Source organism: Sminthopsis crassicaudata, chromosome 6 (genome assembly GCF_048593235.1).
Source record: "Sminthopsis crassicaudata isolate SCR6 chromosome 6, ASM4859323v1, whole genome shotgun sequence".
Taxonomy (NCBI): Eukaryota; Metazoa; Chordata; class Mammalia; order Dasyuromorphia; family Dasyuridae; genus Sminthopsis; species Sminthopsis crassicaudata.
Genome location: NC_133622.1, coordinates 252,509,819 through 252,570,766, shown reverse-complemented (window position 1 = coordinate 252,570,766; position 60,948 = coordinate 252,509,819). Strand labels below are relative to the sequence as shown.

The following is a 60,948-nucleotide window of genomic DNA, read 5'->3' as shown; positions in this document are numbered from 1 at the left end:
CCTTCCTGTTGGATGGGTAAGGTTAGCAGTTTGCAGCACCATCTAGTGATGGAAACACGGTCCTGATTATCTCTTGCTCTCCCTGAAGGACCTTTAGGGGTGCCCTATTACCTCTGGAACAAAGTTCCGACTGCTGTGTCATTTAACGCTCCTCACAGACCAGCTCCAAGCTGTGTTTCCAAATGTATTTAACACTTTTCCCTTTTGGGACTCTCCATTCCAGCCGAGCTGGATTATCAGTATTCCCTGAACTTGCATCCATCACCTCCCTGTCTTTGCCCAAGCTGTGCCCCATGCCCGGGATGCATCTCTTCCAATTCTTAGCTTTCCTCATAGCTCAAGGGCCCCCTTCTCCATCCTGTCGTAATTTCTGCACCCCCACCCCCCAAGCTGGCTTTACTATTTATTCCCACCTTAATGTATCTAGCATCTACTTAGGTTTCATATCTTCTAGTACAGCGGAAACTCCTCAAAAAGCCAGGAGCTGTTTCATTTTTGGCTTTGGTCCCCTCTCCCATGCCTGGCACACAGTAGGTGCTAAAATAAATATTTGTCTTATTGAATCAAATGGCTTCTTAAAATATAAAATATCAGGTGGCCACTCTCTTAGGCACAGAGAGGAGGGGCTTGATTGAGGCAGAATTTGAACCTGGGACCTGGATTCAAGGTTTTGTACTTTTTGTCAGTGCTTCTTCCCTGGGGAGCCGGTCTCGGAACTTTACGGTGCCCACTGGAGGTCCCTCTTGGTATTCATGAGTCAGGCTCTGCTCATTCAAAAGCCAGGGCTTGGGAGGCAGAGCTATGGGCAGGGCCCGGCTTGTGGGGAGGATCTGGAGGGCGGGCATGGGCTTGCTGATCTACAAGAGCCAATTTCCCGAGGCAGAGATTGATTCTCTGGGCTTGGCAGGCTAAGCTGAGGAGTCTGACATGTCTGCAAAAAAGGGAAGGAGCTCCGACCAGCAGCCGAAGCCAGAACCGGAACCACAGTAGGTGCCCCCGGCAGAGGGGGGTGGGCTCCTGGGGCAGGGGAGGGGCAGTGCACCTGGGCAGAAGACTCACCCCTCGTCTGTGGGAGCGGGGCAGGTCAGAGGCCGCAGGGCTCTGCTTCAGGTTCAGGAGATGCAGATCCTGGCTCTGCCAAACTCACTCCCGGTGCTTTCCACCCTTGCCCCTGCCCAGTAGGCTAGAAGTCTGGTGGGGATTATTAATCTTGTTTGACAGAGGGGGAAAGGGAGGACCAAAGGTGTCGGTGCCAGCAGATTAACGGTGGAGTCAGGACAAGTATCCAAGTCTCCTAGAGAGCAGAAATTGTCCCATTTTGTCCTTGCATCTTCAGCCCTTAGCCTGGTTCCTGTTGGGTGCCTGATGGATGCTTGCTGGTTGCTTGGCTAGTTTGCCCCACCTTGAGCTGGCAGGAGTGGGGAGAACAGACAGGGCCCCAAAGTGGGCTTCTCTAGCGGCCCTTTCCAGCTTTCTCCACACCTGTGAGTCTAGAATTCTTCTCCCCCAGTCCCCAGAGTGCCCACCTGTATCTGCCCAAAGAAGGGGCTTGGAAAAGTCTTAGGATGCCCCGAAGCCTGACCCCAGCCAGAGCCTGAAAAGTATCTACTCCAGCTTCTTCCTTTTCAGAAGTCTGAGTGGGGGCAGGTCATGGGCATGGGATGTAGGGACCACCTCTAGGCACTCCCGAGGAAAGCCTAATGAGCATCCTGCCCCATCCCTGTCCCTCTATCCCCAGGATCCCATCATTTTCTGCACTAATCCAATATAATATGCATTTATTAAGCACCTATTGTCTGCCAGGTTCTGTGTGGGGTGCTGGAGCTACAAAACAAGAAAGCGAGTATAGTCATTGACCTCAGAGAACTTATATTCTAGCCAAGAGTATAACCATAACAAGTAAATACACAATAATTTAACTTCTGGTGCCAGGAGAGGGAGGGAGGAAGGAGACATATTTCCTCCTTTGGGATTCCATCAGAATTCCGTGCTTGATACAATCTCTCAAATGACTCTTATGAATTAGTTAATTTGCAGATCTTCTCTAGGTTTCAACCACATTTTCCAGCTTAGTCAAATTCTCTTTCTGTGAAATGTCACTGGAGTTTCAAGTACCTTCCCACAATTGGGCTAAAACCTCTGAATGAGATAGACTGATTGTTAATCTGGTTAAGATTAATGAAATGTGTTTTTTAAGTGCTCAGCACAGAGACTAGCACATCAAGCATGGTTAAGGGACTTGCACAAGGTTGTAACGTGCCCTCCTGGCAGTTACAATTACCAATCTGCCCTAGGCCCAACAGAGCACCTTTGACCACTGACCTTTGCAGTGTCAACTCTACCCGGCTCGCCTCCTCTGAGGCCTTCAAAGGTCTCTGGCCACAATCTCTTGAATCTATAGCTTTATAACCGGTAGCACGCTCAAGAACAGCCACGTGTAATCTTAAAAGCTTTTATTATACTTACTCACATAATGCCCTGACTGATGCCCTGACTTGTTGGTTCCCGAGTGAACACCTGGTCAGAAGACTCACGTGTTCACTACCAAAATCCTTACCTCTTTTGGCTACCCATCTTGGCTTGGCCACCCAGGCTGGGGAGCCAGGGTGAAGAGCGCCAAGTTAAAGAGAGCGACTGCTGCCTGCAGTGGGCTTACATAGGGCCTGTGAGGTCACACACACAGCTAACCAGCGAGAGAGTCATCACCCATTACAACGCTATCTCAATGTGGTCAGGATCCCACCCACAGGGCAGTCCTAATATCCACAGAGATTACTTCCTGGGGGACTCAAATCTCCTGATGCACTGTGTCTGCCCATTTAAAGGGCCCTTACAATTCCCTTCTCTTGTTTTGCGGGAACCGCATCCTTACACAGGGTCATACAGCTAGTAGGTGTCTGATATTGGATTTGAACTCTAGCCCTGGCACTCTATCCACTGAACCACTTAGCCATTCCTTTTGTAGACTATCAGCAAACTTCATTTTGATGGTTGATCTTCTAACATGAGGTTCTTGTCCAAGATCAATAAGTAGATATATTGCTGGAGAAAAAAAGCTGCATTTCCATGGAAGGATGGCCCTGGAGAGACAAAAAAAGGGAGTTGATGGGCTTTATGATATGCTTCTATAAGTAACATGATATTTTATGGGATATTTGAGCATGATATGTTAATATATATTTTTGCAAAAAGATAATCATGAAAAATGAAGTGATTGAGAAATTCTATAAAGAAGAAAAAGACCCTCCAGATCAAATCAAAATACAAACTGACACTTAGCATGTAGCAAGTGATTAATAAATGCTGACTGACAAATTGAATTTCATTTGCTTAGACTGAATCCAATGCTCAGTCATTCAAAAGCCCATTGGATTCTAACTCAATTATCCATTGTTGGAGCTATCCCTTGTGGCTTTGTGTCATCTCTTATATCATCTATTCTTTTTTCTAAGTCATTGACAGAAAGCTGAAGCTACCCTACACCAAGCCCAGCTTCCTGGGACCACCTGCAACATTGACATTGAACCATTAACAACTAGTGTTTGAGTCCAGCCAGACAACGAGTTCTTTTTTTTTTTTTTTTACATTTTTTATTAATTTTATAACTTTTTTTTGACAGTACATATGCATGAGTAATTTTTTACACATTATCCCTTGCACTCACTTCTATTCCCAATTTTCCCTCCTTCCCTCCACCCCCTCCCCCAGATGGCAGGCAGTCCCATACATGTTACATGTGTCCTAGTATATCCTAGATACAATCTATGTGTGCAGAACCGAACAGTTCTCTTGTTGCACAAGAAGAATTGGATTCCGAAGGTGTAAGTAACCTGGGTAGATCGACAGTAGTGCAAACAGTTTACACTCATTTCCTAGTGTCCCTTCTCTGGGTATAGCTGATTCTGTCCATCGTTGGTCAATTGGAACTTAATTAGGTCTTCTCTTTGTCGAAGACATCCACTCCCATCAGAATACATCCTCATACAGTATCGTTGTTGAAGTATATAATGATCTCCTGCTTCTGCTCATTTCATTCACATGCAACGCGTTCTTAAATCCTCTGATTCTATTCTAGTCTAATCCAGATCTCACCATCTTCTTCCCAAGAATAGTAGGAAATATTTAACCAAAAAGCTTTGCTAAAATCTGGAGCAAGCTATTCAGTCTTCCTCTCATCTACTGGCTTGGTAATTCTGTCAAAAAAGGAACTGAAGTTGGTTTGGCTGTTCTGCAGGAAGCCATGGTGGCTCACTGTAATGATCACTTTCCTATTTGGATATTCGCCTTTTAAGACCCAACTCAAATGTCACTTCCTCCAGGAAGCTTTCCTTATTATTCTTATTATCCAGATCATTCATTAATGATTCATTCATTAATTCTTCTTCCTAAGGCTTGATATTGTACTTTGGGGATTTATTTTAGCGTCCGTAATAGCATCTTATCTCCCTAGTATACCAGAGGGCAGGTCCCATGTCTTACCTTCATTTTATACTCCTCCAGTATCCAGCATAGGATTTTGTACACAAGAGCAGGAGCTCAATAGATGACTACTGAAACCTTTCCTAATTGCTCTTCATTTGAAGGTCTTCCTTCTATTATTTTCTATTTATCCTGAATATAACTTGTGTGTACATATTAGTCATCATATTCTCTCTCCTATTAGATTATAAGCTCCTTGAGAGTAAGGACTGTCTCTTTATATATACAGGGCCAGGTATACAGGAGGTGCTTAATAAATGCTTATTGACCAACTAACTAAATTGAAATGGGATGAAACAAGGAAAGAGTCAGATGAGAGCTCTTCATGGCCCAAGTGATGGAATAGAATATCTATGGAAGTGTAAGATTCCTGGGTGACTTCCTTATGGTGATTTCCTGCATTTTGCTCATAACAGGGCCGGCAGTACAGAGCATGTGGCCCACTGAAGGGGACGAGGGCACATGCTCAGTCCCATTAATCACACACACACACCCCATGACATGTGTCCCAGGAAAAACCCTGTGCAGTTGGGCTGTGTTGCCTGAGGTCTTAGACACAGAAGAGATGGTGGGAGAATTTGCCGCTTCTCAGCATTGACCCAAAACATTGTCCTTTATTTCTGGTGTTTGTGAGGGAGGAGCCAAAAACGAGACCCGGTAATTGTTCATAGACAGATTCTTCATCAAGCTGAGGAGAGCTAAGTGTTAAATTAATTATAATGATAATAAATTAAGTATAATTTTTTGAGAATTAAAAAAAATCAAATGTGGGTAATAGAAAATTGACAAGATTGATGGGCACATAGTTCATAGGGTTCCACAGCACAGTGGAGGGTTGCAATCGGAACATTCTGGGAACAAATCCTGAAAGCTGAGCAAGTTTTCCTCCCTACTACCTAACACATAGGAAATTTCGATAATTATTTCATTTCTATCAAGAAGCATGGAAATTTTTCCCACTGGAAAGCCAATTTCCCATGATTCTTCAGTGTTTCCATATCTAGCCTTTTCAGTAGTATTAGCTAAAGAGCTCAGCAGAATAAGGCAGGGCTAAAGTCCTGATCACAGTTACAAGAGGTTACCAGGTGATTACTCTATGCACATAGTAGTTACTTAGCACAGTGCCTGGCACACAGTAAGTGCTTAATAAATGTTGATCTAGTCCTTTGCATCACTTTCTGAGATCTCAGTGATCTTAGATTGTGGAAAGTTTCTCTGGAGTGTTTAGGAAAACTCTTTAAAAAGACTCTCGATGGGGGTATATGCTGATTTCCAAGGATCAGGTCCCCAAGTGGATATCTCTAACATAAAGAAGATCCAACTCACTTCCAGTTGATTGATGATGGACAGAAACAACTCCACCCAGAGAAGGAACACTGGGAAGTGAATGTAACTTGTTAGCACTACGTCTATCTACCCAGGTTACTTATACCTTCGGAATCTAATACTTAACGTGCAACAAGAAAATGGGATTTACACACATATATTGAATCTAGGTTATATTGTAACACATGTAAAATGTATGGGATTGCCTGTCATCAGGGGGAGGGAGTGGAGGGAGGGAGGGGAAAATCTGGAAAAATGAATAGAAGGGATAATGTTATAAAAAAATTACTCATGCATATATACTGTCAAAAATGTATAATTATAAAATTTAAAAAATTTTAAAAAGGATCAGGTCCCAAGACAGGGGAAAACCTCACGCTTCAGGTAGGGATAAGGACAGGTCCTCCCCCACCCCACTAAGGGGAGGCCCCTTCAGTAGGGGATTAGCTAAGCAGTCATGTTCCCTGGGAGGAAAAGGGGGTCCCAAAGGCGGCTCAACAATGGCAGATGGAGCTGGGTCATTGTGAAAGTGCAGTGAGCCCTCACCGAGTCCCAGCCACTCTCTGGCACAGGATGAATCCCTACGCGGGCACCCTGCAGCGCCTCCAGGACGCCTTCTACTCTGGAAAAACCCGTCCAATAAAATTCCGAATGAATCAGCTATGGGGCTTGAGCCGCTTCCTGAAGGAAAACCGAAACTTACTGCTGGATACCCTGGCCCAGGATCTAAACAAGGTGGGGAAGGGGGATGATGGGCAGTAAAAAGGAAGGGGATTCTGGGGAGGGCCAGAGGGACGCCGGGCTCCCAGGAGGGCAGGAGCTGAACTGAAGTGGGAAACTGGGCAAGCTGTGGAGTGGAGAAACAGGGTCAGGAGCTGGGTTTGAATCCACAGCCTCACTAAGGATGGGCCGATCCTGGACCCTCTCTGGGCTGATGGGCAGGTTAAGAAGCCAGCCCGAATCTGGGGATTGTACCAGATGTCCTCGAGGTACCCGCCCCCCCAAGTCCTGCTCTCCCTTCCTCTGGGAGGGGCGAGCATCTGGCGGGATCCTCTCTTTTCCAGCCCAATTTTGAAGCCGACCTTTCTGAGATTGTCTTATGTGAAGAGGAAATCCATCTTGCTCTGAACAATCTCCACAACTGGGTGAAGGATGAGCCGGTGAAGAAGAATCTGGTGAGTAAGAAGGGGAGGAGGGAAGGCCCCGGGGGGCGCCGGCCCCCTGTGTCTGGGACCCTTTAGGTCCTTCAGAGCGGGAGCAATGGCTGGGCACAGGAGACTGCCCGGGCCTCCTCTGCTGCTCACCACTGGGGGACGTGTTATTGCCCCAGTCCCCAGGGCAAGAACACGCCCTCTGGCTCCCTCAGATAGGAGTGAAGACTAGATGAGGAAAAAGGATGGGGAAGCACTTTACGAGATGTTAGGTATCAGGCAGGAAAGGACCCATCGCTCTGGAAGGACCTTGGAAGGGAGGCCTGGAGGCCAAAGTGTCGGGGCAGTAAGGACGGCCCGCAGAAGAATGGACTGTGGTGGGGGGAGTGAGCTCCCCATCATCCGAAGTCTACGTGGAAACTTCAGGACCATTTGGGGAGGCTCTAAGGGTACTGTCTGCTCAAGGTGGAAGGATGCTGCCTCAGTTACTGAGCCCTGGCCCATCAATCTGTCCTTCCTCTCTCTCTGGCTCCCTCCCAAACTCCCACTGCCTGAGGGAGGAGCAGGGAGGGAGGAGGGATGGCAGCCCCACCCCCACCTTCTCCAGGCGCTTTCCTGCATTTAGGGCTGGGATGTCCATCTGGCCTGAGCCCAGGGAGTCCTCTGGTCCTTCCTTCCCCCGTCCCAGGTCACCCAGCTGGACTCGGCTTTCATCAGGAAGGAGCCCTACGGCGTGGCCCTCATTATCGCCCCCTGGAACTACCCTCTGAACCTCTTGCTGGTGCCTTTGGTGGGGGCCATTGCTGCAGGTAAGACCAGGCTCCAGGCCCCTTCTCTGAGCCAGCTTCCCCTCCTGAGCCTTCCTGACCTGGCCTTTATCTCTCTGACCTTCAGTGTCTTCCTCTGCTAGCTGGGATTGTTCCCATCACCCCTGTACTCCATGCTCTGGAAACAGGAAGTCCTTCCCCTTTGCTCTCCTCTGTCCCCTTCCTCCTCCGTGGCTCGGCAGTCGGGGAGATGCTTGGGGGTGATGGCGGGATAACCAAACATAGGTGAGCGCAGGGGAAAGGGACGGCCAGAGAAAAGGGCGGCGGGGCCCTCACCCCTGACAGGGAGGCCACCACCCGGGGTCAGAAGCCGCCTCTTGCCCTCCCTCCTGGCAGGTAACTGTGTGGTTTTAAAGCCCTCGGAAGTCAGCAAGGGCATGGAGCAGGTCATTGCTGAGGTGCTGCCCCGCTATCTGGACCAGGTGAGGGGCCTGACTTAGGCCACATTCTCCCAGCAAGCTCGGGAGTGCAGAGTTCTGGGTTCCAATTCTGCCTCTGCTACATAACTCCTGTGGGACCCGGATTGGCTGATTATGTCCTGGCCTTTGGGTAACGGCCTGGGGGGGGGGGGATCCTGGAGAGGGTCCTCCAGGCCTCCAGCAGCTCTGTCCTGGCTTCCAGAACTGCTTCGCCACGGTGCTGGGAGGTCCCCAGGAGGCCACGCTTCTGCTCAAGAACAAATTTGACTACATCTTCTTCACAGGTGAGCAGCCTGTTCCAAGAAACGGGGCTCTAGCCTCCCCACCTGCCGGCCCCAAGAGGGCTCAGACTAGGACCTCGGCCCCTCCCTTGCTATTCCTGGCTCCAAAGGTGGGGATGGGGGGTGGGGGGGAGAGAGCACGGCGCCCCTGAACCCAGGCCTGTCATTGCCTGACTTTGGGGACTATGGGAGGTCAGGTTGGGGGATAGAGGGTGGGTTCCAGGTCCCACACCTTAGAGGCCAGCTGGTCCTCCTCCCTCATTTAATAGACAGAGAAATAGGGGGGAGGCACAGGACTCTGGGGAGGTTATTTTCCCCCATCTTTCTTCAGCTGCTGCCGCTCACCCCCCACCCCCAGCATTCTCAGCAGCACTGAGGTGCAGAACCTGGCACATCTGGGAGCATTTTCACACCTATTGGCTCAGCTGATCCACTGAGGAGGGAGGGGGGGAAGATATAGGGGGGGAGGAGAGGGACCCCATTTGAAAGGCAATGAAACTGAGGTCCAGGAAGGGGAGGCAGCACTCGGGGCTGAAGATCATCAATTGGGGGTGAAAGGGATTGTAGCTGTCACAGTGGGGAGACTCGGAACAAAGGGAGAAAACAGAGGAAGCCAGAGGGGACGACCACTTGGCCACCGAGTCTTAGAACAGTGGGCGGAGGGCCCGGGCCAAGGACCGGCTTTTCCCTCCGTCCCCAGGGAGCCCGCGGGTGGGCCGGATCGTCATGGCCGCAGCCTCCCAGTACCTGACCCCCATCACCCTGGAGCTGGGGGGCAAGAACCCCTGCTACGTGGACGACAACTGCGACCCCCAGACCGTGGCCAACCGCGTGGCCTGGTTCCGCTTCTTCAACGCGGGCCAGACGTGCGTGGCCCCGGACTACGTGCTGTGCAGCCGGGAGACGCGGGACAAGCTGCTGCCCGCCCTGCAGCGCGCCGTGACCCAGTTCTACGGGAAGGACCCCCGGCGCTCCCCCGACCTGGCCCGCATCATCAGCCCCAAGCACTTCCTCAGGCTCCGGGGCCTGCTGGGCAGCGGGCGCGTGGCCCTCGGCGGCCAGTGGGACGAGCAGGATCGCTACATCGGTGAGTGCTCCCCTCCCCCTGGGGGGCCCCGGGCTGCTCAGGCCGAGGGAGGAGCCTCTGGGGGACCAGGCCCGGGGCCCTCCCACCCCTGGGGTCTCCGTGGCCGGCAGCACGACCCCTCCATACGCCCCCCCCCGTGGGTCCCCGGCTGAGGTCTCCTCTGTGGTCCGAGGCAGCCCCCACGGTGCTGGTGGATGTGAAGGAGACGGACCCCGTGATGCAGGAGGAGATCTTTGGGCCCATTTTGCCCATCCTGACCGTGGGCGGGGTGGAGGAGGCCATCGCCTTCATCAGGAAGAGGGAGAAGCCCCTGGCTCTGTACGCCTTCTCCAAGGACTCCAAGGTAAGGGGAGGGGGAGGCAAGGTGGGGCGGGGCCAACCCTGGGGGGGGACCAGAGAGATGAGGGACGCCTGGAGGGTGGGGCCGGGCTGGGGAGGGGGAGGCAAGGTGGGGCGGGGCCAACCCTGGGGGGGGACCAGAGAGATGAGGGACGCCTGGAGGGTGGGGCCGGGCTGGGGAGGGGGAGGCAAGGTGGGGCGGGGCCAACCCTGGGGGGGGACCAGAGAGATGAGGGACGCCTGGAGGGTGGGGCCGGGCTGCCCACCTGACCTCACCCCCTTACCCTGGGTGGGGCAATACTTTAAACTTTATGGTTAGCTTGGCCTCTCCCAGGGCCCTCTCCCCCCCTCCAGGGAGCGCCCTCGGCACCCCTGGGTCCCCGGGCCCCTGTTTGGGGTGTTGGAGAGACCTTTGCCTCCAGGGGGCCTCCTATCCCGCCCGTGCAGGGGGTGCAGTAGCAGCCTCTCCCTCTCATCCCGTTGGATGCCTGGGGGGGGGGCTCAGCGACCCCCTGCCTCTCCTGCTTGCCCCGTCTCTCCCAGGTGGTGAATAAAGTCCTGGACCAGACCAGCAGCGGCACCTTCGGGGGGAACGATGGCTTCATGTTTATGACCATCATATCCATGCCTTTCGGGGGCGTCGGTATGTGTCAGGCTGCTCAGCAGGCCACAAGCCCCAGGCTCCCGGCCTGACCCCTGGGGCCCTGAAGGACAGGACAAGGATAATTCCGGGGTCCCAAGCCAGGCCCAATCTATCCTCAGGCCCAGAGCTGTCTATCCCCAGAGCTGGGGAGCACTCGGTCTTTAGGCTCAGAGCTCAGTCTGGGGCCACAAATGAAGTTGGGGCTGCTCCCAGATCAGGGATCAGGTTGGGGAATGGGGAGGCCACACCCTGGGATCTGGGCGTGGTGGGCCCCACTTGATCCTGAGGAGTCCCAGCTGAGAGCAGGACCCTGTAGGGCCAGAATTTGGGGGAGGGAGTGTGTGAGAATGAAAGATCGGACGCTGGGGATCCCTGGGAGGTCTGCAGAGGGACATGGGCCCCTGGATTGATTAATTGGTATTTATGGAAGGTAAGTGGAGCAAGGAAGATGATTTTCCTGTTCTCTAGGAAGCAAGCTTCCCCTCCCCCTTAATGGTCCTGCCCTCCTAACTCCCCTTGCCCCACCCTCCAAAAAATCCCAAATCTCCCCTGTCCCCAGATCAGCCTTTCCTTAGGGTATCAAGGGCTTAGATCAGGGGAGTCTGAGCTGGAAAGGTCTTTAAAGACCCTCTTGCCTACCTCCCTCATCATCCAAAAGGAAACAGTCCTCCTCTCCTGAGAGCCGGTCTTCTTGTCTGTGGACAAATGACCCTTAAAATGTTATAGTCTCCCCTCCTTGCCTTCTTCCTCATCATCGCTTTAGAATTTAGCCGGAGCTTTCTGGTTCTCCTGATTCTCCTCCACCAAGACACCCAAATGAGGAAAATTTCAAACCCCACTTCGAAGAGGAGGGAGGGCACAGTGAGGGATGGCAGAGTAGGAGGAGCCCTGGGTGATGGCCCAGGGTGGACCCAAATCCCTGTTCCCTTCACTGACTGTGTGACCTTTTCATACCTCTGCTCCCTGTAAAACATTGGGCCCTCCTCAGCTCGGACCTTCTCTGTTTTAGGATTCTTCAAGCTTTGACCTTTGGGTTCTCAGATCCATCCCAACTCTGATTTTGTGTCCCAAGTTCCCTTCAAGAACGGACAATCTGTGTTCTATGATTCCTTCCATCTCCGATATTCTGAGTTCTAAGGAGGCTCTCTGATCTGATCTTCTCTGTTCTTTCCATCTCAGACACTGCATTTAATGAGCTCTCTGGGTTTAATGATTGAGTCCATGACGATTTTAGAATATTTCTGGGCAGGGGGTATGGTCTGAAGGAAGGTCCATGGTCTGTCTGACTCCCCTGGTCAGCCAGATCCCTGCCTCATGTTGCAGGTCACAGCGGGATGGGCAAATACCATGGCAAGTTCACCTTTGACACCTTCTCCCATGGACGAAGTTGCCTCCTTCGGAGCCCATATTTGGAGTGCATCAACAAGTTCCGCTACCCGCCCTATTCCCCGGGGCGCCAGGGGCTGCTGGTGTGGCTTTTGAAGCACAAGCTGAACCTCCCTTGCTCCATCCTGTGAACGGCCTCCATCATCCTGGATCTTCCAGTACTTGTAGGCTTAGAAGGAGAGGACCAGATCCCCTCCCTCGTGTTGGGTGTTCTACTCCCTGTCTCTCACACCCGCAGATACCCTCTCTGAGCCCCATCGTGGTAATCTCCTTGGCCCTAGACCTTCCCAGACTAGAGAAGAAAGGGTGTTTTTATATAAAATTTGCTATTAGCTCGCTTACAAATAAGATTGTAGGATCACAGACCCAGGTCTGAAAAAAAAAAAAAAACTTGGAGGACAGAAGTCCAACTTATTATGGATGAAGAAACAGTTTTAGAAGAGCCAAGGGATGCCCCAAGATCACTCTGGTAGTAAATGACAGAAACTGAATTCATACTGGGATCCTGGGCTTCCTGTCATTGCACCACACTAATACAATGTCAATACCCAATGACATCCATCACATCCCCTTCAGGAAGCATGTTTTCATGGTTGTAGGTCATCTCTCTATAATGGAAGGGCTAGCTTTCTCGAGGAGCTCTCTGAAGTCTGAAGTCTGAGATTGAGCTCAAGCTCACTCTCACATGAGTCTCTCTCAAGTCTGCTTATTTCAAGTCCTTCGTACAATTACATCACTACAGCACATTGAGCATGGGTCAACTGCAGAACCATTACATCACCATACTAAGTCCTAAGTATCTGTAAACTAGAGAAAATCACCTCCTTAATCACAGGGAGTTAACACCCTGTTGTAAGTATCTTTGCTTCAAGTATACGTTTTTTTCAGAGTTCCCCAATATCCGTGGTCCTCTACATCTCCCGCTTTCTTTTGTTTTAGAACACAGGTGGTCACGCCCTCCCTGACTTCTCAGGAAGGGAAGCGAAAGCACCAAAGGGAAATGAGGAGTCAAACCAGATATTGTGAGCAGGTTTCCTCTGGGCTGAAGGATCTTACTTGAAACCGGTATACATAAATCCATCAACATGGGCGGTATTACACAAGCCCATAGTAATATAACACAGGCTAGCAGTGATGCGACAAACAATGTGAATCAATAGGAGGAATTACACGTGTCCCTAAGTCCTTGAAGGAGGGTATATAAGTAACAATCACACATATAACTCCTTCAGCAGTCAAGAGATAGTCCAACTGTAGAACCATCACATCATCGTGCTAAGTACTGAGTATACTTAGAGAACCATCATCTCATTAACCACACTGAGTTAACACCCGACTGTGTCTTTGCTTCCAGTATACTTTTCTCAAAGATCTCCAATATCTATGGGTCCTCTACATCTCTCCAACACAGATCCTAACTCCTACTGACTTTTGTGGAACCAGGACTCTGGGGTTGTCTCCTTGGTCATGCTCCCGAGGAGCTTGGGATTACTGCAAAGAGATCATCGGTCCCATGGCTAGTGGCAATGTCTTCCCTCATTTGTCCTAACTTTGTGTACTCCTATCTATATGATCCTCTATCCAAGGGTGATTTTTCCTTTAGTCTGCTTAGCCATCCATAGAGGAGCTCCTCCTGGAGTTCTGAGGATGCTCACTCTTGGTCTGCATTTGAATGCTTTTTACCTCATGGCTGTAATAAAGAATGTCTTGGCCAGACTAGAAAGTTTAAACATGGAATCCGCTCTTAGACACTTCTTGTTATGAAGTTACTGTCTTTAACAATTGCTACCTGGTAACATTAAATTTTGGATCTTTGGAGTAGAGCTGAGTAGCCCATCCCTGGGCTCATCCTCAAAGCCTTTCTAACTTGGAAAGGTCTGCCTCTCACTCCAGCCAACAATCAATCAATTGTAGGATCCCACTGGTCCATGGAGGGCCCCTCATCTACTCAAATGCACTGTTTATAAGCCGGCATCTCCACTGAATATCCCTCAACCAAGAGCAATCTTGAACATGTGACAGCAGAGTAAGAGAAAGAATATTAACTTGGATCAATGAGTTGACAAGCATTTATTGAGAGTTAAGAAAGGAGTGAGAGAAAGTGGGGAGTTCCTGACAATAAAAATAAGAGAAAGGACAGTGGAAAATCAAATGAGAATTTAGGTTTTTCTTTTTTTTTTTTCTGAGGCTTTTTTTCTTTTTTCTTTTTCTTTTTTTTTTTTTGCTCACGGTTACACAGCTAGGAAGTGTGAAGTGTCTGACGTCAGATTTGAACTCGGGTCTTCTTGACTTCAGGGCTGCTGCTGTATCCACTGCGCCACCTAAAATTTAGGGGTTTTTTTTTGTTTGTTTGTTTAAGGAGGAAAGAGACATGGATATATTGGTAGGCAATAAAGAAGGAACTGTACCTATGGAGTGATGAGTGCTTAGAGTAGGGATGACTATCCCCAGACTGCAATTGGAGAATTGGAGAAGATAGGAGAGAAAGGGATCAAGGGAAGGAGCATGTGAAAGGGCCGGCCTCTCCCAGAACCTTTCCAAGTGAGACAGGAGTGAAGGAGACAGTATCTAGGCATATGTATACACAGTTTCTGCTCCTTACTGGCTTCCGTGTTCAGTGTTGGACAAAAGAAAACTAAATTTATGAAGCATTTCAGATTCCCGCTTCTGGCTTCAGCTGGAATCCTTAGCAGAGGGTTTTTTTTCCTCCCAGGAACAGTGGACTTTGCTAGGACTCAACCGCTTGGAGCCCAGAAACAAACTCACTTATAGAACACCTTGAACTATTTGGGGTTGCACCCCGGCCATTTTGTGTCTTATTAGGAAGAGTACATGAGATAAATTCAAGGTATCTGAGCTCACTCTGTGGCTAGAATCAGAACTCAGTCTGGAACCAAGAGTAGAGCTTAGTCTGAGACTAGAACTGAGTCTCAGTCTGGAGCTGAGCTAGAAGTCAGGATCAGAACTGGAGTGGAAACCCAGAGCTCATTCCTGGCTAGAGCTGAGGCTGGTCTGAAACCAAAGGTGGAGACACTGAAGAAATGAACCCAGGCCCACCTTTAAAGTAAGTGCTAAATTTAAAGAAAGATGCTAAACCCCGATAACTTATTAGGTGAGAACACACCTTTGTTTGAATCAGTCAAAGGGGATGTGAAAGCGGCTAACACCTCTATGCAAGTAGCCAATCAAGACTTTAGACTAAGTGGAAAAAGCCCTTGGAAGGCATTGGGTGAACTGCAGTGACAATGAAAGAAAGTTTGTTCTGATTGGTTCAGGGAGAGTGATGTCTTGGGGCTTACGTAAAACCGAGATGGAGGAGTAAGAGAAAGAAGGGACAGGAGGAGAGAGAAGGGAGAGAGGAGAGAGGGGGAGAGGGAGGGGAGAGGGGAGGGGAAGCAAAGAAAGAGGGAGAAATCTTCAAGGATTCATCTGCTTAGCGGTTTGAGTCCTAGAAAAGTCCCTGAGAAGGAATCACTTGAGGGGGGAAGGGGGGAGAGAAAATAAATGAACCTTGATCTTCTCCCTCCCTTTGTTGTTTGGACAAGGAGGACCTTGCAAGCCTCCAGAGTCTGGAATTTTGCCTTCCCAAATTCTGATCAGCATCATCTCGGAAACAATAACTAATTGTCCAGGTGACGCTGCTCTAAACTGATCATCATGGTGGGAAGCTCAGGCTGGTGAGCCAGAGCATTAGCCAGGCCCCCTCCCCAACCCCACTCTTAGGTGCTGAGGGGATGAGGACCTAAGCTGAGGGTCACACTGACCTGCCAGTATGAAGGGGAGGGGATGGGCAGGGCAGCCCAGAATCCCTCTGCCCCCCGCCCCCAGGAGCTCCTCACATCCTGGTATCAAGCTCAGCACTCAGTGTGTGTGGCCAGCCTTAGAGGCTCAGGCAGGGCTCTCCCACCACAGGTCTTCCTTCACATAGCTGACAGCGACTTTCCAGAAGTTCAGGGTCTTACAATGGCCCACCCACTCAATAAATTCCAGGGGCTCCCGATCACCCCAGGTTCAAGGGTAAGTCCTCTGACACTCCAAGCCCTTCACAGGCTGCCTGTCTCTTCTTACCTTCTTGGTCATTTTCTTGCCCTCTACGTCCTTAGGCTTTCTGCAGTCCCTTGAACCTGGTCCTCCATTTCCCATGGTTTTGGCTTTTTGTACCACTCCTTGCCCACAGGGACTCCTTCAAGACTTCTTTCAGAGCCCAGCTCGTACAGCTGTTCATTGCCATCTCCCCTGAAATGCCCTTCTGTTTACCTGCATAGATCTTGTGCATACAGAATTATTTGCAGATCTTCACCCCGACTAGGGTCATGGAGGAGGTTTTGTTTTGTTTTTTGCTTTCTCAATGGGAAGGGCAAGAAAGGGGAAAGAAAGGGGGAAGGGAGAGAATTCAGCACTAAAAATAAAATAAAATTGAATAAAAAGAATAAATCGCTCAACTATACATATTTATAACTAGCTTTGTTTTGTTTTGTTTTTTTGCTTTCTCAATGGGGAGGGCAAGAAAGGGGGAAGAGCAGGGAGAGAATTCAGTGCTAAAAATAAAATAAAATTGAATAATAATAATAATAATAATAAAAAGATTGACCAGCCCAAGGTTGCTGTGGACAGTTAAGGGAAAGAAGAGGCAGAGCTGTAGATGGAAAACTATTCCCTTTTTTCTGAGGGTTTCTGATCAGCCTTTTTGTTTTTCACAGCCACATGGCGGTCCCATAGCCTAATCAGCCTGGGTCAAGGGTTGTGTGTGTCCCTGCTTCCCCACGAGATCAGCCAATCTCTATGGGTCTGTACCTAGGTGTCTGGGGCTATGAATTGCTGATTAGGCTATGGGACCGCCATGTGGCTGTGAAAAACAAAAAGGCTGATCAGAAACCCTCAGAAAAAAGGGAATAGTTTTCCATCTACAGCTCTGCCTCTTCTTTCCCTTAACTGTCCACAGCAACCTTGGGCTGGTCAATCTTTTTATTATTATTATTATTATTCAATTTTATTTTATTTTTAGCACTGAATTCTCTCCCTGCTCTTCCCCCTTTCTTGCCCTCCCCATTGAGAAAGCAAAAAAACAAAACAAAACAAAGCTAGTTATAAATATGTATAGTTGAGCGATTTATTCTTTTTATTCAATTTTATTTTTTTAGTGCTGAATTCTCTCCCTTCCCCCTTTCTTCCCCCTTTCTTGCCCTTCCCATTGAGAAAGCAAAAAACAAAACAAAACAAAACAAAGCTAGTTATAAATATGTATAGTTGAGCAATTTATTATTATTATTATTCTATTTTTAGCGATTTATTAATATTTTTATTCAATTTTATTTCATTTTTAGTGCTGAATTCTCTCCCTTCCCCCTTTCTTCCCCGTTTCTTGCCCTCCCCATTGAGAAAGCTTGAAAAACAAAACCAATTACAAATATGCATAGGTGAGCAAAACAAATTCCCATATTAGCCATGGCTTTTGGCCAGCCTCTTCCCATCCCTGAAAAAAGGTCTTCACTCTGCTCTTTGAGTCATTGGCTGCCATCAGATTGGAACAAGAATCCTTGGGAATCGTAGCCGCCAGTGAGTCGATCAGCCTTCCCGTGTTTCAAAGTTATTTGTCATTAGAATATTGCTGTTATGGGATCACTGTTACCTAGCAACACGTTTATATGGATGCTCATCTTTCTTTGGTTTGTTTTTGGGATATCAGCAGAGCAGCAGTGGGTCAAAGGGCATTGTTTCGAGTTCCTTTCCAGAATGGGTGCCCCTTGGAGGGCTCCTCGATCGGTGGGACTTTCCCCCAGGGGCTGGTCACCCTCAATCTGGCCCCTGAGCAATCAGGGAGCCGAAGCTGCCGGGGCCTCCAAAGGTGGGATGGAGAAGGTGCATTTCTCCAGTTTCATGAAGGCTACTCCTTTCTCATAGTAGGCAGCCTCGTTGATGAAGGCCGGGTAGATGGGGACATCGCCCTCATAGAAGATCTCTTCCCCACTGAAGAGCTGGAAAATGGGCTCTCCCGGCTTCAGAGGAAGGAAATCTTTGTCCTGAGCAAAGGAGACGAGTGTCAGTGGAGATCCCGGGGCTAGACAAGCAGGGCAGGCTCCAGGGCTGAGAGGGAGGCAGTGAAGCTCAGTGGAGAGGGCATTGAGGTGGGCTTGGGGTCAGGGGATCCTACAGAGATTGTGACTCACTGTGTGAGTCTCCCGAAGGCCCCCGACCCTCCTTGAGTCTTGGTTCTCTTTTCTATAAAAGAGCAGGGACGGACACAGGGAGTCCCCTAGTGGGAAAACCCCTGTAATACAAATCAGCATCTTCTGTGAACCTTTGGTCTTAGAGTCACCAGGGACATAAAGGGGTTAAGTAGTTTGCCCAGGGTCTTGTTCTCATGTCTCCCTGGCTCTGAAACCAGTGCTCTGCCCACTGTACCATACGGTCTCTTTTCCATAAAACTGGGATAATGGATGGCTTGGCCCAGCCTATGGAGGGTGATGATCAGAACTGAGTGTCTTGGCAAGGACAGGAAATTATAAGGTCCCATACCAATGTGTTTTAATAATCTGGTTTTTTATACATGAGCTATAGCAATTAATTGGTATGTTTTACATCATTTCAATTTTTTTCTGGATGGATCCTTCCACGAGCTTACCGTGTTACGAAGAGGATCCCAGGGCTTCAAAATAGCAGGAATCTCTGGGAACTCGTGTCACCCATAGGGTGACAGATCCCTCCCCCACAAGGGGGAGAAGCTGCCAGGCCCAAGGGCCGGCCTAAATCCAGAGGGAGCCGCCACCACACTGACCCAATAGGGACCCATCGTTCCTGGGGATTTCAGCTGTTTTACTGGAGCTGTACATATGTATGTGTGTGTGCACAAGCACACACTCACACTCCCCTCTATGTTTTATTTCTATTTTACAAAAAGACGAAAGCTTAAGCTGACAATGTTAGCTTCTACTCCCAAGTCCTCATTACCTCTAAGATAAAATACAAAACCCTCAGCCTGGGATTGAAGACTCTTTCTGATGTACTTCTCTCCTGCTTGTATGACCCTGGAAAAAAAGTGGCTTCATGTTCTTGAGCCTCAGTTTCCCCATCTGAGAACTAAGGAGCTTGGTCTGATTGGCTCTGGAGGTCCTTTCCAGCTCTGGATCCCTAATCCCTTTCAATGGATCATTGAACAAACATTTTATGGAATACCTACTATGTGCCAGGGACTAAATTAGGCGTTAGGAACAGAGACAAAGATCAAATCATTCCTGCCCTCAAGGAGTTTACATTCAATTGGGGGACTTCTAGAACTATTTCTCTCCCAATGAGGTATTGATTCTTATTGTTTCATTTTTTTAGTTCTTGCATCTTTACCAAGTGCCCAGTATACAGTAGGTGCCTAATAAATGCATTCTCCCTCAATTCCTTTCCAAAGGAAACAGGGACAATCTAGGAGGCACTGACCAGGCTGGACTGGAGTTGGTTTTAGTTACTGTGAGCACCCAAGGAAACTGATAATATTAGCAAGACTTTGTATGCTAGAACACTTCCCACTCTCTTCCACTCCAAGTAGCCTAGAAATACTCTAGAAGTCTCCTAGTCATGAAAAAAGTGTTCATGGGATTCGTTGCTTGAGCTCAATAAAAGTTCTGCAGGATACTAGCTCTTAGAGGCAGCTAGTTGGTGCAGTGGGTAGAGCACCAGCCCTGGAGTCAGGAGGACCCAAGTTCAAATCTGACCTCAGACACTTAACGCGGTCTGACTGTGTGACTCTGGGCAAGTCACTTAACCCCAATTGCCTCAGGGGGATAAAAGATACATAGATATTAGCTCTTCAGTGTAGTGTGCTCCTCCAGGATCCCTCCCTATATGTGAGCTATTATTTCTCTCCATTTGTTTACATGGATAGAGAGGCTGTGGTTGTTGGGGAGGGGGGGACGAGATAGTATGTGGGGTGGAAACAACCCTTGACCTTGACCTTGGTTGAACTGCATTTGCCCGGGTTTTTCCAGTTTCCACCTCATATCAGGTAAGCTCCACAGGAGAGGTGCAGCCTCTTGGTCTTGGAGTCAGAAAGACTCCAATGTCTGGTGTTTACCATCTGTGTGACCCTCAGCCTCAGTTTCCTCATCTATAAAATGGCACTTCCCAAAGTCTGAGAAAACACTTTTGTAAAACTCTTTACAGACCATAAAAGGTTATAGAAAAGCCCGCTGTTATTCTTCTTGTTAAAATAGAGTCTGTACATAACTGGACATCAGCTCTCACCTCAGAAGGCCAGGAAGGGAGGAGCCTAAAATGGCAGGGGACCAACAAGCGTTTTCTAAGTACCTACTGTGTGCTGGGAAACAAAAACCAGAAACTTTCTGGCCTCAGGGAGCTTGGGCTCTCCCGGAGAAGCCCTGGACACAACTAAACACCTGACAGCCGGGGACTCCAGGCTCGGAGGGTGACCTGATTGGCAGACAGAAGCAGCCGGGAGCATGTGGGAAAAGCTCCTGGAGAAGGGGAGACTGGAAGGAAGTCAGGAGGGAGGGAGCAGCTATTACAAAGGCGCCGAGATGGGAGACGGCGGGTACACTGGAATGGGAGGTGGCCGGCGAGGATGCTGTGGAGTACTCGGAGGGAAGGAGTGGGTAATGACATGTGGCCGCCCTTCTCAGCCGCCACCTGCAGTTCCCACAAGCCTCAGCACCCGGCACCCACCTGGAGCTGGGGATGGACGATTCCCAGCAACTCTCCCTCAGGAGACCGAGGAAAATGCACAGACTCTATGAGCTTGTAAGCCACGATGTCAAAAGCAGGGAATGAGGTGCCTGTGGGACAGAGAATGGAATAAAGGAACATTCCAGGGGAGGAGCTGGGAGAGCATGTGGCCCCGCCCCTTTTACAGGAGGGCTGGGCTGTGACTAGTGGATGGCAGTGCCCGGGGGACCCAAACCCAGGTCTTCTGATGTCAGCTCCCATGGCCTTTCCAATGGATTGGGAGGCTGCGGGGCTTGGCGGCTCCCTCCCCCCTCCCCGGCCTTATCAGCTCAAATAAACAGGTTGGTTTTGCGCTTATTAAATGGGCCGCCCTTTGAGTGCAAGGTTTCTGTGTAAGTTTCTTAGCATGCCCAGGACCCGGCACAGGGGTCCACTAGGCCTGTCAGAATTTGGTGAAGGACTCGACAGATGGATGGCTCAGTGAATGGATGGATGGATGGAAGCACCCAGTCCCATCTCTTGGGACTACAGGGATGAGGAGGGGGAGATGAGACTCAGGCTGAATGGAAGACTTCAGGAGCTTCTTCTCCCCCCTCCATCCCCCACCCCCCACATTTAGTCATCTGTCCTTCCTGTTGTGGCAAGTTTCAGTTCTGGCCAGTATTGAAGGCGTAGGGTTGGAGGCCATCAGGGCCATTTAAACTATCCTGGGACAAGACAGAGTGCTAAGCTCTTCACCATCTTTTAGCCTAGAGAGAGCAGCAGAGCAGCCCGGCCTCTGGAAGGAAAGGAGGACACAAGGCGGAGAAGGGTTCCTGCAGGGAGCGGGGTATGGCACTCACCCTGGTTGAAGAGGTCAATGAAGTCCAGACCACGAGCCAGCAGGGCCCTCATATGAGCTGAGACATCAGCTCGGAGCACCCCATGGGGCTGGGGGCCCAGCTCCAGGCCTAGGAAGAGACAGTTGGCCCACTCACAAGGAACAGGGACCCGGCATGTGCATCCTGATTGCCCCATGGCAAGGGGCTTACATCTTCTCACCCCCATAGCTCCCCTGGCACCACAGGGCCCTCTAGGCCATCTAATACCTCATCCTCCCAGAGACATCAAGATCCCCTTCCAAGTTCCATATCCCTCAGCTTCCTCCCCAGTTCAGTGACATACCACCTCCTCCAGGAAGCCTTTCCTGCCCCATCTTCCCCTTCCCGGGTTAGTCCTTCTGCCCTGCTCCACCCTTGTTTATTTAGTATTTGATTTTCTAGGACTTATTTCATTCCAGCATTTCATAGAACAAACATCCCCTGAAGGCAGGTGCTATTTTATTTCTATTCCCGGAATCTCTACCACAGAGCCAGGCACACAGTACTCCGATAAACACTTGTCCAATTGGCTTGAAAGGCCTTTCAATTGGCTCTGGGAGGCCTTTCTCTGGGCTGGTGCCCCAGGATAACAAGAGCCCGCATTTAGAAAGGCCTTTCCGGGGACATTTGTCTAGGGATTTCTGCTTTCCCCTTGTCTGGTTTGAGCCTCACAACCCCCCTGAGAGAGAGGTGCTGTGTAGTCTCATTTTCACAAAGGAGGGAACTGAGTCTCAGACAGAGCACTTGATGAACATCACATACTTATCTATCTATCCAGAGTTTTGTCCTCCATTTCAAACTAAAGGCTTGCTCTAAAATTCTACCTTTTGGTGTTTGTAAATTGTGTGACCCTTAACCTTATCTGGCCTCTGTTTCCTCATTTGTAAAAGGAGTGGGCTAGACTGAATGACCTTCGAGGTCTTCTCTAGCTCCAAAGCTGTGACTTCCCTCATCTTCTACAGAGAAACTTCGGCTCTCTTAACTCCTCTTCCCCAAACCCTAATCTCCTAGGAGCAAAAATTTCCCAAAATCTTTCTACAACCCTCTTCAGGACCCTCATCCCCCAGGGCCCATCTCCTCTCATCTCCTTCCCCTCCCCCAGAGAAAGTAAAGACCCTCATGGAATCCACATCCCCCAAAACATAGACCCTTAGGAGCCCCAAAACCCTCAGGCTCCGTGGGAGACTGAGAGCTCAAGGTCCAACCCGCTTCCTACCCGGAGGCCCCATTTACCATACCCAAGCTATTCTTGGCCACTGACATAAGGGAGTAATTTTCCTGTCCAGGTAGACCATAGAGATAGATTGGACACAGGGCCTGGGTGTGTTTCTGAAAGGAACAAAGGTGAATCAACATGGTGGTTCTCAAAAGACCTGGGCCGTAGACCCGTGTGCCAGTCAAGGGGCCCACATGGATGAGGAGCTCCCCAGTTCTGAGCCTCTGTTTCCTCATCTGTAAAACTAGGCGATTATTTTTCTTTCAGGGTGGTGATGACCGGTTTGGAAAGGAAGAAGGTGGAATTGAGGGCACGAGGAGAGGCAGAAAGTGCTCGATTGTTGAATGAATGAACGAGGGAATAAGCGAAGGTTTCCTGCCTCTCAAGTCCAAGGTTTTTCCTGTCCCATTGAAAGGAAAGGGTAGGAAAAGAGAAGAGGAGGTATGGGAATAAGGGAAGGGAGAGCAGAGAGAACACTGTTTGACCTTGTATGTATTAATAGACCTTGGACTCCCCTGTTTTCCTCCCCTGTATGATGATGGAATTGGAGTAACCCATCCCCAAGATCCTTTGCACTCTGAATCTATGGTCCTCGAGCTTGGACTAGCTTGGCCCTCATCCTCTGGGGGTACAGCCCATCTCACAGAACCAGGGAGTGGCTCCTCTCTGGCCAGACCCTGAAGGCCGAGGGGTCATCCTGCCTGTGAGAGGGTGAGGAAATGTCACGGGAAGGGGACCTGGATGTAGTGACACATGTGCATGGTGAAGACGTTCTTCTCAGAGTCTGAGATCAGGCAGGCTGCCATGTTGGAGGTTGTGTTGTGAAGGTCAAAGATGAAGTCGAAGGCATTGGCCGAGCCTTTTGGGCCAAATAGCTGGTTGATCTCCTGGGCCCGGCTCACCTCATAAAGGTCATCCTTTGTACCCTTGGAACTGTGGGACAGGAAGGGAATGAGGTCACCATGTAGAACGTAGCTAACCTGCATTCACACATAGCAGGAGTCTCAAAGTCAGCATGACTGATTTCCTTTTCACCTAGTAAAAGAGGGCCTCCTGTAAAATCCTGGCTTATTGTTTTAAATGATAGTTTGTCTCATGCCAATCTGCTGTGATTATTGGTTTACAACTCGCTTATCCGCAGATATCTCATCTGGTTTTAAACATGAACTGGAAAAGAGTGAGAGCTGACATTTCACATTTCATTGGGAACCCCATTCCGTCAAGTGCTTGAGGGTCCTAATTTGGGATCTTTTACTTTGGATTTATTTAGTCAGATGCATGTTTAAACGAGTTGCCTTTTAGGGTCTCATGAAATGGGGAAAAAGCGAGTCTCTCGGAGGGGATGAGGGTCAAGCCAATATGACAAGTTATGAAACACTGCTGGGGATTCTCATACCCTGAGACTAGAGTAGAAGGAAGCCTGGTTGGGGCCCTGGAAGCTGGGCAGGGCACCTGCACAGAGAGGGAGCTGGGGCAGCTGTAGGGAAGACAGGTTGCCACTTAATGCTTGCCATTGGTCCTCCTTCTATCAGGGTCAAGGAAAGGCACAGCCAGGGGCACACTCACAGGAGGAAGGCCTTTGTGAAGCTTCTATTCAGGTCCTGACTTATGTAGCGCATACAACGCTTGGTGGCTTTGGGGTTGGCCAGGAAGGGGGTGACCGTGAAGGTCCTTCTCTGCAGCTCGGAAGGGTCCCGTAGCCAGTGCTTCACCAGGTAGACCCCTGAGAGTTCATTCCCATGGGTGCCCCCCATCACAGCCACACGGTTCAGATGATGCCCCATGGAGGGTGTTGAGCACATCCTGAAGCCTGTACCTGAAATCAAAACAGACATGAAGAAAAGGGGAGGTTACTTCTTGGACTCTTATCCACAGAGGTCGAATGGCCTCATGCAGCTGCTATGGAATCTTGTGGGGCGAATTGTTCCAACCGTTCTGGAAATTTGGAATTGCTGTTGAAAAGTTGTGAGATTATCCTGATCTTTCAATATCACTACTAGGCTGAATCCCCAAAGAGAGCGAAGAAAGGAGGAAAGGACCCATCTGTACACAAATATGTATAGCTATCCTTTTTGTTGTTGCAAAAAATGGAGAACAAAAGGGCGCCCATCACTTGGGGAATGGCTGAACGAGTTGTGATAAAAGAATATGGTGGAATACTATTGACATTCTGTAATGTGATTGATTTAGAGAAACCAGGGAAGGTTCATCTACACTGTTGCAGAAAGCAGGGAACAGGACCCAGAAAATGATGTATACAGTGATTATGGTAATGTACACAATTATAACAGCAGTGTGAAACATTCCCAGACTAGATAAGATGACATCATGTGGAGGTACCCCAACTCACTCAGGGCACCTAAGAACTTTGAGGGGAGAAGGAACTGGTCTGGCTTTGGGAGAACAGGGTTACTGTCAGCTTAAAGAAAAGCACTTTGAAAATCTTTTCCTTTTTAATTGAGTCTTTGTTTAATTTAAAAAATGGAATTCACTGTTTTGTTTTGTTTTTTTACATTTGAAGCCCCAAATTCTATCCCTCCCTTCTTCTCCCAGCTCCAGAAAACAGTATATATATATATATATATATATATATATATATATATATACATATGCAATCATATAAAATGTTTTCACCTTAAACATTTTGTGAAAGGAAATTCAAACAAAATGAAAGAATGAAAGGAAAAATGAAAGGAAGAATGGAATGAAGGAAGAGAGAAAGCAAGAGAGAATTAGAGGAAGAAAGAAAGAGGGGAAGAGAGGGATGAAAGAGGAAAGGAAGGAAGAAAAAAGGAAGAGAAAGAAGGAAGGAAACAAAGAAGGAAAGCAATCATAAAAAGAGTTGCTATAAAAACTTCTGTACAAATAGGTCCTTTTCTATTGTTTTTTAGCTTTTTGGGGGATATAGCCCTAGTAGTGGGATTGCTGGCTCAGAGGATATGTAGAGTTTTTTTAAGCTTTTTATTTTCAAAACATATGTATGGATAAGTTTTCAACATTAACCTTCGCAAAACCTTGTGTTCCACTTTCCCCCACCCTTCCTCCACCCCCTCCCCTAGATAGCAAGTAGTCCAGTATATGTTAAACATGGTAGAAATTTATGTTAAATCCAATACATTCATGCATATTTATACAATTATCTTGCTGCACAAGAACAATCAAATCAAACAGGAAAAAATTGAGAAAAAAATAAAATGATAAGCACAGCTTTATAATCCTTTTGGTAACATTTCCAATTGTTCTCTAGAATCTCTGAATCAGTTCCCAACTCCACCAACTATGCATTAGTGTCCCATTTCCACATCCTCTCCAACATTTCTTTTTTGCCATTTTAGCCAATCTGATAGGTATGAGGTGGTACTTCAGAGTTGTTTTAATTTGCATTCTCTAATCAATAATGATTTAGAATATCTTTTTTTTTTCACATAATTATAGATAGCTTTGATTTCTTCAACTAAAATTTCCTATTCAGTTTTGGTTCTTCTAAGCTGTTCAGTGACCCAAAACAATCCCAATAGACTTTGGACAGAAAATGCTATCTGTATCCAGAAAAAGGTCTAAGAAGACTGACTGTAAATCAACACATGCTATGTTCACTTCTTTTTTCTGTTTTTTAATCTCTTCCATTTTTTTTTCTTTTGCTCTGATTTTTCTCTCCCAACATAGAACAACATGTATTAAAAATAAACTTACCAAAAATAAAAATAAGAAAATTTCCTATTCATATTTCTTGACTATTTATCCATGGGGGAATAACTTGCATTCTTATAAATTGTATTCAATTTGGGAGGTGAGACCCTTCTCAGAGATACTCGTAAAAAAAAAAAATCCCAGTTTTCTGCTTTCCTTTTAATTTTTGCTGCATTGGTTTTGTTTGTGCAGGAATTGAGAGATGGGCACAAAATTATAGGGGGGGGGGGCAATGTTGAAGAAGAGAAGGAAGGAAGGAACTGTGTATAAAGAGACAAGAATCAGAGGATGGAAGGATAGAGAGATGGATACACAGGAGCAGGAGAAAGAGGACCAAAAAAAAAAAGGGAGGAATAGAAAGACAAGAAGATAGAGGGATGAGCAATCAGGGGAGTGGGGGGGACAGAATGATGGGGGAATGGAAGAAAAAGGAGATGAAGGAAGGCATTGGGGAAAGAGAGGACAGGAGGACAGAGGGAAAGGGTCTGGCTCAGCACTGACCTTGGCTTCGTCTGCCCACTATCACTGGTTGTTCCCTCGGTGGGTGAGGTTCTTCCACTCAGGAAACCTTCTTCTTGAAACTCTAAGTTTGAGAATGGGGGTGAGTCTCCAGCAGCTGCTCAAAGTACACTGCATCTCACCGGATTGGCTGGGAGACTTTGGCCTCGGGATCTGTTCCTCCTTCAGTTACTCAATGACCAGGATGGTGTCCAGCCAAGTTTAAATGTCCTCCCCCATGTCTGAGTTCCTGTGCCAGACCGAAGTGAGCAGGACTGAGCACTGACCAGAGCTTTCTCATCTCTCTGAGGGTAACACCTCTTTGTTATTTCCCCTCCTCCCCTGGGTTTCTCCCAGGGGAGAAAACATATTAGCCTAGGGGGAGGGGGAATGTGGGTGACTCCCAGTTTTTCTATCAGAAGTATGAAAAGAACTAGAATTGCCATCAAAGGGGGACCGAGGAACAAAGGCTGAGTGTTGAGAGAAGCAATTTGGCCAGTCCTGAGCCCTTAACCTTCTCAATGCTGCCTCAGCTGCGGAGAAAGCACCAAGCTCCACCTGAAGGAGCTTCTTCTTGAGAGTTCTCAGTACCCATGAGACCACAGGAAAGTGCAAAAAACTCAGTGATGACAACAGGAGGAGGAGGGAGAGGAAGAGGAAAGGTAGACGAGGAAGAAGAGAAAGGAGAGGAAGAGGAAAAGTGGAGGAGGAGGAGAAAGGAGAGGAGGAAGAGGAAAAGTTAACTGAACTTTTGAGGTAACTGTAGCCCTTAAAAAAAAAAAAAAAAAAAAGGTTGATTTCGCAGCCAGCACCATGCCCACGCCCACTGGACACGCACTATCCAGTACAACAGTTACTTAAGGCTAACAGACCCCCGGAGCACAGCTCTCCTTGCCCGCCTCCAGAGCCCGGATGAGAAGAGCTCCCCCAGAGCCCCCGAGTCCCAAGTTCTGGTTCTTCATGGGGATGGAGCAGCCGTGGGAGGGTAATGCCATCTTTCCCACAGCTGCCTTGCACGAGAAGGGACAGCATTCTCCAGGATGGAAAATCTCGCGTTTCCTAAGGAGGCTGAGAGGAGCCAGAGCAGCCAGGCTTGCTGCCCAGATGCAGAAGGGGCTCCCTTCTCCCCCCCAAGCCAGGTCTCTCTGCTGGGGCTTATTGTGAAGTGGGGGTGGCTGAATCCCAGATTGGGGGAGGGGGGCCTCTGGCCCTGCCCAGTTTGGCCATTTCAGTGATTCTAAATCACTCCCGCCTTCGAGGAGACCTTTGTCATGAGCCTGGGCAGCAAGAGGAGCCTGGCCTCCCACCCCCTAGTCTAAAACCTGGAACCTGGGGCTCTGTTATTCTGTGGGTCCGAGCTGGCCCAGCTCCAGATTTACAGGGCCCCCTGAGGGTTATGGTCTCCTCATCTGTAAAATGGGGATGAGCTTCCCTCCCAAGACCGAGGATGGAAAAGGACAATGGTGCCGACAGGACTTGGCTCAATGCCTGGCACATAGTTGGTGCTTAATACACATTTAATGACTGGCCTGACACTTCCCGCTCTCCCTTTCACCTTTCCCTCCTTCCTCCCCCTTCTTTCTTTTTTTCCTTTTTCATTCTCTTCCTTTCTCTTCCTTCCTCCCTTTCTCTCTCCATTCCTTCATTCTTTTTCTTCCCTCCCTTCTTTTTTCTTTCTTCCCTCTTTCCTTTCTCCCTCCTCTTTTTTCTTCCTTCTTTCTTTTCCTCCCTCCCCCTTTTCTCTTTCTTTCTTTTCCTTCCTTGCTTTCTCTCTTTTTCTTCCTTTCTTCTTCTTCCTTCTTTCCTGCCCTCCTTATTTCTCTCCTTCCTCCCTCCCCCTCTTTTTTCTTTCTTTCATTCTTTTTCTCTTTTTTTCTCTTCCTTCCTTCTTTTCTTTCTTCCCTCTCCTTCCTTTCTCCCTTCCTCTCTCTTTTTTCTTTCATTTTCTTCCTTCCTTCCTTCCCCTTCTTTGCAGACAGGCTGCCCTCCCCTTCCCTTTCTCAGCTCATGTCAGTCTTGCTCCCCAGCCCCCCACCACCCGGCAGAGCCCCAGCCCATCCATCTCCCTGCGGCCAGAGCTGCCACTGGCCCGAATGCTATTGAGCGGCAATATGAAGAGGTGTGAGAGAGAGCAGTGGGTGCGGGAGACAGGCTGGCAGGAGAGATGGATGAGGGAGGCAAAGAGAGGGCAGCAGAAGAGCCCCAGGCAGGAGAGAGACAGGAGTATTGAGGCAGGAGCCCACTGAACCCAGAGCTGTCATCTCTCTCTCTCTCTCTCTCTCTCTCTCTCTCTCTCTCTCTCTCTCTCTCTCTCTCTCTCTCTCTCTCTCTCTCTCTCTGTCTCTCTCTGTCTCTCTCTGTCTCTCTCTCTGTCTCTGTCTCTCTCTCTGTCTCTCTCTCTGTCTCTGTCTCTCTCTCTGTCTCTGTCTCTCTCTGTCTCTCTCTCTCTCTGTCTGTCTGTCTCTCTGTCTCTGTCTCTCTCTCTGTCTCTGTCTCTCTCTCTCTGTCTCTCTCTCTGTCTCTGTCTCTCTCTCTGTCTCTGTCTCTGTCTCTCTCTGTCTCTCTCTGTCTCTCTCTCTCTCTCTCTCTCTCTCTCTCTCTCACACACACACACACACACACACACACACACACACACACACACACACACACAGATATACACACTCAGGGAGCCCACATACACATGGACCAGATAGTAGAAAGGGTGCTGCATTAGGGGTCAGGGCCCTGGGTCCAAATCTCACATTTGCAAACACGTGTTCCAGTGTGGTGCAGTCTCTCCTGAGCCTGTTCTGGGGTCCCGTTCCAGTTTGGTCATTTGAGGTGGTTGAGCTGACATGACAGATGTGGTCTAGCTGAGCCCTGGCATAGTCTGGGGTCAGGGGTCCCCTGGATCCAGATCCCTCACACCCCAGTACTGTGAAATGTCGGGCACTTGAAGGGGAAAAAGCTCTCCTCAAACTGCCTGACCTCCTCTGGCTCACTCACTCAGCCTCTTGGCTGGTACTTAGGGTCAGCTCAGCCCAAGGCCGGGCAGGAAACAGAGCGAGTCCCTCTTCCCCTGCTCCAGAGGAGACCTTCACACCGGGAGCCCCATATAGACGAAGGTCTCTTTAGCTGCCCAGCACAGGCCCTTTCTCATCCACCCCCAAGGCCTGGCAGGGAGCTGGGGGTTCAGGGCCACGTTCCAGGGGAGCCAGCCAGAGCCTTTTCAGCCGGCCAGCCTGCAAAGAGAAGCAAAGGATTCCTGGGACTCCATCTCTAACTCGCAGAAAGCCCCAGGGCTCTCAGCCTTCTTGGAGTATCCCTTTTGAGCTTTTCTTCCATCATCTGAAAAGCAGTCAGTTGTCAGTCGGTAAACATTAAGTACTTACTGTGTGCCAGGCACTGGACTAAATGGAGCACAAAAAGATAAAATTCAAGGAGCTTGAAATCTAGTGAGGAAGTTGACCTGAGAATTACTAAGTACAAACAAGCTTAATTGGACCAGGTAAATAAAGCTGGATCGTCCCTGGGGGGAGGGGGCAGTGGAATAGGAATGAGCCCCTCCACTCAGGGCTCTGGGAGGTCTTGGGAAAGCTATAGCATCTTTCCCCATCTCAGTGTTTTTATCTATAAAATGGGGATAAAAAAATGGGAGCATTTTCCCATGAGGCTCAGGATAGCTTTTCTATCTCTCACATCCTAGGGATCAATTAATTGCATTTGAGCAGTGGAGAATGGGGGACATCCTTGATGCAGTTGAGCTGCATGAGGATTTCAGTGTCCCGGGCAAAAGTGACCCTGTCCCTGTCTTCAAAGAGCTTGGGGACTGGGGGAGAGCAGAACAGTAAGTGAGATGAGGAGGAGAACTCAGGGAGAGGGCACTGAGCTGAGCCTTAAAAGGAAATAAGGCTTTGAGGAGGCAGAAGGGGAGGGGAAGGGGTCAGCAGCAAGGAGGACAGCGAAAGGTCGAGGCAGGATGAGCTTTGGTTCTGTCTGATGTTTCACTTTTACACGTACATTCAATTTTAACCTGTTTCCGGATGAATCATGTTGGGAGAGAAAAATCAGAACAAAAGGGAAAAACAACGAGAAAAAAAAACCAGAAGGAAAAAAAGTGAACCTTCCACAGTTCTCTCTGGATTTGGACGGCGTTTTCCATCCAAAGTCTACTGGGATTGCCTTGGATCACTGACCCGCTGAGAAGAACCGAGTGTTTCCTAGTTGATCATCGCCCATTCTTGCTGTTGCTGTACACAGTGTTCTCCTGGCCCTGCTTGTTTCTCTCAGCGTCAGTTCCTGTCAGTCTCTCCAGGCCTCTCTGAAATCCTCCTGCTGGTTGTTTCTTACAAAACAATCATATTCCATAACATTCATATCCCATAATTCATTTAGCCATTCCCCAGCTGACGGGCAGCCGCTCAGTGTCCAGTCTCTTGCCACCACAAAAAGGGCTGCCATGGTTTGTGCCCAGGTGGGCCCTTTCCCCTTTTTTATGATCTCTTTGGGATACAGACCCACTGACTCAAAGGGATGCAGAGTTCCAAATTCAGGCTGACCATTTATTAAACACTTACTGTATGCTAAGCTTTCTGACAGCCCCTGCCCCCAAGGAATTTACATTGGAGTGGGGAAGGTCCAGCACAGCTTGATTTCTAGAGCAGTGGCCATTGGATCTTGGTGAGCAGGGGGTCGACACCATTTGCCTTGGTCTTTAGGGAGGTCCCTAGTTGAGGGGAGGAGGGAAGGAATGGGAGGGACTGGAGGCTGGGAGGCCACTAGGAGGCTGCTGGAAGACTTCCTGCCTCCATGCAGGGTAGGGGCTGTAGGAAGCAGGAGAAGGGTAGAGGTCCAAAGATGTGGAGGACAGGACTTGGTATAACCTTAAGGGGCGGTTGTAGAGACTTTAAAGTCACTATTGTTGATGCTTTTGGAGGATTTGAAGTTAATGGGCTCCAAGGTCACCTTAGAAGAGGAAACAGACCCAGAGACTACAAGAACCATCGTGGCTTCCTTCTGCCAGTCACTGGAGCCACTCAGGCCTGGACTGGGGCCTCCCCCAGCCGAAGCTCAGCTTCCCCCTTCCAGCTTCCTTCAGGGCAGCAAGAGTCGGCCCTGACTCAGTGCTCGCACCCTCACTGCCCTTGTTTGCAAAGAGCCATGGGTGCAGGATGCAGGACTGGGCTCCAGGGCACCGGGGCTGGGCTGGGCTGGGTTCTGGAACACAAGAAGTGGGTCAGACTGAGTTCCGGGCACCAGAACTGAACTGGACTAAGCTCCAGGGCACTGGGACTGGGCTAAGCTGAGCTGGGTACATAGGCATCAATTCTGGGCTGGCCTGGGCTCTAGGGCACCAGGACTGAGGTAGACTGAGCTCCAGGGCACTGGGGCTGGCTGGCCTGGGTTCTAGAACACAAGAAGTGGGTCAGACTGAGTTCCGGGCACCAGAACTGAACTGGACTAAGCTCCAGGGCACTGGGACTGGGCTAAGCTGGAGTGGGTACATAGGCATCAATTCTGGGCTGGCCTGGGCTCTAGGGCACCAGGACTGAGGTAGACTGAGTTCCAGGCACCAGGGCTGGGCTGAGCTGGGTACATAGGCACCAGGACCAGGTTGGGTTGAGTTTATGGGCATCAGAACTGAGTTAGACTGGGTTCTAGGTACCGGGACTGAGGTAGACTGAGCTCCAGGGCACTGGGGCTGGCTGGGCTAGGTTCTAGGGTATAAGAAATGGGTCAAACTAGGTTCCAGAGTGCTGGGGCTGGGCTTGGCTGAGTACACAGGCACCAGGTCTGAGCTGGACTGAGCTCCGGGCCACCAGATCGGTTGCTGGGTTGCTCCCAGAGACAGGGGTCGGCCTCCCCTCCAGGGACCCCAGGGGGCCTTAAGGCAGCATCCCTGTCACTATTATCTCCAAATCATCATCTGGAAATTGCTTGTGAGTGGGTCAGCTGCCAAAGAAGACAAGGGGGCCGGCCTAGTGGGACCCGGGAGGTGGGAGGAGATGAGGATGGAGGTGGGGGGGAGGGAGACTGCCATCATCCACCATTTCTTTCCACGGCTTCCCTTCTGGACCACTCGCTCCTCAGCCCCTCCTGAGCTCTCCAAGGGACAGCGCCTGCTCGCTGCCCTCCAGAAGCCTGGCCGTGGGGGCAAAATCTGCACTGCCCCCCGCAGCCGGAGAGAGACCCGGGCATCCACCTGTGGAGATGAGCTCTGAATCTCCCCCGAAGAGCTGGGAAGACTGAGGGAGACCCTCGGAGACAGACGGACCAAGAGAAGTCCCTCCAGAGACGGAGCAAGAGACAAAGAGAGAGACCTGAAGAGACACAGGGACCACCCCCACCCTTACCCCAGGTTGCAGGCAGAGACCTGAGAGAGCTCCAAGCTCAGAGACAGAGTTTTAGAGAAGAGGGTCCTGGGAGAAAGGACGCAGAGCCGGGGGTTTGAAGAGACCCCTGCAGAGACACTCCAATAATGGCAAGTAAGTCATTCTGGGTGGGGGCTCAGAGCTGTGGGGGCGTGAGAGCCAGAGCTGGCCGGACTGAGGGTCTCTGAAAAACAGGGGGGCTGGAAAGCAAAGCAGCCAGAAGTTGGGGGACCCATCCAAGGATAACAGGCTCGGCTGGAGGGGTCTTGAGCCCCTGGACTTGAGGGATGCTGTCTGCTTTTGCTTTGGAGCTGGTGGAGAACACTTAGCTAAAGGAACTGGAGAGGGAGAGGTCGAGGAATTGGGGAGAATGAGATTCTGTTCTGAAAGACCCAAAGGGTCTTTAGCTTAGATCTGGAGACCCTAGAAGGCAGAAAAGGGTCCGTTTTAGGAAGACAGAAACTTGTTCCGAGTCGGGAAGAATTTCTGAACATTCAGAGCCTTCCAAGAAGTGGAACAGGTCTGTTTTGTGAGGTAGTGAGCTTCCTGTTCCCAGAAGGGTTCAAGGGAAGTGGGAGGACCTCCTTTCAGACAGAGATGAATGTGGGTGATCAAGGGAGGTCTCCTGGAATAAGGGGCTTGGAAGAAAACCAGGGGTGCTAAAAGGAGGGGAGCCAGAGAAAGGCTGACTGAAGGACCTGGGACCATCTGACCTGAAGACAAGAGGCTTAAGGAGGTCTCCCAGGAGAGGGATTAGCTCCGTTCTTCTCAGCCCCAGAGGAAGCACCGGGAGCCCCCCAAGCAGAAAAGGCAGGTGGCCTCCAGGGGAGGCAAGGGCCCCTTCAGTACCCATCCTCAAAGGGAGGCTGAGGATGCCAGAGGGAAGGATTCTTCTTTAGGGATTGGTTGTTTGGCTGGGAAAGGGGAAAGGATAAGCTTGTTTGTTCCTTTTTGTTTGTTGGTTATGAGTTCCTTGGGGGTGGGGACTCTCTATCACCTCTTTTTGTGTCCCTGGCACTGACACAGTGTTGGGCATGTGTAGATGCTTAATAAGTGATTGTGGATTATACAGCACCTCCTGTGGACCAGGCACTGTGCCAAGTGCTTTTTACAAATATCATGTCATGATAATTGGTCCTCATGATTACTCTGCAAAGGGAGGGCTAGTCATATCCCCATTTTGCAGTTAGAGGAAACTGAGGCAGGTTCTGGTTATACAACTTTTTCAGGATCACACAGCCAGAATGTGTCCAAGGCTAGACTTGACTTCTCTATCCGCCCTGGTGCTAAGGGGAGGCGTCTCTAACTCGGTGGGGCCACAGCCCCGTGGAGTGGGGCAAGACACTAAGCTGGGCCTTTCCCTCTGCAGCTGGATGAGACCTTGAGGCTCAGATTCCACCCATTTTATTCCCATTTTACCGAGGAAATGGAGATGGGAAGGACCCTGCCCGAGGTCACACAACTTGGGAGAGAGCTGGGATCTGCACCCTACAGAAATTCGGTCCAGAGCGGAGGCAGTTTGTCCGGCTCACTCCAAACGCCTTTGGTTCTTTTCTTAAAGGGATTTATATGGTTCAGACCCAGGGGGCAGAGTGTATCTCTTGGCAGGATCCAGAGCCATGTGACATCAAGGAAAGAGCCCTGCACTGAGACTCAGGAGTCTTACTGTGGCCGCTGATTCTCAGGGTGACCAGATGCAAGACCCTTCTCTCCTCTGGCCCCAGACTCTTTCACATAAAATGATGGGGTTCAGCTAAGAGTCCTCATGCTCTAGGAGCTTAGTGCTTCCAGTTCCCAGGCTACTGAGAGAAAGACAGAACAGGAAGAAAGGGACGAAGGAAAAAAGGGTGGATGAAAGGAAGGAAAGAAGAAATGAAGGAAGGAAGAGGAAGGAAGGAAGGGAGAAATGAAGAAAGAGGAAGAGAAAGAAGGAAGAGTAGATTGAAGGAAAGAAAGAAGGGGGAGAGGAAGGAAGGAAGGAAGGAAGGAAGGAAGGAAGGAAGGAAGGAAGGAAGGAAGGAAGGAAGGAAGGAAGGAAGGAAGGAAGGAAGGAAGGAAAGGTGGATAAAAGGAAGAAAAGGAAGGAAGGCTAAATGGAAGGAAGAAAAAGAAGGGAGAAATGAAGGAAATGATTAAGGTCATCCAAACTGAAGTGGGTCCCCAGAATCAAAGTCCGCTCCCTCAGTACCACGCTGCCTTGATATTCTCTGGGCCTCAGTTTACTCATCTATAAAAAGAATGAACATAACACTTGCCTTCTTAGTGGATGGGGGAGGGTAGAATTTGGAACCCAAATTTTTCAGTTTCCTGTAGAGGAGTCCTTGTCTGTGTAGCTCCAGCTTCTCTGGCTCTTGAATCTGCCCTGGCTGAACAGGGATGGGGGTGAGTGAGGAGGGGGGAGGGGGGCCACAACAAGACAGATTGCAGTTCTGATCCCTCAGCTATCCCCTAGATAGCCACACAGGCTTTTTACTTAACACCTTATTTCCAACAGTCGGGGGAGTTCTGGAGGCTCAGAACAGCTTAGAAAGCAAGAGTAGAAGCTGTCAGCCAAGGCAGGCAGGCAGACAAAAAGAAAAATTACACAGAAGGCTCAAGAGTTCAAAGGCAGAGTCCATCAGATTTCTGGGTGGGCTGAGGCCTGTCTGCAGGAGGAGGAGGATGGATGCTCCCCATGGCTCCCCAGATTCAACAAGGAAAGGCCAATCACACTGTTTCTAGGGCAAGGACTTGGGCAATAAGTTTGAGGAAGAATTCCAGCCAGAAGGATACACCTAGAGAAAAGGATGTTAGTGCATTTAGTGTGAGAGGGGCTGAGCTGGAAGCCCAGCTGAGTCCCTTCTCTCCCCTTCCCACTTGTCCTTTCCCTTTCCTTCCTTTCCCTTCCCCTCTCTTTCCTTCCCTTCCCATCCCTTTTCTTCTCTTCCCCTCCCTCTTCCTTTCTCTTTCCTTCTCTTTCCCCTTCCATTCTGTTCGCCTCTCCTCCCCTTCTTCTTCTCTTCCTTTCCCTTCTCTTTCACTCCCTTCCCCTTCCTTCCCTCTCCTCCCCACAGTGAGTGGGACGTGATGGCGTGGGGGAAGGGGTCAGGGGTCAGGGGTGTGGAGGTGATAGAAATTACAAATGGGAAAGCTATAAAGTCTCCTGGTGATCTCTCTAATGTCCCCAGAAATGCTGAGGGAGCTTTTTCTTCCATCCAGGTCTCTGATCATCCTTCACCACTCCCCTAAAGCTAATCCTGCCCAATCCCTCAATTCTGCTCTTCCCAGGGCTGATGCTCCCTGGGATCCCCCATTCTAGGTTCCCTGACCCTCCTCCCTCTCCATAGCCACCTTTTTTTCTTTCAATAATAACAGCATCCTCACAGAACCTCTCTTCCACTCCAGGTTTAAAGCTTTTTGGGCATATCAGTCAACATTTATTCAAAGTCCTATCTATCTCATGAGCCCCCATTGGTGTGTCCCTTTAGCAGGTAACCAAAAGCCATATTAATTCAAAGAAAAAACATCTAATAAAATAGCATAACAATATAAATTCATAGTATATAAATATATAAAGCAACAAGTATAACATAACATATATATACATATATATGGTAATTCATAGTATATAGATAAATGTATAGATACTTAATAAAATAATATGGCAAGATGAATGTATTGTGCAGCAAAAAAATTGCCCGTGCACTCAGGGCCAGTAGGAGAAGAGGTGCCCAAAGGGCACATGACTAGGGAGCCGGCACATGTGTAAGAAACAGTTTGGCCAGGGAAAACTGTATGGAATATGGGTGACTGGGGCAGTTCATGCTTCCATGAGTGGCCAGAGAAAATCGATGATCTGGCTGACCTGATTTCTCCCTCAAGCCAAAATCTGCTCTTTTCCATCTCAGTGCTGCTCACTTTAGGGTTTCTCCTAAGAGCCATTGCTTGTTTGCTGCTGCTGCTGCTCCCTGGTATCACGTGCTGCTATTTGTCTACCCTGTGGCCTCTTCCCTCTTAAGAACCATTCCAGCTCTTTAGCTCCACAGCTCAAGGGCCAACTTTAATTCTTACATAATACAATCCCCTAACAATCATGACACACACAGCTAGTCAGAAAAACTTTTAGAGACTTTCCATCTGTCTTTTGAACTCCTGTTGGGCTTCTGTTATTCTGAGTGCCTCTGGCTAAAAGTTGATTTGAGTCATACATAATCCAAAATTCCCTTTAACTCCTAGAATATTCATGATTAAATTTAATCCTGCAAAAGTCCTTAGCAAAATTGCAAAACGTGACTTTCTCGGGTGACAGAGTCCTTGCAGTCTCCATGATTCCCCTTAGGTATTCAGGCCAGCAACCAATCAGCAAGTATTTTTGCCAGGCAGGCGGATGCAAAGACAAAAATCACCTCTGGGCTTTCTTCATTGATAAGGGGAGGAACCCCACTTTAAAAGTTTGCAAAGCCATTTCCTCTGTTAGTTGTGAGAATGAACCCCAAATCTGAAATAATTTCAGAAAGAAATTCATTTAACAAGGAGAGAAGCAGAAGAAGGTGGGATTCCCTGTTGAGTCTGTGCAGATTTACATCAGAGCGCCTACGAGGGCCAAAGGACATCTGTCTGCGTGGCCGCAGGCAGGGAGGAGGCAGCGGCCAAAGCAGGGCAGTTTGAAATGTACATCGGCAGGTAGAACAGCATTTTTGACAATCATCTTGGCTTCCTTTGCCTGAATCTGAGAACAGCCTGATCTCTACAGTAAGATTTTAAGCCAATTTCTTTTCTTTTTTTTTTTAATAGCTTTCTATTGACAAAACATACACATGGGTAATTTTTCAACAGTGATCCTTGCAAAAACTTCTGTTCCAACTTTTCCCCTCCTTCCCCCCACCCTCTCCCTTAAATGGCAGGTTGTCCCATACATGTTAAATGTGTTAAAGTATATGTTAATATTTAACATGTATTGGTCAACCTGCCATCTGGGGGAGGGGGTGGGGGGAAGGAGGGGAAAAGTTGGAACAGAAGGTTTTGCAATTGTCAATGCTGTAAAATTACTCACACATATATCTTTTTTTTTTTGGGGGGGGGGGGAGGCTGGGGTTAAGTGACTTGCCCAGGGTCACACAGCTAGGAAGTGTTAAGTGTCTGAGACCACATTTGAACTCGGATCCTCCTGAATTCAGGGCTGGTGCTCTATCCACTGCGCCACCTAGCTGCCCCACACATATATCTTTTAAATAAAAAGCTATAATAAAAAATAAAGTATATGTTAAATCCAATATATATATACATATTTAGACAGTTATCTTGCTGCACAAGAAAAAGCAGATTTAGAAAGAAGGTAAAAATAACCTGGGAAGGAAAACAAAAAGCAAGCAAACAACAACAGAAAGAGTGCAAATGCTATGTTGTGGTCCACACTCATTTCCCAGAGTTCTTTCGCTGGGTATAGCTGGTTCAGTTCATCACTGCTCTATTGGAACTGATTTGGATTCTCTCATTGTTGAAAATGGCCACGTCCATCAGAATACATCCTCATACAGTATCGTTGAAGTGTACAATGATCTCCCGGTTCTGCTCATTTCGCTCAGCATCGGTCCCTGTTAGTCTCTCCAGGCCTCTCTGAAATCATCCTGTTGGTCATTTCTTACAGAACAATAATATTCCATAGCATTCATATACCACAACTTACCCAGCCATCCTCCCATTGATGATAAGCCAGACAATTTCTAAGGGACAGCTAGGATTCACAGTGGATAAAGCCCAGGGCCTGAGTTTAAATTTGGCCTCAACCAAATAGTAGTTGTGTGATCTTGGGCAAGTCACTTCACCCCGTCTGCCTCAGTTTCCTCAAATGAGCTGGAAAAGGAAATGGCAAACTGCTCTAGAATCTCTCAGGAAAATTCCAAATAGGATCACATAGAGTGAATGGGGAAAAAACCAAACCACATAAAGTTAGTTTCAAACAATATTAATCAATTAATATTAATAAGTATTTTCCCACACCTCACAAGAACTCTTTAGAGAGGGGTACATAATGTAAAAAATGTAAGACAAAAGCCCCTTAGGAACAGCGATGGCTTTCTCATTTGTCTTTGTACCCCAACAACTGGCATGTAGGATCAATAACACGGGTCTTGGGTACTTCAAGGCTGGGGTTGTAAATATCTTCACTGAAAAGAATGTCTTATTTTATTGGGGTAAAACCAGTGCCCAGCACACAGTAGGGACTCCATGTCTTATTTTCCTGGGGTAAAACCAGTGCCCAGCACACAGTAGGGACTTCATATCTTATTTCCCTGGGGTAAAACCAGTGCCCAGCACACAGTAGGGACTTCATGTCTTATTTTCCTGGGGTAAAACCAGTGCCCAGCACACAGTAGGGACTTATGTCTTATTTTACTGGGGTAAAACCAGTGCCCAGCACACAGTAGGGACTTATGTCTTATTTTACTGGGGTAAAACCAGTGCCCAGCACACAGTAGGGACTTATGTCTTATTTTACTGGGGTAAAACCAGTGCCCAGCAGGACTTCATGTCTTATTTTACTGGGGTAAAACCAGTGCCCAGCAGGATTTATGTCTTATTTTACTGGGGTAAAACCAGTGCCCAGCACACAGTAGGGACTTCCTACTCACCAGATAACCATTAGATTATGAACTCTTTCCATTGGATTGTAAGCTCCTTGAGGACAAGGATTTTCTTTGTCTCTTTTTGTTTCCCCGTAGTTTAGAACAGTGCCTTAATAAATATTTGTTTATGGCTTAGTAAATGTTTGTTGACTGATTGGCTGATTCTGGCTCATCCTAAGTCTTTTTATCCCCCTCCAGACCTTCAGCATCATGAGGGCAAGCCTTGTATCTTTGTACGTTTCCCTTTGGCCAGTCCAACAGTGGGTACCTCAGAGAAGCTTCATTAAGTGACTTCAGTCACTTCCCCATTGTAGATGGAAACACAGAGACAGAAGCAAAATAGCCCGTGCCCTCAGCTCCCACTCTTTGAAATGTAAGTTAGCCTGGCAAGGAAGGAATGGGAGCTTTAAAATCTTGGGAGACCTCAGAGCAGGTCAGTGAGGAGTTGGGACCTGGGGTGATCCTGGAGGAAGGAGCAGGAGGTCGAGAGGTGGAGAGGGCTGAGGCAAGCTGGCCCAGATGGAGCATGATGGGAGGGCCTAGTGACACTCACAGAGGCCTGATGATGGAGGATGCCTCTGACACCAAAGGAACTCTACTAATTCCCATGGGTGCTTTCTCATGACTGACCTAATCAGTCAAAGGGATCTGGGCTCTGCTGAACCCGCATGGGGGGCGTTGGAAAAAAGGTTCAGCTCCCTTTGCCCTCCTAAGTATAAAACCTTTCTAGGCCTCCCTCTGGGCCCACTAAGGACGGGCTGGCTGTTCTGGGAAGGGTTGGATTCCACAGTACACTTTATCTCTCGGGGTCCAAGATGTGAATGACTCCAGAGTCAGCTGGTGGGGTGAGTGTGTGTGTGTGTGTGTGTGTGTGTGTGTGTGTGTGTACGTGCTTCTCATGATCTGTAAGAAGCAATACCTGCCCACAAGGAGCTTACATTCTGTTGGGGAAGACAACAGGTCCACGCACTTGTATTCTATTCAATGTGAATGTATGGGGTTTTGGAGAGGAGAGGGGAGAGGGGAGAAGTCAGGGACCAGGCAAGAATTCTGTTGTGATGGAGCAAAGTGCTTGGGTTCCATCCCGAATGAAACTGGGGAGTTCCACAAGCAAAACTGAGGAGAGAGGGAGTTCCAGGCATGGGGAACAGGCCGTGCAAAGAGGAGGAGGATTTTTGAACCCAGGTTCTTAGATCGCAGAGCCAATCCAAAAGGCATTTCCATCCAGAGAACATCCAGCCTCTGCTCAAAGACCTCCTAAAGCACTTGACTGACCAGGGGTCTCCTGCTGTGCAGCATCCAGTGCAGAAGTTAGCCATCCACACCCGCACATCCCGTGGGATTCTACCCTGGCCCTCTCTTGTCCAGATATCCACAGGGGAGGGGAAGGGGAAGGGCCTTGGGAGATCTGCCAAGTCCCAGCAAGATGTCAACTTCCATTAACAGTGACAGAATGTGGCTCCTTGAAATGGTCATCCATCACAATAACATCTAAGTTCTGTAATAAACAATCATCACAAAAACCACAGTTTGGTTCATAATTGTAGAACAGATTGGGGCGAGATTCCTAGGCATCTCAGGGACGGCACGGTGGAGCAGGAGCTCTGACGGGCCAGGAAGCCGGGGTGCTGGGTTATCGATTAAGTTTAATACAACACTGGCTACTTGTCTCCGTCCCCTTCGGCTGAAGTATTTTGGTAATGTTTCACTGAAATGTTAACTATTATCAAGCGGCCTCCCAGGGGTGTGAAAAGCAAATGAGAAATTCACACCATCCAGAGAGAAGTGTGAGGAAGGAAGCTGAGAATGATCTCAAAGAAAACCCTCCCTCTCTGGCTCTCTGTGTGTCTCCCTATCTCTGTTATCTCTGTGCTGTCTCTTTTATCTACTTGCCTCTTTCTTTATCTACTTGTTCTTTCAGTATCTCCTGATTTCTGTTATCTCTCTGGTCTCTCTTATCTCCTTATTTTTGTTACCTATGTGTATCTCCCTATTTCTATTATCTCTTAAATCTCCTGTTATCTCTCCCATTTCTGTTTTCTCCCCATTTCTTTTATCTCTCTAATCTCTATGTTATCTCCCTATCTCTGTTATAGATATTATCTTTCTGATCTCTGTTATCTGCCCATTTCTTTTATCTCTCTGATCTCTCTATTCTGTCTTGTTATCTCCCTGTCTCTGTTATCTGTGTCTCCCTATCTGTTATCTCAGTGTTCTGTTATCTACCCACTTCTGTAATCTCTATCTCCCCACTTGTTATCTTTATCTCCCTATTTCTATTATCTTTGTTATCTCCCTCTCTCTGTGTTATGTCTATTATCTTTCTGATCTGTTCTCTTTAATCTCTCAGTTATCTGTGTGTATCTCCCTATTTCTGTTCTCTCTTATTTTTTCTCCCTTTTTGTGTTATTTCTCTGACCTCTGTTCTCTTTAATCTCTCAGTTATCTCTATCTCCCGGTTCTGTTATCTCTTTTTCTCCCTGTGTTATCCAGTTATCCATGTGCATCACATGATGCATCCAGAAATTAAGTGTGAGGAAGGGAGCTGAGAATTATTAAAACAACAACAAAAAAAAACAAAAACAAAAACAAAAAAAAAAAAACACTCTCACACTTATTGTTTGTCCTCTCTGGTCTCCCCCCTTCCCCCCCTCTCTGTTATCTCTGTGTTGTTTCTGTTATCTACCTGCCTCAGTTCTCTCTGTATCCCCCTATTTGTTATGTTTATCTCCCTATCTCTGTTATCTCTATTGTCTTTCTGATATCTCTATTATCTTCCTATTTCTGTTATCCCTCTGATCTCTCTACTCTTTCTTGTTATCTCTGTTGCTTGTGTCTATATCCCAATTTCTGTTATCTCTTTATCTCTTATCTCTGATATCTCCCTATTTCTGTTATCCCTTCATTATCTCTTTGTTATCTCCCTATTTCTGGCATCTCTCTAATCTCTCTGTTATCTCCCTGTCTCTATTACCTGTATCTCCCTGTTTCTGTTATCTCTTTGTCCCCCTGTTATCTTATCTCCCTATCTTGTTATGTCTGATGTTATCTCTTATCTTTCCATTATCTCTCTATCTCTGGAATCTCTGTTATCTCTTTGTTATCGGTGTTATCTCCCTCTCTGTTATCTCTCTGTCTCTGTGGAATCTGTTGTCTTTGTTATCTGGGTTATCTCCCTCTCTGTTATCTCTCTATCTCTGTGGAATCTCTATTATCTCTTTGTTATCTGTGTTATCTCCCTCTCTGTTATCTCTCTATCTCTGTGGAATCTCTGTTATCTCTTTGTTATTTGGGTTATCTCCCTCTCTGTTATCTCTCTATCTCTGTGGAATCTCTGTCATCTCTTTGTTATCTGTTTTATCTCTCTATCTCTGTGGAATCTGTTATCTATGTTATCTCCCTTTCTGTTATCTCTCTATCTCTGTGGAATCTCTGTTATCTCTTTGTTATCTGTGTTATCTCTCTCTATCTCTGTGGAATCTCTGTCATCTCTTTGTTATCTGTTTTATCTCCCCCTCTGTTATCTCTCTATCTCTGTGGAATCTCTGTTATCTCTTTGTTATCTGGGTTATCTCCCTCTCTGTTATCTCTCTATCTCTGTGGAATCTCTGTTATCTCTTTGTTATCTGTGTTATCTCTCTATCTCTGTGGAATCTGTTATCTATGTTATCTATGTTATCTCCCTCTCTGTTATCTCTCTATCTCTGTGGAATCTCTGTTATCTCTTTGTTATCTGTGTTATCTCTATCTCTGTGGAATCTCTGTCATCTCTTTGTTATCTGTTTTATCTCCCCCTCTGTTATCTCTCTATCTCTGTGGAATCTCTGTTATCTCTTTGTTATCTGGGTTATCTCCTTCTCTGTTATCTCTCTGTCTCTGTGGAATCTGTTATCCATTTGTTATCTGGGTCATCTCCCTCTCTGTTATCTCTCTGTCTCTGTGGAATCTGTTATCTCTTTGTTATCTGGGTTATCTACCTCTCTGTTATCTCTCTATCTCTGTGGAATCTCTGTTATCTCTTTGTTATCTGGGTTATCTCCCTCTATCTCTGTGGAATCTGTGTTATCTCTTTGTTATCTGTTTTATCTCCCCCTCTGTTATCTCTCTATCTCTGTGGAATCTCTGTTATCTCTTTGTTATCTGTGTTATCTCCTTCTCTGTTATCTCTCTATCTCTGTGGGATCTCTGTTATCTATCTCTGTGGAATCTCTGTCATCTCTTTGTTATCTGGGTTATCTCCCTCTCTGTTATCTCTCTATCTCTGTGGAATCTTTGTCATCTCTTTGTTATCTGGGTTATCTCCCTCTCTGTTATCTCTCTATCTCTGTGGAATCTCTGTTATCTATTTGTTATCTGTGTTATCTCTCTGTTATCTCTCTATCTCTGTGGAATCTCTGTTATCTCTTTGTTATCTGTGTTATCTCTCTCTGTTATCTCTCTATCTCTGTGGAATCTCTGTTATCTCTTTGTTATCTGTGTTATCTCTCTTTATCTCTGTGGAATCTGTTATCTCTTTGTTATCTGGGTTATCTCCCTCTCTGTTATCTCTCTATCTCTGTGGAATCTCTGTTATCTCTTTGTTATCTGTGTTATCTCTCTCTATCTCTGTGGAATCTCTGTCATCTCTTTGTTATCTGGGTTATATCCCTCTCTGTTATCTCTCTATCTCTGTGGAATCTGTTATCTTTGTTATCTGGGTTATCTCCCTCTCTGTTATCTCTCTATCTCTGTGGAATCTCTGTTATCTCTTTGTTATCTGTGTTATCTCTCTCTATCTCTGTGGAATCTCTGTCATCTTTTTGTTATCTGGGTTATCTCCCTCTCTGTTATCTCTCTATCTCTGTGGAATGTTATCTCTTTGTTATCTGGGTTATCTCCCTCTCTGTTATCTCTCTATCTCTGTGGAATCTCTGTTATCTCTTTGTTATCTGGGTTATCTCCCTCTCTGTTATCTCTCTATCTCTGTGGAATCTCTGTCATCTCTTTGTTATCTGGGTTATCTCCCTCTCTGTTATCTCTCTATCTCTGTGGAATCTCTGTTATCTCTTTGTTATCTGTGTTATCTCTCTCTATCTCTGTGGAATCTCTGTCATCTTTTTGTTATCTGGGTTATCTCCCTCTCTGTTATCTCTCTATCTCTGTGGAATGTTATCTCTTTGTTATCTGGGTTATCTCCCTCTCTGTTATCTCTCTATCTCTGTGGAATCTCTGTTATCTCTTTGTTATCTGGGTTATCTCCCTCTCTGTTATCTCTCTATCTCTGTGGAATCTCTGTCATCTCTTTGTTATCTGGGTTATATCCCTCTCTGTTATCTCTCTATCTCTGTGGAATCTGTTATCTTTGTTATCTGGGTTATCTCCCTCTCTGTTATCTCTCTATCTCTGTGGAATCTCTGTTATCTCTTTGTTATCTGGGTTATCTCCCTCTCTGTTATCTCTCTATCTCTGTGGAATCTCTGTTATCTCTTTGTTATCTGGGTTATCTCCCTCTCTGTTATCTCTCTATCTCTGTGGAATCTGTTATCCATTTGTTATCTGGGTTATCTCCCTCTCTGTTATCTCTCTGTCTCTGTCTCTCTCTCCCTCCCCATCCCCCGTCCACAAAGCATTTAGAACGGAACCTTGGAGAGCGCCTTGTCCCCGGCCACCTCAGATGACCGGACCAGGCGCTCCTGGCCGGCTGAGGATGGAAGGGCCGCCCTGTCTCGTGTCTCCCGCAGCCTTCATCTCGGCCAGCCTCAGCATGCTGACGCCCTCCGAGGCTTACCCGCTGGCCAGTCCCGAGTGGGCAGCGGGGCCGGGGCCCTCCGCGGGGTGCGGCCCGGAGGCGGCCCCTCCGCGGCCGGGCTGGAAGAACCCCCACGTGTCCAACGTGACGGTCCAGCTGGAGATGAAAAGTCTGTGGGAGGAGTTCAACCAGCTGGGCACCGAGATGATCGTCACCAAGGCAGGAAGGTGCTGTGGGGGAGGGGCGGGGGGCGCGGGCCCTGCCGGGGCCTGGGGTGACGCTCCCCTGGCTCCCGGCAGGAGGATGTTCCCCACCTTTCAGGTGAAGATCCTGGGCATGGACTCCCTGGCGGACTACGCCCTGCTCATGGACTTCATCCCCCTGGACGACAAGCGGTACAGGTGGGAAGGCAGGCGGCGGGAGGGGGACGAGGGGGTCGGAAGTGAAGGGTTCAAATCCCGGGGGAGGGGCGGGGCTTGAGCACGGCTGGGGGGGGAAGGGAGCAGCCTTGGCCCGCTAGGCCCGAGGGCGGAACCGGGGGGGTCCGGCTCAAAGTGGGGGACAGCTTGGTCCGGGAGAGCTGCCCGGGAGCAGGTCGGCCTCCCTTGGGAAGCAGGAGCTGCCCCGGAGAGGCTGGCTGAAGCTTCCCGGCCGAGGGCATTCTGGACAGAGGACTCTTACTCGGGGGTGGGCCGGATTAGGAGCGGGTCCTGCTGACGCTTAGATTCTGTGCCTCAGTCTCCTTTTCTGTAGCATTCCTTCCAGCTCTAAGTTCTACAACTGAACCAGCAGCTCCCTCCCTTTTCAACGGTGTAAACTGAGGCTCAGGAAGGGGAGCAGCGTGCCCAAAGTCAAGAAGTTTCAGGGCGGGACTCGGGGCGATAACCACAGCCCCCATTTCTTTCTCCAAAGTAGCACTGTGCCCTCGGGAGTGGATCCACCTTATAGATGAGAATCTGAGGCTCAGAGAGGGCTGGTAACTTCTCTACAGACACACAGCCAGTAGCCAAGGCTGATCCAAATGCCTTCAGCTCCATTTTCCCCACCATGGCATGGGGTCTGTAATCTCTATCGAATGAATGAAAGAAAGCATCAGTGAGTGAATGAGTAAAATCACTTGCCAGGTACTTGGATGTACCAAGCCCAGGAGTTATAATTGCAAAAGCCTAACTTCCCTGTGCCTCAGTTTCCCCATCTGTCAAATGAGAAGGGTTGGACACAGCGCTCTCCGAAGTCCCTTCCAGTTCTAGAACCATCCTGAGCTGGAAAGGAGCAGAGAGAACCTGTCTCCATCTTTCAGAGGAGGAAACTGGTTCAGAGACAGGAAGGAAACTTGGCCAGGCCCACCCCAAGAGTCAGGAGGGAAGCAGAATTCGAACCCGTGCCTTCTGCTTGTTGTCTGCTGCTCTTCACACTCCAGCAGCCCTCCAGGGAGGAGGGGAGAGCAGGGCCTCCTGAGTTGGGGGGGAGGGAGCAGGTAGCCTCCTATACAGGAGCGAGCTGGAGGCCGGGGCTGGGGCCGCTCCATGCCCCCTGCCCCTCTGCCCCCCAGGTACGCCTTCCACAGCTCCACGTGGCTGGCGGCCGGCAAGGCGGACCCGGCCACACCGGGCAGGCTGCACTTCCACCCAGACTCCCCTGCCAAGGGCGCCCAGTGGATGCGCCAGATCGTCTCCTTCGACAAGCTGAAGCTCACCAACAATCTGCTGGACGATAACGGCCACGTGAGCAAGGATGGGTGACTGGGGATGGGCCCATCGATGGGACAAAGTGGGGGGATGGGCCCTTCCATGGAGTTATGAGGTGGGGGGATGGGCCGTTCAATGGGATTATGGGGCCCATTGATGGAGGCAAGGTTGGGGGGAGTGATGGGCAAGGGTGCCAGCATAGCTCGGTGCAGATGAGCCTCCAGGGGAGGGGGCACTCGAGAGCTGACAGGACTCACGCCCCTTCCAGGCTGGCACCCTGAGCCAAGCCCATTTGCCTCCTGCCCCTTACAGCTGGGATGGGCACTGGGTGATCCTATGAGGAAGGGACAAGGAGTAGGGACAAAGCAGGAGAGATGGGGGGGGGTCGGACCTAGGAGGGAGCCAGGGAATGCTTGGGTCAGACAGAACCAGCAAATAGGAGCCGATCTGGGCACGGAGTCACCAGGTGAGAGAGATGGAGAAAGCAGAGGTCGGAGGAAGCTGGGTGGGAGAGTGGGGCTCAAGGGCCGGGTGGATGAGGGCAGGTGCCCAGCCCAAAGGGGGCTGAGGATGGCACGAGAGCCCTGGGACTGAGAGGCAGAAGCTGGAGGCCAGGAGGGACCCGAGAGCACTGCGGATTTAGTCACGAGAGCCTGGGTTCAATTCCGGCCCTCATCTTCACTAGCTGTGGGATTTTAGACGCGTTCTTCCTCATTCTGGCCTCGGTTTCTCCTCTGGAAAATGGGAGAGTCAAATAGATGTTGTCCAAGGCTCCTTCTCTCTCAGAACAGAGGTTTCCCCATCATTCCCTTTTTACTGGACCTGTGATTTCTTGGCAGGGAAATCCTAGAATGGAAGTTCCCTTCCCTGGTGCCGACTGGCGATTAGTAATGTGTAATATTGGAGAGCCAGCTCAGGGTCACACAGCCGGGATCTTTCAGAGGGAAAATTTGAACTCGGGTCCCCCTGCTCTCTCTATTATACCCTGATGCCTCTCTCCCCTGGAAAATAGAACTAGCAAAGCTCCCTCTAACTGGCCACCTGACCGTGGGGTCACTGAGGCAGGCGCTATACAAATACTTCATCCCCTGGATTGGATAATCCTGAGGGACTGGGATTGGGCTATGTTTGGGGCTCTCCGATGGGCACAGGGATGGGCACTGTCCGTCCGAGAAGGCAGGGCCCACAGCCCGGCAGCCCTCGAGGTTCTGGGTCCCATCCTCCAGGCTCCCATTGCTGCCCTCTTCCAGGGTGGACCACTGGGCCCCTTCCTCTGGGCGATCCAGACTCCCTGGACCTCCCCCCACCAGCCAGGGTGAGTCCCTGCTGGGGTGCTGCGGGGCTGCTCCAGCCACCGGTCAGCAGCCCTTCTCAGCCTTCCCCCCGGCTTGCCTCTCCCCAGATCATTCTTAACTCCATGCATCGCTACCAGCCCCGGTTCCACGTGGTGTTTGTGGACCCCCGCAAGGACAGCGAGCGTTATGCTCAGGAAAACTTCAAGTCTTTCATCTTCTCGGAGACTCAGTTCACAGCTGTGACAGCCTACCAGAACCACAGGGTGAGAGTGCCAGCCATCAGGCTGGGGGAGGGCAAGCTGGCAGTCTGGGGGAGGGGGCAGGGGTCCAAGAAGTCTCAGCTCCTTCCCTCCCAGGACCCTTCTTTGCTGGCTCAAGAAAACCAGATCCCAAGCCGGGCTTCTTGAGCCTCAGTTTCTTTTTTTGGTAAATTGGGAATAATGATACTATCCCTCAGGGCGATTGGAAGGAAACCTTGAAACACTGCAGAAATGGGAGCTATAACCACTACTGGCAGTGTGACTTTGTCCCTGAACTGAGCTTTGGTTTCCAATCTGGAAAGTTGAGGGGATCGCAGTAGATGCTGTCTCTCTCTCTAGCTGAGAGGTTGAGAGGGGGGGAGTGGCATTTTGGGAAGCCCATCCACCCCTCTAAAACCCAGAACAGTCTTCAGGAGGGAAAGAAGCTTCGGGTGGGAAAGACCCTGCAGTCACAGCACGTGCAAGGCCCAAGGAAGGGATCTCAGATTGCTCTAGTCCCAGAAGGCCGTTCATCTGCACTCTTCCATCTGCTCTAATCAGGCGGCATGAAATCAAGGCCTTCCAGTACCTGGGTTTCTCTTTACTGAAGCCCTTCCTAAGATGGACCACCCAGAGCTACATCTGGTGGTGTAGAAGGGACCCAAGGGCAGGGCGGAGGGCAGCAGGATTCACCTCTTGATGCTACCGCAAACCCACCCGGGTTCTCTGCTCTCTCTTCACTCACTAGCTCACAGTCCTCAGAATCTATAGATCTTCAAACACATCCTGCTCTTGTGCCATTGATTATTTGAACCCACATGAGACTTGACATTTGTTCCTAGTCGATTTCAACTTTTCACTAAATCTAGAATTCTGCTGCCATCCTGCCTCTGCCATTCAGTGTTTCAGCTCTTCCTCCTAATTCAGCATCACCTACAAATTGGATCAGCTCCCCATCTCTGCTTTAATATGGAGCACACCCCAGAAAATTAGAGAAGCCCATCGCCTCTGCTTTTATCAAAGTAGTATGGGGCATGTACTCAGACCCCATTGGGACCAGAGTAGTCACTAGTGAAAATATTAAACCAGCACCAAACCCAGATCCCTGGAGCATTGCCCCCGCTGTAAGATTCCCTACTTGGTCATCCCCCAGCCTCAGCGTCTCAGATGGCAGTAAAGAAGTGCTTAAAAGAGTAGATAGAATAGTAGCAGAAGAGTAGATAATAGGGCAGAGGGGACAAGGATCCAGTCAGGGTTAGGGGGGAAAGGATCAAAGGTGTCAGCTCAGTGCTGCTTCTCCCTGGAATCTTCAGGGAGCATGAGGAAGGCAGGGAGGGGTCATAAGGGTGCTACGACCAGTAGGGTTCATCCCACCCCACCTTCTCCACCCTGAGTCAGAACTGATCTCTCCCCAGATCACTCAGCTGAAGATCGCCAGCAACCCCTTTGCCAAAGGCTTCCGAGAGTGTGACCCGGACACCTGGTAAAAAACGCATCAGTCGTGCAGACATCTGCCAGGGCCCTGGGCTCGGTGGCTCATGAAAGCGTGATTCCATGGGGCATGGGGCCCAACTTGGGGCTCCCCGATTCTGACTGAGCTGCACCCTTGGGTGCAGCCTTGGGACCCCTTAGTCTCTCAAGCCCCCAGGGCCCTCCCCAGGAGAGATGAGCTACCCCATACCCCTCCCCTTCCCTCATCTCCCCTCTGAAGCAATCACTGTGCTCTTTGTTGATGCCCCCAGGCCTAGGGTCCCGAGGCCTGTGCTCAGCCCCATACCCCAAAGCAGCCGGGCATTGAAGGACCAGCACCGGGAAAAGCTAGGTAAGGCGCTCTTCTCCAGGGGGCAGAGGAGGGGTCTGGGACAGAGCTCCAGACTTTGGAGGGGCTGCAGATCTTCCCAGGCCTGGGCAAGGCTGAATTCAGGGGCGCTGCGGCTGGTTAGCTCAGTGGGTATAGAGCATGATGCTAAGAAAGGCACAGATTTACTCCTCATTTTGTCTGTGAGTGCAGCTCTGCTCCCTGCCCACGGCCCGGCCTTGAACCCCACAGGCAGCTCCCGGAGGGGACAAGATCTCAGCAGGTGCCTTGCTGATGTCCTAGGGGAGCCATTTTCACGTGACAATGAGGGAGCGGGAAGGGAGATGGCTTGGCAATACACCTCCCCCCAGCTTCTGCCCACAAAGGCAGGCTGCCATTTTGGACCAGCCCCATTGTCCACAGAACACCCATTCTAGGAGAGTAGCCACCAGGTGAGAATAAAGAGAGAACAACCATTGCTGCCCCATGCCCCTTTCTAGAGCAGCCTAACTCCAAGCATCTTACTGCAATCCCATAAGGTCAGCTGTGCAAAGTTGATTCCCATTTTGTGGATGAGCAGACTGAGGCAGGCAACATGACTTGTGCAGGATCATACAGTTATAGACTTCAGGAATTACCCAGTTCAGACCCCACCATTTTACGGGTCCAAATTGAAGAAGTGACTTGTCCCCGCTCATAAAGGTAGCAAATAAAAGGGCAGGGATTAGATACTCCAAGCCCTCCCCAGTCTGTAAAATGGGCTGGAGAAGGACATGGCCAAGCAGCGCACCATCTCTGCCAAGGAACCCCAGAGGGGATCACAAAGAGTCGGGCACTCCTGAAAATGACCAGGACAATACCCGGGGCTCCACAGGGCAGAAGCTGGAGCTGTGGCGTGGGGGAAGAGACGAAGGCAGGTGCGGGCTTCCAGACAGTCAGGGCTGCCCCAAGCAGAAGGGGCTACCTGTCCCTGAGGTGGAGGGGATGCTCAGTGCCGTCCTCAGCTCTGAGATCCTGGCTGGGATGGCTTTGGTACCAGACGGCTGTCAGGGTGTGGGGATGGGATTGACTGGAGAGGGGGGAGGGGAGGGAGAAAGAAGGAAGGGTGGGGGACAGAAAACTTTGAGTCTTGCCCCTCCTCCTCAGGCCGGAGTAGATGACTCCCTGTCTTTTTAAGGCCTCAGAGGAGTCGGTCTCAGAGCGTGGGCCAAGGCTTCCAGGAGTCTGCATTTGGCCCAGAGCTTCCCTGCAGGTCAGGGGTCCCCGGGGGAGCCGGGTGCCCTGGACTCGCTCCCTCCTCTGGGAGTTTGGGGCCAGAACTGGGCTGTGCCGGCTGAGAGCTGAGGCCCAAATGGAGGCCAGAGGCTTCGACTTGGCTCATCGGGGAAACTCTCCTCCTCAGAGCTGGACAAAGCCGGCCAGAGCTTCTGCCCCAAACTCTCCGCCTCCGTCTCCAGGACCGGCCCCCAGCTCCACCACCAGCCAGCGGGCTCCATGCTGTCCGAAGGGCTCTCGGGGGCCCCCACATCCAGCGCTGCCCACCTAGCCCCAGAGGTCCTCCTGGCTCCCCCTGGCTACCGCTCCGTCTCCTACCATGGCTTGTATGTGGGGGCCTCGCTCAGGACCCGCCCGGCTCCCTACCCTCTCCCTGAGACCAAGGTGGGGGGGAGCCAGGGAGCTCTGCAGCTCCGGCCTCCCCAAGGTGCTCTGGGCCTCCTGGCAAGCAGCCGGGGCCAAGAGTAAGCAGCCAGGGCCACTCCTGGGGCTGAATGCAAGAGTGGGGGGCTGACAGCCCCTCAGATGACTTCCTAGAGGATCCCAGACCCCAGCTGGGCAGCAACCCTCCCCCCATTCAGCTTCCTCCTCCCTACTTTGAACCCTGTCTTTGCAACTTCTTGTCTTATTGTAGGGGGCAAGTAAATCTCTTCTCTCTTTCCCCTTGAACCCACTTTACAGATGAGAAAACTGAAGCCCAATTTCCTTGGGAGAAGAAAATGGCCTAAAAAGACCCCTCTCCAATGTCTTGTGTCCATACCCATTACCTACCTTCCCCAAAGACAGGGGCAGGGACAGGGAAGGGAGCCAAGGGGGCCTTAAAATGGAATTTATGCTGAAGTGAATGAGCAGCATCTAAGCCATCCAGGGCCCTGCTCCTCTGTGCCTCCCCCCACAGTCTGAACCCCACCCCCTACCCCTTTCCCCATTCCCCCCACAGCCAGGTTAAAGGGAAAAACATCAGTGACCCAGCCCTCCCTGCCCTAGAGGGAGACTGGGGAGCCTGACTCAGATCCATTGAGTCAGAGGTCAGGTTCGAACACCATGCTTGACGTCCCAGACCTCCCGAGGAATACCCCAGACGGATTGTCTTTGGGCTAATGGGTGTAATTACAGTCCCACCCTCTGTCCCCCCAACATTTCCCAAGGCTGCGGATTGCAGCCACACTGGGGGACCTCTGAAGGGTCTTTGTGGGACCCACACCCTCCTCCCCTATGCTGAGCTCTGCTGGTTTAGGGAGGACCCAAGTCGGAGGGGCACAGGGCCTGGGGTGCGGGGGGAGGGGGGAGGGGAATGAGCCTCTGTTCCCTTCCTTGGCCATTAAATCACTGGCGTGAATTGTGCAATCGTGAAACTGATTGTGGGTCTGCGGGCGCCTTTATGCTCCCCTCCAAAGCTGATCTTTACACAGCAGAGAACAAAGTCAGGACCTAAAATGATCTGGGCACCCAAAGGAGCAGGATGAAACATGGGGTGGGGCGGCCATGACTTCATGGGATAAGGAGATGCTGATACAGAAGCATCCTCTGCCCCGACTGATGGCATCTGCTGCCTTCCCATGTTCTCCCAGGAGGAAGTGAGGGAGTCACTCACTCACTAGTCAGAGCTGGAGGTGTGGGCAGAGCCCGGTTGCCCCTGGCCCTAGAGCAATGGAGAGTGGCGCAGGCTAAAGAAAAGCTTCCTCGAACCAAGGCTGTCCCACAGTGCCCCGGGGAAGGGGAGGCCCAGGGGAGGAGGCCCGTGTGGTGGGGAGGGAAGGGCCAGGCAGGCCAGGGAGCTGCAGCTGTAATTGGAGAAATGCTCAGCATCGACATTATCGGCATGTAAGTGGCTGAGGCTTTAGAGAGGTTTCCCAAGGCTCCCCTCGGTCCTCCTGGAGGTGTGAGTTTGAGCAGGATAAGAACCATTGTGCACATGAAGAAACCCAGACTCGGGTCACGTGACAAGGCGCAGATCAGAGCAGAGACTTCTCTGTTCCATCTCCTCCCTGCCTGTGCTGGGACATGCGGCTGGCTGACAGACCACCGTCCCCACCGTCCCCAAGTTCTGGCCTGGGGGATCCCAGGAGACAGGCTGGACACCTGTTGACACGGGAAGGACACCAAAGGGCGCAGGGGGGGGGGGAGGCAGCAGGGATTGAGGGTTGCCTTGGGGCTGGGGGGACAGTGCCCCGGGGCCACGTGAGCCTTTCTGATTGGGGCTCCTCCTTCAGTCAGTCTTGGCCAGTTCCATCCACGTGAGTAAGTGTAGGTGGCTGGCATCCGAGGCTCCCATCCCCCCTGGTGCAAGTCTGCCAAGTTCCTCCCCCATTAGACCGGGAGCTTCCGGGGAGCACATAGTAGGCGCTTAATCAAAGCTTGCTGCTTTGATTGCTTCTGAGGGGCCTCGGAGGTCATCCAAGATGACCCCTGCCCTCTTTAAGAGGGGAGGGGAGAGGACAGGACTTATCCAGGGTCACAGAGACAGGACTCGGGAGAAGGGGGGACGACAGTTCTGGACCTCGTGCCCAGAGTGCTCAGAAGTCCGCAGGAGGAGCTCTGGGAGGGAAGGGGGTGGGGCTCCCAGGAGCCCCCGCCCTCCCCATGGCATTGCGCCCCACCCCTCCTGGGTCTCCGGCCAGCCGCGAGCAGGCCCCCTCCTACTCCCCGAGCCCCGACGGGGTCTTCGCCTCGCGGCAGGGGGCGGGGCCCAGGGCTGTGGGCAGCGGCCCCCGAAAGACCCCCCTGCCCCCTCCCCTGCGCCTCCCTTAGCGCCTGTTCTCGTGCACCGGCACGGGGCTAGGGGTTCCTGCTAGGTTACTGTCCCAGTCAGGCCCCTTGGTCCCGCCCCCGCCCCGCCCCCGCAGCCATCTTACTCCGGCAACGGGCGCCGCGGCCCAGGTCAGTGCTGGGGAGCAGGAAAAGGGCTCCTCTATCTCCCCCCGCCCTTCCCCTGGAGAGACCCCCACCCCCACCCCGGTCCGCCCGCCCTGGGCATCGCGCCACCCCCGGCCGGGCCGAGGACCTGGGGCCAGACCTGTCCCTGACCCTGATAATGACCGAGTTTGAGCGTGACGCCTCTCGCGGCGCCCCTCCTCCCAACCTTCCCGCCTCGCTTTGCGGTTTCCACCCTTCTCCCCGGAAATAAGCTGCCTGGAACTTGGGGTGAGGGGCGGCATCCCCGGCACTGCCAGCCTCTGAGCCCCTCCCGGAGGGGCAGCCCGGCTATTGGGTATCCAATCCAGGGCCATTGGGACCTAGCGACGCAGCTCGTGTCCGAGGTGGGATTTGAACTCAAGTCCTCGGATTCCAGAGCCTGGGAGTACTCTCGCCAGAGTTCAAAGATCAAACGGGAGGGTCTTAGAATTCAGATTTGCACGGGCTGGCGGAGACCTGTGGGAAGAACGCCGGGCCGGAAAAAATATTCCAGCTGGTAGGAGCCTTGGAGCATAAAATCTGCTCCTACTGTATACTTTCAAAATTTTGCTAGTGGCCCTCCATTATTTCATTTTATTCCCCCACAACAAACCTCGGAGGCCAGTGTTCAATCATCTGAATTTCAGGGATGTGGACAAGGGGGCTTAATTTTAGGAACTTCCCCAGTGGGAGCCAGCCGGTGTCAGTTTGGATTCCAGATCAATTCTCTCTCATGTCCTAGACAATACAGAACTGGATTAGAGAGAGATTTCCCAGTTTTAGCCCTTCCTTGTGCAAAGAAGGCCATTGAGGGCCCCCAAAGTTTCCAGGTCCAAGCCCTGTGCCTTGGCCCAGCCTAGTGGTGATGGGTTCCCAGGGGACGCAGATCTCAAAGCCTTCCTTTGGTGAGAGGGCCCTTCTTCAGCATCCTTTAAGTGTAGGCAATGGGCAAGCTCCCATTCTCAGGGTGGGACACTGGAGACAAAAAGGAGAGGAAACAAAGAGAAGTAAATACAAATTGGATACATTGTATTTGGAAGGAGCCAGTAGGGAACTAGATAACAAACTAGCTACCTTGTATTTGGGAAGAGACCAGTAGGAGAACTAGATACAGATTGGATACTTTGTATTTGGGAGGAGAACTAGATACAAATTGGATATATTGTATTTGGGAAGAGACCTAGAGGAGAACTAGATACAAATTGGATACTTTGTATTTGGGAGGAGACCAGGACTGGAAGCTTGAAGGGGAGCCTCCTTCAGCCTCCTGAGGGACCTGGGCCTTCTAAAGCCCAAAGAAGGGCCCACCAGGCCCAGCCGGTCTGGGCGCTCACAGAAATGACAGGGAATGTCCCCAAGAGTAAAAGCCGAAAGATGCCAGAGATCTCCAGTAGAATATTTGTAAATTGTGCATTTCAGCCTCTGTAAAACTCTGGCAAAGGCTGGTTTGGTGAAAGCGGAAGGTGCCTGTCAAGAGACTCTGGGTCCTAAACAGAGAAAAGCCTGCTGGGCCTTTTAGGTTGTGCTTCCTTAGATAAGGTTGTACTTGAGGTAACTGGGAGCCATTGGAGATTGGGGGCTATCCCTAGCACTTTGGCGTTGATGTGAAGTTAGGCCTGAATGGGAGAAAGAGGCTGGAGGCAGGGAGGCCAGTTGGAGGCCACTGCAGTAGAGAGTCACTGAGAATTGGCCAATAGGGTAAGGGGGGGGGGCCCAGAAATAGGAAAGAGGACAAGTTCAGGCACCCATGGTGTGGATGCAGTCCAGCCCAGGAGGACATTTATCGTTTAGGCAGAGTGCCCTCTGAAGTCTGAGTTCCATTGTCAGCAGGGAAGATGGTGCTCAGGCTTCTATGATCCCTGGGACACAGACCCTGTAGGCCATGGAGACTTTAAGAAGGAGGAGACCAAGAGCTGGGGAGAGAACCCAGCTATGGCAGGACCCCGATTTGAACCCTGCTTCCCAATCCAGAGCTCATTCTGCTGGGGCCTTCCTTCTGCTCCTCCTCAAAATGAGCCGTTCCCATGCCCCATGTGGTGGACAGCACCAAGCTAGGGGGAGGTGAGGGCACCATCTCACTGAGCCTCCTTCCCTCCCCAGAGCTCCGAGGCACCATGCTGCCCACATTGCGCTTGGCGAGCCGGCAGCCCGGCCCCTGGGGCGGGAATGGCCCCCCCACCCCGGAAGAGGCCGCCCGCCACGCCCTGTCCAGTGCCAACGAACTGCGCTGCCGACAACTGCTGGAGGCCACTACGGCCAAATACCGCCACCGGGAGGCCACAGCGGCCGTGCTGGTGCCCCTGTGCCTGGTGCACGGAGATCCATCCCTGCTCTACACGCTTCGCTCCAGCCGCCTCGTGGGGAGGCACAAAGGGGACGTCAGGTACCCTGGGCGAGACTTGGCCACCCAGCTTCCCCAAGGAGCAGGACTTCTTGGGCGGGCCGGCCCCCACCCTCGCCACCCCCAAGCCCGAGGAGGAGAGTCTTAGGCGAGGGAGTCAAGTCCTGGGGTTCCCTTGCTAACCTTGGGTCTCCCCCAAGTCCAGCCCAAGTTTCCCAGTAGGCACTTGAGACACTTGGGTCACAGTGGTTGGGCCAGCACCAGCCAGATGGGGCATCCATTGTTCTAGGAGCAGGCCCAGTCAGGGACCGGGGAGAAACTCATGACCCTCGGCGAGCTGGCTGTGGGTGAATGAGCTGTTCTTGGGTTGGGTTGGAACTGATGGGGGGACCACATACATGGGAACATGGAATGTCAGAGAATGGGGGGAGGGGACACGTAGAACAGAGAATGCCAGAGAGCAGAGAAAGGCCTTAGAATGGGGAATGCCAGAACTAAAATGCTTTAGAACATAGAATGTCAGGGAACTGGGAGAATCCTAGAATAAAGAATGTCAGAGAACCAGCAGAGGCCTTAGAACATGGAGTGCCAGAGCTGAGAGAGGCCTTAGAACCTAGAACCATGTATCAGAGCAGGGAAGAATTGTAGAATGTGGGATATTCAACATGTCGGAGCTGAAAAGAGCTTGGGAATGTAAAATGTCAGAGTCTGAAGGACTTTGGAACCTAGAACATTAGAACTGGAGGAACCTTTCTGAGGAGAACACAGAAGGGAGGGGCTTGTGATCCTCAGAAGGACCAGGCCATGTCTAGCATGGGAGATACCCCTTTCCCAGATCTGCCTTTCCCAGGTCAGCTCCTCCCAGCCTTTTCTCCACTGCCCTCCCCTGGTGGGCACTTTGCCCATCCCCCTGTCCTGTGTGCCCCCAGAGCTTGTTGGCCCTCTATAAGGGGTGGGGGATGAAGGGCCTTCTCATGCTTTTGTGCTTTAGTTTCCCAGGGGGCAAATGTGACCCTCAGGACCAGGATATTGTCGACACAGCTCTCCGGGAGACAAGGGAAGAGCTGGGCCTGTCCATCCAGGAGGAGAACGTGTGGGGTGTCATGAAGCCAGTGAATGACAGGGTAAGCTCTAGCCCTCCCTGAGGCCCTGCCCAGGATGCTTCAAGGGCCTCCTGGGTCTGCAGCTGCCTCGGTCTCTCCACTCTCCAGAGATGTGGAGCCAGACCCCTGTGCTGAGCCACGTGAAGTCTCAAGGCTCTGCTGCTGAGCTCCGTGAGCCACTCCTCCGTGAGCAGGCACTGGATCCGGGCTCAGGAATCCCAGAGTTCAGGCACTATGTGGTCCTAGCCAAGTCACTTCCTCTATGGCTGCCTGCCTCAGTTCCCTTTTCTGGAAGATGGCTTCCAAGGTCCCTTCCTGTTCTGGATTTGGTATTCTCCTTGTTCTGCTTACAGAAAAACTCCATCGTGGTCCCGGTCATTGCCCAGGTGGGGCCCTTGGAGTCTCTGGACCTCACGCCTAACCCACAGGAGGTGAGTGAGCCCTGAGCCACCCTCCCCCAGCCCAGAGGCCTCCCCAGGCCCGGCCCTGCCCAACGCACCTGCTCATGCTGCCTTTAGAGCCTTTACTTAGACCTCCAGTGATGGGGAGCTCACTACCTCACAAAGCAGCCCACCTTCCACACTCCATTCAATGCAACAAGCCCATGTTAAGCGTTTCCTGTGTAAAGTTCCCTTAGGAAGAGGGTTGGGTTTCTTCCTTATATTGGACCCAAATCTGCCCCCCACAAATGAGTAGAGGCCAGAGTATGCACACCCCAGCTGGGGAGCTTCCCTCTGGGAGGTCCCCAAGGGCCTCTGTGCCTTCCCGTAGCCCTCAGGGCCGGAATGAGCCCCCTCGAATGATTGGACAGAACGGCCGCCCCCTGTGCAGGATCTAATGGTTCCCAACGTCCTTTCTTGTCAGGTGGATGATGTTTTCACAATGCCGCTGGCCCACCTGCTGCACCCGCGGAACCAGGGCTACACCCACTTCTGCCATCAGGGCCGCTACAGCTACACACTGCCCATCTTCTTGCACGGCCCTTACCGTATCTGGGGGCTCACGGCCATCTTCACAGAGCTCATGCTGGAGATGCTGGTGCCGGGCTCTTACCGGCGCAGAGTCAGTTTTGCCGGGCCAAGGAAAGGAGAGACCCAGACCTAGAGGGTGGGAAGTTCAGCCAGGGCTACTGATGACGGCCCAGAGAGGCTGCTGGGAATTTGGTCTCTTCCTCTTTTGCCTTTGTACCCGTCGAGAAGGAACTGTGCCAGCTGGGAAACCCAACAAAGGTGGGGGGCCTTTAGCCTTCCAAGGAAACCACAAGCCAGTTTTCCACAGAAATCATTGTTGTCCCTGCACAAAAATAAGCGGTTGTGGGAGGTGGGCAAAGCCTCCACTCAGAAAGATGAGAGGGAGATGCCCTCCCTGGTGTCGGGCTGGGCAGCCTGTGAGCTCGGCCCAATCTCACATCTTCACTGGGCCCCGATTGCAATTCCTGGAGCCCGAGGCCATATCTCCTGTCTCCTCATCTCCTCTGCCTCCTGGCATTCCTGCGTGCCTTGGGACCTCCAAATGGAGCCCTTCTCACTGTCACCCATTTAGTTACTGGAGGTCCCCCCACCTTCCCCACCCTCTAGGGTCTTCCCCTTTCTGATTCCTTTCATTCACGCTCCATTATCTCTTCTGACCCTCCTTAATTTGCAATGTCTCCCCCATCAAAATGTCAGCTCCTTGAGGAAGGGCCTTACTGTGAGTGGCATACAGCAGCCACTTAATAGATGTTTGTTGACTGACTGCCTGATTGCCTGGCTCTGGAGACTGTCCCTCCCTCTAAAAAGCAATCCACTGAACTCGATTCAACATAATAAATGCTGCTTTCTTCCACCTGAAAAGTGGTCCCTGGTTCGTTACTGTAGAACAGAAACTTCCTGAGGGGAAGGGTCCACTTTGTTCTTTGTATTCTCTGCTCTTGTTCCCAGCAGGACTTGATAGGTATTCCTTGGATTGGATTCCCCATCTCACCAGCCCTTATAGATTCACACACCAAGTATTCCAGATGAGACCAACTGGCCCTGGGTCGGCTTGATCCACTGGCTTAGAATCCATCTGGCCCAGTGGGTTCCCAATCAGGAACTTCATCTGAGCCGTCACTGAGCGGGACCCTCCCATCTCTGGGCGAAGGTCTGCAGGGAGGGCCAGCCTTTCATTCCCCCATGGGCCAGCTCCCTACCACCCACCCCTAGATTTCTTGTCAGACAAACTACCACCATCCAGCCGTATTTCCCTGAATTTGTTCTTGTGTAGGTGGTTTTTGGACTAAAGACAATATATAACACTTCGTTTAACTTAGTCCCATCACCGTCCCAGGACAAGAGAGGTGGCTTGCTCTCTCTTTCTCTCTCTCTCTCTCTCTGAAGGGGAAGGAAAGTGGGAACCTTGGAAGGGACAGGAACCGAAACTAGACGGGGAGGTCTGGACAGGATTTCTGCCCTTTGTGATAAAGGGCCAGGGAGTGTAAGAAAAATGGGGAGATGAAGGGAGCTGGGTAACAGCACCACCATGATGGGGGCCAGCATCGCCCTTCCGATCGGGAGGGAAGGCGCTAAACCGTGCAGAAGGCACCCAGGCCCAAGGGGACAGAGAGCTGGAGCCGCTGATTGGCTGGGAGCCGAAGGTGACATCGTCCTCTCCCCTCCTCGGGGAGAGGGAATAATCCCCATTCCCAAGCTTGCCACCGGTCTTTAAAGTTTGCTTCATTCTCTGTTCATCAGCTCTGAATGCCAGATCAGCCCAGCAGCTCCAAGTGTGGATTCATT

General features: G+C 50.4%; 4 protein-coding genes across 7 annotated transcripts; 3 read left to right on the top strand and 1 right to left on the bottom strand.

Annotated features, from left to right (window-relative positions):
• Positions 1-886: 886 nt before the first annotated feature.
• Positions 887-13,668, top strand: LOC141546396 (aldehyde dehydrogenase family 3 member B1-like). Of its 2 annotated transcripts, XR_012483295.1 has the most exons (11): positions 887-986; positions 6,378-6,540; positions 6,870-6,980; positions 7,645-7,765; positions 8,120-8,205; positions 8,405-8,486; positions 9,184-9,570; positions 9,747-9,913; positions 10,453-10,552; positions 11,876-12,790; positions 12,878-13,668. XR_012483295.1 is itself a non-coding variant. In XM_074274181.1 (10 exons), exons 1-10 carry the CDS (start codon positions 928-930, stop codon positions 12,067-12,069), a joined length of 1,470 nt encoding a protein of 489 aa, XP_074130282.1. In that variant the 5' UTR covers positions 887-927; the 3' UTR covers positions 12,070-13,668. The 2 variants fall into 2 exon arrangements, 1 of the variants encoding a protein (XP_074130282.1); XM_074274181.1 differs by having other exon boundaries at positions 11,876-13,668.
• A 3,546-nt stretch (positions 13,669-17,214) lies between these two features.
• Positions 17,215-27,006, bottom strand: ACY3 (aminoacylase 3). Its single transcript, XM_074276344.1, has 7 exons — positions 26,876-27,006; positions 24,251-24,500; positions 23,422-23,617; positions 22,707-22,797; positions 21,451-21,558; positions 20,609-20,718; positions 17,215-17,958 (listed from the first exon to the last, which is right to left on the bottom strand). Exons 2-7 carry the CDS (start codon positions 24,484-24,486, stop codon positions 17,752-17,754), a joined length of 948 nt encoding a protein of 315 aa, XP_074132445.1. The 5' UTR covers positions 24,487-24,500; positions 26,876-27,006; the 3' UTR covers positions 17,215-17,751.
• An 18,477-nt stretch (positions 27,007-45,483) lies between these two features.
• Positions 45,484-54,604, top strand: TBX10 (T-box transcription factor 10). The gene is made up of 9 exons (XM_074275989.1): positions 45,484-45,785; positions 45,858-45,959; positions 47,111-47,282; positions 48,649-48,804; positions 50,196-50,263; positions 50,523-50,602; positions 51,453-51,629; positions 51,981-52,317; positions 54,475-54,604. The coding sequence occupies exons 1-9, from the start codon at positions 45,484-45,486 to the stop codon at positions 54,602-54,604; spliced, it is 1,524 nt and encodes a 507-aa protein (XP_074132090.1).
• NUDT8 (nudix hydrolase 8) lies at positions 54,529-60,024 on the top strand. Of its 3 annotated transcripts, none has more exons than XM_074276623.1 (5): positions 54,529-54,733; positions 56,849-57,131; positions 58,081-58,213; positions 58,546-58,623; positions 59,057-60,024. In XM_074276623.1, exons 2-5 carry the CDS (start codon positions 56,863-56,865, stop codon positions 59,294-59,296), a joined length of 720 nt encoding a protein of 239 aa, XP_074132724.1. In that variant the 5' UTR covers positions 54,529-54,733; positions 56,849-56,862; the 3' UTR covers positions 59,297-60,024. The 3 variants fall into 3 exon arrangements, with proteins under 3 accessions (XP_074132724.1, XP_074132725.1, XP_074132726.1); XM_074276624.1 differs by lacking the exon at positions 54,529-54,733 and adding an exon at positions 54,875-55,113; XM_074276625.1 differs by lacking the exon at positions 54,529-54,733 and adding an exon at positions 55,121-55,265.
• Positions 60,025-60,948: the final 924 nt, after the last annotated feature.

Coding starts and splice junctions, on each gene's coding strand:
- LOC141546396 (XM_074274181.1), top strand. CDS start 928: ATGTCTGCAAAAAAGGGAAGGAGCTCCGACCAGCAGCCGAAGCCAGAA. Junction 6,541..6,869: donor TGGCCCAGGATCTAAACAAG/GTGGGGAAGGGG, acceptor TCTCTTTTCCAG/CCCAATTTTGAAGCCGACCT. Junction 9,571..9,746: donor CGAGCAGGATCGCTACATCG/GTGAGTGCTCCC, acceptor GGTCCGAGGCAG/CCCCCACGGTGCTGGTGGAT.
- ACY3 (XM_074276344.1), bottom strand. CDS start 24,486: ATGTGCTCAACACCCTCCATGGGGCATCATCTGAACCGTGTGGCTGTG. Junction 23,618..24,250: donor TTCACAAAGGCCTTCCTCCT/GTGAGTGTGCCC, acceptor CCTGTCCCACAG/TTCCAAGGGTACAAAGGATG. Junction 17,959..20,608: donor TCGTCCATCCCCAGCTCCAG/GTGGGTGCCGGG, acceptor TCCTTTGCTCAG/GACAAAGATTTCCTTCCTCT.
- TBX10 (XM_074275989.1), top strand. CDS start 45,484: ATGACCGGACCAGGCGCTCCTGGCCGGCTGAGGATGGAAGGGCCGCCC. Junction 45,786..45,857: donor ATCGTCACCAAGGCAGGAAG/GTGCTGTGGGGG, acceptor GGCTCCCGGCAG/GAGGATGTTCCCCACCTTTC. Junction 47,283..48,648: donor TGCTGGACGATAACGGCCAC/GTGAGCAAGGAT, acceptor GCCTCTCCCCAG/ATCATTCTTAACTCCATGCA.
- NUDT8 (XM_074276623.1), top strand. CDS start 56,863: ATGCTGCCCACATTGCGCTTGGCGAGCCGGCAGCCCGGCCCCTGGGGC. Junction 58,214..58,545: donor TGAAGCCAGTGAATGACAGG/GTAAGCTCTAGC, acceptor TTCTGCTTACAG/AAAAACTCCATCGTGGTCCC. Junction 58,624..59,056: donor TCACGCCTAACCCACAGGAG/GTGAGTGAGCCC, acceptor CTTTCTTGTCAG/GTGGATGATGTTTTCACAAT.